This window comes from Rhinoderma darwinii, chromosome 1 (genome assembly GCF_050947455.1).
Source record: "Rhinoderma darwinii isolate aRhiDar2 chromosome 1, aRhiDar2.hap1, whole genome shotgun sequence".
Taxonomy (NCBI): domain Eukaryota; kingdom Metazoa; phylum Chordata; class Amphibia; order Anura; family Rhinodermatidae; genus Rhinoderma; species Rhinoderma darwinii.
This window is the reverse complement of record NC_134687.1, coordinates 21,026,872-21,098,960: the sequence shown is the minus strand read 5'-3', so window position 1 is coordinate 21,098,960 and position 72,089 is coordinate 21,026,872. Positions and strand designations below refer to the sequence as shown.

Sequence of the window (72,089 nt, the reverse complement as noted above, 5' to 3'; positions counted from 1 at the left end):
ACATCAGGGTATATGTAAACTGTGTGGAGTACATCAGGGTATATGTAATCTGTGTGGAGTACATCAGGGTATATGTAATCTGTGAGGAGTACATCAGGGTATATGTTATCTGTGCGGAGTACATCAGGGTATATGTAATCTGTGCGGAGTACATCAGGATATATGTAATCTGTGCGGAGTACATCAGGGTATATGTAAACTGTGAGGAGTACATCAGGGTATATGTAAGGTGTGCGGAGTACATCAGGGTATATGTAATCTGTGCGGAGTACATCATGGTATATGTAAACTGTGAGGAGTACATCAGGGTATATGTAAGGTGTGCGGAGTACATCAGAGTATATGTAAACTGGGCGGAGTACATCAGGGTATATGTAAGCTGTGCGGAGTACATCAGGGTATATGTAAACTGTGCGGAGTACATCAGGGTATATGTAAGCTGTGCGGAGTACATCAGGGTATATGTAAACTGGGCGGAGTACATCAGGGTATATGTAAGCTGAGCGGAGTACATCAGGGTATATGTAAGCTGTGTGGAGTACATCAGGGTATATGTAATCTGTGCGGAGTACATCAGGGTATATGTAAACTGTGAGGAGTACATCAGGGTATATGTAAGGTGTGCGGAGTACATCAGAGTATATGTAAACTGGGCGGAGTACATCAGGGTATATGTAAGCTGTGCGGAGTACATCAGGGTATATGTAAACTGGGCGGAGTACATCAGGGTATATGTAAGCTGTGCGGAGTACATCAGGGTATATGTAAACTGGGCGGAGAACATCAGGGTATATGTAATCTGTGTGGAGTACATCAGGGTATATGTAATATGTGAGGAGTACATCAGGGTATATGTAATATGTGAGGAGTACATCAGGGTATGTAATATGTGAGGAGTACATCAGGGTATGTAATATGTGAGGAGTACATCAGGGTATGTGTAATATGTGAGGAGTACATCAGGGTATATGTAATATGTGAGGAGTACATCAGGGTATATGTAATCTGTGCGGAGTACATCAGGATATATGTAATCTGTGCGGAGTACATCAGGGTATATGTAATATGTGCGGAGTACATCAGGGTATATGTAATATGTGCGGAGTACATCAGGATATATGTAATCTGTGCGGAGTACATCAGGGTATATGTAATCTGTGCGGAGTACATCAGGATATATGTAATCTGTGCGGAGTACATCAGGGTATATGTAATATGTGAGGAGTACATCAGGATATATGTAATCTGTGCAGAGTACATCAGGGTATATGTAATATGTGAGGAGTACATCAGGGTATGTAATATGTGAGGAGTACATCAGGGTATGTAATATGTGAGGAGTACATCAGGGTATGTGTAATATGTGAGGAGTACATCAGGGTATATGTAATATGTGAGGAGTACATCAGGGTATATGTAATCTGTGCGGAGTACATCAGGATATATGTAATCTGTGCGGAGTACATCAGGGTATATGTAATATGTGCGGAGTACATCAGGGTATATGTAATATGTGAGGAGTACATCAGGATATATGTAATCTGTGCAGAGTACATCAGGGTATATGTAATATGTGAGGAGTGCATCAGGATATATGTAATATGTGAGGATACATCAGGGTATATGTAATCTGTGCGGAGTACATCAGGGTATATGTAATATGTGCGGAGTACATCAGGGTATATGTAGTCTGTGAGGAGAACATCAGGGTATATGTAATCTGTGTGGAGTACATCAGGGTATATGTAATATGTGAGGAGTACATCAGGGTATATGTAATATGTGAGGAGTACATCAGGGTATGTAATATGTGAGGAGTACATCAGGGTATGTAATATGTGAGGAGTACATCAGGGTATGTGTAATATGTGAGGAGTACATCAGGGTATATGTAATATGTGAGGAGTACATCAGGGTATATGTAATCTGTGCGGAGTACATCAGGATATATGTAATCTGTGCGGAGTACATCAGGGTATATGTAATATGTGCGGAGTACATCAGGGTATATGTAATATGTGCGGAGTACATCAGGATATATGTAATCTGTGCGGAGTACATCAGGGTATATGTAATCTGTGCGGAGTACATCAGGATATATGTAATCTGTGCGGAGTACATCAGGGTATATGTAATATGTGAGGAGTACATCAGGATATATGTAATCTGTGCAGAGTACATCAGGGTATATGTAATATGTGAGGAGTACATCAGGGTATATGTAATATGTGAGGAGTACATCAGGGTATATGTAATCTGTGCGGAGTACATCAGGATATATGTAATCTGTGCGGAGTACATCAGGGTATATGTAATATGTGCGGAGTACATCAGGGTATATGTAATATGTGAGGAGTACATCAGGATATATGTAATCTGTGCAGAGTACATCAGGGTATATGTAATATGTGCGGAGTACATCAGGGTATATGTAATATGTGAGGAGTACATCAGGATATATGTAATCTGTGCAGAGTACATCAGGGTATATGTAATATGTGAGGAGTGCATCAGGGTATATGTAATCTGTGTGGAGTACATCAGGGTATATGTAATATGTGAGGATACATCAGGGTATATGTAATCTGTGCGGAGTACATCAGGGTATATGTAATATGTGCGGAGTACATCAGGGTATATGTAGTCTGTGAGGAGAACATCAGGGTATATGTAATCTGTGTGGAGTACATCAGGGTATATGTAATATGTGAGGAGTACATCAGGGTATATGTAATCTGTGCGGAGTACATCAGGGTATATGTAATATGTGAGGAGTACATCAGGGTATATGTAATATGTGAGGAGTACATCAGGGTATATGTAATCTGTGCGGAGTACATCAGGGTATATGTAATATGTGAGGAGTACATCAGGGTATATGTAATATGTGAGGAGTACATCAGGGTATATGTAAGCTGTGAGGAGTACATCAGGGTATATGTAATATGTGAGGAGTACATCAGGGTATACGTAATCTGTGCGGAGAACATCAGGGTATATGTAATCTGTGCGGAGTACATCAGGGTATATGTAATATGTGCGGAGTACATCAGGGTATATGTAATCTGTGCGGAGTACATCAGGGTATATGTAATCTGTGCGGAGTACATCAGGGTATATGTAATCTATGCGGAGTACATCAGGGTATATGTAAACTGTGCGGAGTACATCAGGGTATATGTAATCTGTGAGGAGTACATCAGTGTATTTGTAATCTGTGCGGAGTACATTAGGGTATATGTAATCTGTGAGGAGTACATCATGATATATGTAATATGTGTGGAGTACATCAGGGTATATGTAATCTGTGTGGAGTACATCAGGGTATATGTAATCTGTGAGGAGTACATCAGGGTATATGTTATCTGTGCGGAGTACATCAGGGTATATGTAATCTGTGCGGAGTACATCAGGGTATATGTAAGCTGTGCGGAGTACATCAGGATATATGTAATCTGTGCGGAGTACATCAGGGTATATGTAAACTGTGTGGAGTACATCAGGGTATATGTAATCTGTGTGGAGTACATCAGGGTATATGTAATCTGTGAGGAGTACATCAGGGTATATGTTATCTGTGCGGAGTACATCAGGGTATATGTAATCTGTGCGGAGTACATCAGGGTATATGTAAGCTGTGCGGAGTACATCAGGATATATGTAATCTGTGCGGAGTACATCAGGGTATATGTAAACTGTGAGGAGTACATCAGGGTATATGTAAGGTGTGCGGAGTACATCAGGGTATATGTAATCTGTGCGGAGTACATCATGGTATATGTAAACTGTGAGGAGTACATCAGGGTATATGTAAGGTGTGCGGAGTACATCAGAGTATATGTAAACTGGGCGGAGTACATCAGGGTATATGTAAGCTGTGCGGAGTACATCAGGGTATATGTAAACTGTGCGGAGTACATCAGGGTATATGTAAGCTGTGCGGAGTACATCAGGGTATATGTAAACTGGGCGGAGTACATCAGGGTATATGTAAGCTGAGCGGAGTACATCAGGGTATATGTAAGCTGTGTGGAGTACATCAGGGTATATGTAATCTGTGCGGAGTACATCAGGGTATATGTAAACTGTGAGGAGTACATCAGGGTATATGTAAGGTGTGCGGAGTACATCAGAGTATATGTAAACTGGGCGGAGTACATCAGGGTATATGTAAGCTGTGCGGAGTACATCAGGGTATATGTAAACTGGGCGGAGTAGATCAGGGTATATGTAAGCTGTGCGGAGTACATCAGGGTATATGTAAACTGGGCGGAGTACATCAGGGTATATGTAAGCTGAGCGGAGTACATCAGGGTATATGTAAGCTGTGCGAAGTACATCAGGGTATATGTAAACTGGGCGGAGTACATCAGGGTATATGTAATCTGTGCGGAGTACATCAGGGTATATGTAATATGTGTGGAGTGTATCAGGGTATGTAATATGTGAGGAGTACATTAGGGTATATGTAAGATGTGAGGAGTGCATCAGGGTATGTAATATGTGAGGAGTACATCAGGGTATATGTAATATGTGAGGAGTACATCAGAGTATATGTAAGCTGTGCGGAGTACATCAGGGTATAAGTAAGCTGTGCGGAGTACATCAGGGTATATGTAATATGTGAGGAGTACATCAGGATATATGTAATATGTGAGGAGTACATCAGGGTATATGTAATATGTGAGGAGTACATCAGGGTATATGTAATCTGTGCGGAGTACATCAGGATATATGTAATATGTGAGGAGTACATCAGGGTATATGTAATATGTGAGGAGTACATCAGGGTATGTAATATGTGAGGAGTACATCAGGGTATGTAATATGTGAGGAGTACATCAGGGTATGTGTAATATGTGAGGAGTACATCAGGGTATATGTAATATGTGAGGAGTACATCAGGGTATATGTAATCTGTGCGGAGTACATCAGGATATATGTAATCTGTGCGGAGTACATCAGGATATATGTAATCTGTGCAGAGTACATCAGGGTATATGTAATATGTGAGGAGTACATCAGGATATATGTAATCTGTGCAGAGTACATCAGGGTATATGTAATATGTGAGGAGTGCATCAGGATATATGTAATATGTGAGGATACATCAGGGTATATGTAATCTGTGCGGAGTACATCAGGGTATATGTAATATGTGCGGAGTACATCAGGGTATATGTAGTCTGTGAGGAGAACATCAGGGTATATGTAATCTGTGTGGAGTACATCAGGGTATATGTAATATGTGAGGAGTACATCAGGGTATATGTAATATGTGAGGAGTACATCAGGGTATGTAATATGTGAGGAGTACATCAGGGTATGTAATATGTGAGGAGTAAATCAGGGTATGTGTAATATGTGAGGAGTACATCAGGGTATATGTAATATGTGAGGAGTACATCAGGGTATATGTAATCTGTGCGGAGTACATCAGGATATATGTAATCTGTGCGGAGTACATCAGGGTATATGTAATATGTGCGGAGTACATCAGGGTATATGTAATATGTGAGGAGTACATCAGGATATATGTAATCTGTGCAGAGTACATCAGGGTATATGTAATATGTGAGGAGTACATCAGGGTATATGTAATATGTGCGGAGTACATCAGGATATATGTAATCTGTGCGGAGTACATCAGGGTATATGTAATCTGTGCGGAGTACATCAGGATATATGTAATCTGTGCGGAGTACATCAGGGTATATGTAATATGTGAGGAGTACATCAGGATATATGTAATCTGTGCAGAGTACATCAGGGTATATGTAATATGTGAGGAGTACATCAGGGTATATGTAATATGTGAGGAGTACATCAGGGTATATGTAATCTGTGCGGAGTACATCAGGATATATGTAATATGTGCGGAGTACATCAGGGTATATGTAATATGTGCGGAGTACATCAGGGTATATGTAATATGTGAGGAGTACATCAGGATATATGTAATCTGTGCAGAGTACATCAGGGTATATGTAATATGTGCGGAGTACATCAGGGTATATGTAATATGTGAGGAGTACATCTGGATATATGTAATCTGTGCAGAGTACATCAGGGTATATGTAATATGTGAGGAGTGCATCAGGGTATATGTAATCTGTGTGGAGTACATCAGGGTATATGTAATATGTGAGGATACATCAGGGTATATGTAATCTGTGCGGAGTACATCAGGGTATATGTAATATGTGCGGAGTACATCAGGGTATATGTAGTCTGTGAGGAGAACATCAGGGTATATGTAATCTGTGTGGAGTACATCAGGGTATATGTAATATGTGAGGAGTACATCAGGGTATATGTAATCTGTGCGGAGTACATCAGGGTATATGTAATCTGTGCGGAGTACATCAGGGTATATGTAATATGTGAGGAGTACATCAGGGTATATGTAATATGTGAGGAGTACATCAGGGTATATGTAATATGTGAGGTGTACATCAGGGTATATGTAATATGTGAGGAGTACATCAGGGTATATGTAAGCTGTGCGGAGTACATCAGGGTATGTAATATGTGAGGAGTACATCAGGGTATATGTAATCTGTGCGGAGTACATCAGGGTATGTAATATGTGAGGAGTACATCAGGGTATATGTAATCTGTGCGGAGTACATCAGGGTATGTAATATGTGAGGAGTACATCAGGGTATATGTAATCTGTGCGGAGTACATCAGGGTATATGTAATATGTGAGGTGTACATCAGGGTATATGTAATATGTGAGGAGTACATCAGGGTATATGTAAGCTGTGAGGAGTACATCAGGGTATGTAATATGTGAGGAGTACATCAGGGTATATGTAATCTGTACCAAAAAAGAAGAGTGCATGGAGTCTTTAAGTCAAAATATAAAACATGTACTTTATTTGACAAAGTCTAAAAAGTTATTATCACATAAACTATTTTAAAAATGAAACACCACAGATGACAGACAAAAAGAGCGCCAAAACATGAGATGATTACTCATAAGATTTCACATAACCATTACGTGTCAATATATTCATTGGTGTGCAGTATCATAAAGAAAGTGCATAGTGCAACTTGATTACTTGAACCATAGATTTGTCTGATTCTAAAGGTATGAGAAATGTACTATTAACAGTATCAGTCTAAGGGCAAGTAGAGACCCCCCTACCACTATTCCATTATTAGTAAAGTGCAAAGTGCAAGCAATGAACAATCTGAACAGAGGTGGATTACTGACCCATGATGCTGTATCTCAAGAAATGGCGACCTGCCCCGACGCGCGTTTCGGCTTCCGCCTTCGTCTGGGGGTGGCACTAACTAGTCTCCACTTCCTATTTATCCTATCTACTACCCAATTGGGAACTGTTGTGCTCAGCTGCAGGATATTACCTGAGAGTATCTCCGTCATTTTCCGGCGTCATGACCGCGATTATCCAGGGCATCTCATCACATGATGTGGGCGTCATGTGACACGTGGAGTGCGTGCGTGATTACATCATCGCAACGTATCACCATCACGTGTGCATTTTATAGACGCCGACTCATAGTGAGATGTCATGGACGCCTGCGCATGCGCACTTGACACAGATCCGTACTTTAAAAATTAAGACTTCTCTACATGTCTATGTTAGAAGGTAAGGAACGTGCTAAATCGTGATTAGCACTTGCAAATGGAACATGTATGTTGCTATAGGGATGGTATCATCAAAAAATATGTTGTAAGGTATATTAGTTATATAACATTAATGTTAATATTTATATCTTTTGACATGATCCATAAAGATGATGATCCCATACATGATAGTATCAAATTACTACAGAATTCGTATCTTTCAAATACACAGATTAACTTTGTTTAGACATATGTACACAATACAATATACACAGAAAATTAATATAATCACGTGTAAATAATACAAAATAATAAAAACTATATGAAAACTAATAAAATATTTATTACAAATAAGTAAAGAAATACATATATATTTATATATATACACAACAGGTGAACAATATATATACAGCAAACGAAAAAGATTATTTCCGTAATACAAATTATACGTGAAAAAACTAAACGAGTGAAAAATATTTATACAATAAATAAATATAAGCTTATGTGTAGATACAATAATATATTCTACAGTTGGTGCATACTAGTGAAACAATATCTGTATAATAAAATCAATTTGTAGTCACAAACGAAATATAATAATATCTATATGTGATAAATAAATACAATCAAAATATTCTGTGTTAGTGTATTACTATTAAAATTGTGCCTTGTGACTTCGTGTATGTGTATGTGTACATGTTATACACGTAATCTTATGTATATAACTGTATATATTTATAAGAATACATATCCTGCTAGCGATACTCATTTGCATATAGAGAGTAGAAGAACACGAAAAACGAAGAACGTCTTATTAGTATCTTATGTAAATCCATCAGGTGTTATGGTATGAATAATTTTTGTTGCAGTGCAGAACAATGTCCTACATATCAAGGTAGTTCACATCATCTGTAACTAAAACAATAGGAGGAGAAAAAACATAAATTAAAATCATGGCATTATATTGAAATAATACTTTATCCAGTTACAAAATGTCACAGCACATACTAATAGTCAGAGAAAAGAGGCATAACCGTGGGATTCATTTAATCCCCTGGGCTGCATAGTCCCCAACGTCCATATCCATTTGCTCTCGAGTCTTAGTAATTTTTTCATTAAATCACCCCCTCTCATGTTCATTTCTATATGGTCTATTCCTTTTACTTGCAGTAGTCTGGAGTTGCAGTTGTGGTGAAGCTTAAAGTGGCGGGGAATAGTTTTCAATTTATCCACTTTGTCCACATCACAAATTTCTTTTGCAGCCTCAATATCGCGTACATGCTCCCGAACGCGAACCCGAAGTTCGCGTGTGGTTAGTCCCACGTAAATTTTATCACAAGGACATGAAGCATAATAAATTACACCCCGTGTGGCACAGGTAATGTGCCATACGATTTTAAATGTTTTGTCCCTTTTCGAGTTGTTAAACTCTACAGCACGCTCAATGTTTGGACATGAGATACAATCTCCACAAGGGGAGCAACCCCACTTTGGCCCTTTGGTTCCAAAATACTTTTTGCCTGGTGCTACTGGAGTATAAAAACTCTGTACCAGGTAATCCTTAAAGAGGCTCTGTCACCAGATTTTGCAACCCCTATCTGCTATTGCATCAGATCGGTGCTGCAATGTAGATTACAGTAACGTTTTTATTTTTTTTTTTAAACGAGCATTTTTGGCCAAGTTATGACCATTTTTGTATTTATGCAAATGAGGCTTGCAAAAGTCCAAGTGGGCGTGTTTAAAGTAAAAGTCCAACTGGGCGTGTATGATGTGCGTACATCGTGGCGTTTTTACTACTTTTACTAGCTGGGCGTTCTGACGAGAAGTATCATCACTAGTATGCACCAACTGTAGAATATATTATTGTATCTACACAAGCTTATATTTATTTATTGTATAAATATTTTTCACTCGTTTAGTTTTTTCACGTATAATTTGTATTACGGAAATAATCTTTTTCGTTTGCTGTATATATATTGTTCACCTGTTGTATATATATAAATATATATGTATTTCTTTACTTATTTGTAATAAATATTTTATTACTTTTCATATAGTTTTTATTATTTTGTATTATTTACACGTGATTATATTAATTTTCTGTGTATATTGTATTGTGTACATATGTCTAAACAAAGTTCATCTGTGTATTTGAAAGATACGAATTCTGTAGTAATTTGATACTATCATGTATGGGATCATCATCTTTATGGATCATGTCAAAAGATATAAATATTAACATTAATGTTATATAACTAATATACCTTACAACATATTTTTTGATGATACCATCCCTGTAGCAACATACATGTTCCATTTGCAGGTGCTAATCACGATTTAGTACGTTCCTTACCTTCTAACATAATTTGATCACTTTTTATTAAATTCTTTGAAAGAGGAAATAACCAAAAACAAGCAATTCGGGAATTGTTCTTTATTGGGTTTTTCTCGGCATTTACCATAAATTACATGTTAACTTTATTCTGCAGGTCGATACTGTGAGGGATGATTTATTTGCTTATATTCTCTGTATGAAATTACATTGTGAATTATCAAGCAGGAGGCCGAATTACTAAGATATGTATTATGTGAAAGTGATGATAATGTTTAAATGATTTAGTTTCGTGCAGCAGCCATCTTGTCTGGAGTTCCCATTTTGGTTTTATTGTAGTGAATAGGAAAGTCATTGTTCCTTTAATACAAGTAATGTTGATTTCGTATGTTTTATCTTTGACCATGGTTCCCATGCGAAGATGGACAGGGAGGGAGATGGGAGGGTGGCAAGTATGCGTGAGGGAAGGTCTCCCCCATCTCCACGAGAATATTGTGTCCAAAAGAGATAAGACACCTGCAAAAACGTAATGTGTGAATAATTATAATGATGTATCTGGGATGTATTTTATTGTATGCTTTTTACTGAATATCAAATATTGTTACATTGTCTCTGATTGGTTTACCTCAAGCCTACACCCCTTCAGAATTTCAGTTTAACAGTTTGAGTCTGATAATAAATCCTTCAGAGGAGCATTTTGAACATTTCAGCGTGTCTGTGTGTTTTCTTCTCCTCTCTCGATATATATCGGTGAAATATCCTAATTAGGATACTGACTAATGGAGTCTGGCCTTGAGAGTCTGTTTGTACTCGTATAAATTTCAGTCTAATATATTTTGAGCGATGGATTTCCTCGACAGTAATGGTGCCGAAACCCGGGAAGATTGCACGTCTGATAAGCTGTCACTGGAGAGGTCTGGCTTTGCATCTGTGAATTACAACAAACCGCGGTAGGTAAGGAGCTTATTCTTACACCATTCAGCCTTGGAATCTAGCTGTCAGATGTCACTTCTTTATGGACGAGGCTCCTTAGTCAGAACGGGTTGAAAGATGGATCCAAAAAGGTATGTTGAAGCTTTTTGTGTGATGAAGGATTGCAGGTGTGTACGTGATCTTAAACTGTTGATATGAAAGACATGAGATAATTTTTGCCAGCAAATACATAGTTAACCAGGAAAATTGTGAGAAGTGTAAAACCTCCGCCTTTGGAATGCAGGATAATATATATGGGGAGGATAATATATATATGTTACCAAATATAATTTGCATGTGAAACCATTGCAAAGTGCTAGAGGAAAGAGTTTGGGATATATGCTACATCACGGGCTGTATGAACCGAACCGAAAGACACCCCCCGGCAGCAAGTGTTCTGCATAAGTGAAGTGACCAACTCCTGCTTGAATCAATGGAGGTTCATGAATGTCAATTGTGTTGAAGAATTTGCTCTTGTAATTGTTGATTGGCAGCATTTTGTCTGTTCTTGATGTTCAATACAGTGGGGGATCAGAGGATCCTACTGCTAGAATGTCTGGAGGAACGACTTTTGATATCGTATTGGTAAGACAGTCTAGGAGATAGACTGGTCTGAGATATCTGTCGCAAACGTGGCATGGCCTGTTTGCCTGGAGGTGGGGGATTTACCGGAAATCACCCTACTGCTCTCCGACCATGGGGTCAGGAGGAAGTTGGACAAAGATGCTTTGGGGCACTGGTCCCGGCCAACATTAGAATGAGCAAAAGGAGCTGGGGCTTTAATTGTAAAGTATGTGAAGGCAAAATAACACACTGAAAAAATTGTTGAAGAGGCTGGCAGCGGTAAGAAGGATGTTTGCATGTGATAAAGACAATGGTTTGTGGAAAGTTGAGAAAGGGAGTGGAGTGGCCAGGACAAGGCATAAGTTAAAAGGACAAAGCAGGTGATTACAGGTGGTTACAAGTAAGATGTGAGAAAGAACAATTTAAATACAGGTGTAAATTTTCATTGGAAGAGTGAAGAAAACGGAGCAGCCGGGTACATTGCAGTGACTAATGTGGGTCAGAACGGGGGGAGTGTAATGTGAACAGGTGTGATGAGACATCTGTGTGATGTGTGATACATATGTAATGTGATGTGACATCTGTGTGATGTGTGCAATGTAACATGTGTGATGTGATGAGACATCTGTGTGATGTGTGTAATGTAACATGTCTGAAGTTTGAAACTAATGGCCACAATAAAAGCAGAACTATATTGTATGTTTCCTATTTTTAACAGCAGTAATGTCTAAAAATGTTAGTGTTTTGTGTATGGGGTTAAAATCAGTTCCACTTTTTTTCATTTTTTTTTTATGCAACGTGTCTTATCTTCGCGCACGCGCAGTCGTCTGTAACTACACCAAGCGAGAAAAATATTACAGCCGGCTGGATCTGTTTGTAAAAAGATAAAAGCTATACTGCAGATTAATGTGTTATAATGTGATAAGATTTAATGTTGGAATGTTTTGATGTTAATTCAAATGTATTAAACTACAGATATTGTGAGACACGGGGTTTTGAAAATGTATGTGCCCCCTCTGTTCCCTATTTTTATGTACAGCTTATTGGTTTGCTGTAATTAATATTACCAGATATATTATTTTCTGTGTTATTGAATAACTAATTACATTTGTCTTGTTTTCACACATGAGGCACGTGCTGTGGTGCTGCCTAAATGTTATTTTTGAAAATGTGAGATGTTTTACAGGTAAATGGTTGCAGGTCATTTTAAAGATAAAATGTATTTTTGTCAGGAGAAAGTAATCTTTTTTGTTCCAGGCTGTTGTGTATTACAGGGGGTTAAACTAGTGCCCCCCCTCCCCCCCCCCCCCCCGATAGAGTGCCTAATTTTATTATGTTGATATGTAGTTTTGAACCCTGCTACATTACTTTTGCAGAGTCCAAATAGGAGGGAATGTTGAAGGGACTGATCAGGTAGTTTTGTTTTGTGTTTTATTTTGTTTTGAATTAATGAATTTGGTTTTAGGAGATCTACAAAATGTGTATGAGCTTCAAGGAGTAACCCAGATTAACTGTGTATGACAGTAACCTATATTTTGAGGTTTTTCTGTGTAGATGGTTCCAGATCCTTCCAGAACAGTGAATATGGCACTGGGTAAGCTGTGCTGTAGTCTCCACCCAATATGAGGTATTGTCCAGACCGAGCAATGCCCCAAATTGTGCCAATGGTCACAGTGACTGATATAATAAACCAGAAAGAGAAGAAAAGTCACGACCAAGTATTTGCAAAATTACAAACAATCTTTATTTCAGTCAAAAATACACAGAAAAAACACATTACAACTATACACAGTAAAAAGAATGAACCCTCATAAAGAGATGGAATCCGAACATGAAAGCAGCCTGGTCCCCCTGATGTTAAATTGGTCACAAGATCCCACAAAGAGCATAAATAAATATTTTTAGGCAGGTGCTAAGCATAGTACATTTGCACAGATAGATACCTAATAAAATACATGCAAAGTGCAGTCATAGGCAAACTAATGAGCAGTATACCTACACCTACGTAGTGGAAAATGAGCAGGAGATCAGGACCGGGAGGGGAGACCGCTGCCAGACCCGACACGCGTTTCGGTGGTGCTTCGTCAGGGGTGATGTCCAAATGCCCCACATAGCCCTAGATATACTCTCCTCTCAAGTGGTTTCAAATGAAGCAGCAGCTGTTTCCCATTAGGCGGTAAGGTGTTCGGCGGCAGTCACTAATGACAGCCGCCGATACACCCCACCCACCCACGATAGCGTCCTATCGTATAAACCCATGGTTGAAATCACCTCCTCTCGTGTATGCCCCCAGCAGTGCAGCCCCGCCCGGGGGGCGGGGAGAAAGAAATCCCCGCCCGCCCGACGCGGCACCCCAGCCCGAGGCAAAGGCATGGAGTAAAGCCGAAAATTAAATAATGCATCAATACCTAAAATGGTAATTGGCCAGATCTGGTCAAAGATCGAAATGTCTCCCACACAGTGTAAAAGAGGGAACACCAAACTCAGCCCGACAAATGCCGTTTAAAAGCAGCAGCAGAACACAAGCGTCCTGTTGCTAGGTAACCCTCCAGCACACGCTATCCATAGTGCTGGAGAGCCCACTGCAGCAGTAAAAGCACAGCCGTCCCATAGAGATAACCCAGTATTCAGTGCTGTCGCTGTCCAGAGTGCTGAAACTGGCTATAGGAGCCCTAAAGCCACTCAGAGACTGAAACAAAGTGCCGAAATAATGCAAAGGTGCTGTGAAAGTGAAAGTTAATCAAAGTAACCAAAAATAAAGAATGAATAAAAAGAAAGGTGAATAATATAATAATATACTAAGTGAAAGTGAGGAAAAACATGCAAAGTGGGAAACTAAAATAAAAATAAATATAAATAAATAATAATAAATAATAATAAATATAATTGAAATAAATATAAATATAAAAGTAAAAAAATAAAATAAATATATAATAATAATAAACAATGAATAATAGTAAATAATAATAAAAAAAAAATAATAAAATAAAATAAATTAAAATTTTTTTTTTAAAAATTACATTAAAATAAAAATGAATATAAAAGAATATAAACAAAAAATGAAAAAAACATTTGAAGTAAGTGAATAGGAAATTCTTGAAGAAGAATAGAATAAATTTTATTTTAATGAAGATAAAACCAATAATACCATTATTAATAAAATATGAGGTATTGTGTAAGAGACCATCCCCCTCCAGCAAATTTACACAGGAGGCAGAGGTGACGTCACTCACAGATGAGTCTTTACAGATTTAGATGGGGAGAAGGCAAAACAAAAAAATTGTTTGAATATTGTTTATTTTATGCCAGATTTCAGTAACATATTTTGTTTGTTTTTGTATTAATCAGGTATTTACAGGACCTGGTGGGTGGGATTTACAAGTGTTCTGGATCATCAGATAAATGTGGAACAATAAAACTCCACCATTTTGAAATGTTTTATCTATATGTGACATGGGTATTCAATGTAAATTTGTAATGTAGACATACTTTATCATATACAGCATGTGTAGAACAGGATACGAGGCACAAGGTAAATCACCCAGAAACCACTCTCACCTTCTTGTTTATCTCAAGGAGCGGAGATGGAGGTGCTCGCTGAGGCTTGTAACCTGGCAGAAGGTAAGACGGCCGACATTTACACTGATTCTAGGTACGCTTTTGGCATCGCCCACAATTATGGGCCCATTGGTAGTAGGAACTTTATTGGATCATCGGGTAAGCCAATTGAGAGAGCGAGAGAAGACAGAACTGACAATAAGGGTATGTGCAGCCAGGTATCAGTAAATTGGCTTGTCCCTGGATACAATGATGCCACCACTAGGTTTGTAGCAGCCTGCATGATGTGCGCACGGCATGACATAGGTAAAACAGCAAAGGTACCTGTGAAAAGTGCAGCCCGGCCAGATTAACAGTCCCAGCGACTGCAGAACATACAACTACCCGAGGTAGAAGTGTATGACAATGTGCTCGTGTGTGTAGATCTGTTCTCAGGGGGGCCTGAAGCCCGGCCTGTATTTTCCCCACTGCAGACGTTGTGTGTAAGTGACAGGGGAACAATGTTATCACAAGTATTGACCTGATGTTTGTACAATAAGATATCAGCAGTTCTCCAGATGTTATTCCAAAGTTAGTTTGTTTAATAACTGTATTTGAGAAGTGTTGTGGGAATATTAAATACTGAAGTTAAGTTTTATGTAAAGCTCTGGACCAGCCTTAGCATTGGACTATTAGAGTCATGCGTCAGATAAAAGGTACAGAAATATTCCCATTTGAAAACATTTTTAGTTATTTGTTTTTTGTCCTTGTTATTGTGAAAGGAAAATTCTGTGCAGTGTTTGTGTGTGTGTGTGTGTGTGTGTGTGTGTGTGTGTGTGTGTGTGTGTATATGTATATATATATATATATATATATGTATATATATAAAGAAGAAAAATGAGTTTGCATGTATTATTTCTAGTTATTGCTCAATGTGAACGTTTGATGTAAAGATGTTATTTGTTAATGTTTTTCTTCAAATTAATTATTTGATTAAGATCAATTAATGTTTATACAATGAAAAAGTTTGTTCTCCACAGGAAGAGTCCAACTGGGAGCGGAAGGCGTGAGAACCAGATTCTAACAGAATGTGGACGGATAAGGGAAGGTGAACCGGTAACACCCAAGGCACTCTTGATGGCTCTTGCATTGATGGTGTATGACCTCACATATGCCCCAAGACTGCAAGGATCGATTTGGTAAGATCTAATTTGTATGTCCCAGGCTTTACAGCTGTTGCTACTAAATTCTGTTAGAGCTGTTTTATTTGCCTACAGAACAGTCCTGGCAGACCGGTGCCAACCTTATAATACCCGCCTCCCACGAAGAGAACAGACCTTGAGAGGCCTTCCCATGCAATACAAATTAGAGTAAGAAAAATTGGTTTTCGACATTTGTCAGATAAACATGTGGAATCTGTGTATATTTTGGTGAGCTGGAAATGTTCCAGGCAATCAGCTCAGATCAAGGTACAAATCCTGCTGGAATGCGTGACACCAAGTGCAAATGAAATGTACCCAATAATTACACATCTTCTAGGTGCCATGTCCATTGGAACAGAGAAGTTTTTCTTATATAAAAGGTGTTTGTTTGATTTAGTTTAAGGGCCTGACATTATTATTGTATGTACTTAGAACAACTTTTATTGTACGTAGATGTTATCACCAGATTAGTATTTATTTTAACAATTGACAAGGGTTGGGGGTCCCCAGCAAGTGCCAGTAAACATGAACTAAAAGATTTTTAATACGATGAACTCCATTACTGAGGTGTGGCAGGCGCAGCCGGAGCCAGTACAACGCGTTTGTCATGAACTGACGGCAGTGTCACAATTCCAAGCAGCCGCCCAGACAAGTAACTTACCGGAGGAAGAAGACAGATGAGCGGAGGGTTTGTGGTGTCATAATAACACTCCACTAATCCGCCTACGTGGGATCTCACATCAGGCTCACAGCATGAGGTGTTGTGTACAGCCCGGTGACGTAAACTAAAAGAGACGGGGTCTGAAAGATGAGAAGGACCAAACCAAGTCCTGATGACATCAGCAAAGTTCAAAGTAAAGACCAAAGACCTGAGTGAATCCGTCAGCAGTATCAAGTGTTTTAATCAGAAGACAGGAGAAGAAGAGGACGATGATGTACAGGACTTGTCAATACACTGGTGGGACCCCATACCAAAAGCCGGCATCATATTAGTTGTGGCCCTATTGATATATTGTTTGAGTTTCATAATCATAATATATAATTTCTGTAATTTAATATGAGAAAAAGGGGGGTTTGTGAAGGATGATTTATTTGCTTATATTCTCTGTATGAAATTACATTGTGAATTATCAAGCAGGATGCCGAATTACTAAGATATGTATTATGTGAAAGTGATGATAATGTTTAAATGATTTAGTTTCGTGCAGCAGCCATCTTGTCTGGAGTTCCCATCTTGGTTTTATTGTAGTGAATAGGAAAGTCATTGTTCCTTTAATACAAGTAATGTTGATTTTGTATGTTTTATCTTTGAACTTGGTTCCCATACGAAGTTGGACAGGGAGGGAGATGGGAGGATGGCAAGTATGCGTGAAGGAAGGTCTCCCCCATCTCCACGAGGACATTCTGTCCAAGAGAGATAAGACACCTGCAAAACCTAATGTGTGAAGAATTCTAATGATGTATCTGGGATGTATTTTATTGTATGCTTTTTACTGAATAACAAATATTGTTACATTGTCTCTGATTGGTTTACCTCAAGCCGACACCCCTTCTGAATTTCAGTTTAACAGTTTGAGTTTGGTAATAAATCCTTCAGAGGAGCATTTTGAACATTTCAGCGTGTCTGTGTGTTTTCTTCTCCTCTCTCGATATATATCGGTGAAATATCCTAATTAGGATTCTGACTAATGGAGTCTGGCCTTGAGAGTCTGTTTGTACTCATATAAATTTCAGTCTAATATATTTTGAGTGATGGATTTCCACGACACTATCTTGTGTGGTATTACTATCTGTTTTACAAGTAGGTACATTTAAATTGAGAAAAAAGCTAATTTTTGCTAATTTTCTCCAAATCTTGGTGTTTTTTACAAATAAATATTGAATTTATCGACCAAATTTTTTTCACTAACATAAAGTACAATATGTCATGAGAAAACAGTCTCAGAATCACTTGGATAGGTAAAAGCATTCCCAAGTTATTACCACATAAAGTGACACATGTCAGATTTGAAAAATCGTCTTCGTCCTTAAGGCCAAATAAGGCTCAGTCCTGAAGGGGTTAATATAATAATGGAAACACAGGGATACATTTTAGAAAGTGATTACTAAAATAAAACAAACTTTATCCAGTTTCCAGTGCAAAGCATTTTTGTAAAGCGGCATTTCCCTTCTCCACCACTAGCTGTCAGCATGACATAGATTAAAGAGGCTCTGTTACCAGATTTTGCAACCCCTATCTGCTATTGCAGCAGATAGGCGCTGCAATGTAGATTACAGTAACGTTTTTATTTTTTAAAAACGAGCATTTTTGGCCAAGTTATGACCATTTTCGTATTTATGCAAATGAGGCTTGCAAAAGTCCAAGTGGGCGTGTTGAAAAGTAAAAGTACAACTGGGCGTGTATTATGTGCGTACATCAGGCCGTGTTTAATACTTTTACTAGCTGGGCGTTCTGATGAGAAGTATCATCCACTTCTCTTCACAACGCCCAGCTTCTGGCAGTGCAGATCTGTGACGTCACTCACAGGTCCTGCATCGTGTCGGCACCAGAGGCTACAGTTGATTCTGCAGCAGCATCAGCATTTGCAGGTAAGTAGCTACATCGACTTACCTGCAAACGCCGATGCTGCTGCAGAATCATCTGTAGCCTCTGGTGCCGATGTGTCCTCGCTCGTATGACACGATGCAGGACCTGTGAGTGACGTCACAGATCTGCACTGCCAGAAGCTGGGCGTTGTGAAGAGAAGTGGATGATACTTCTCATCAGAACGCCCAGCTAGTAAAAGTAGTAAACACGCCCCGATGTACGCACATAATACACGCCCAGTTGTACTTTTACTTTTCAACACGCCCAGTTGTACTTTTGCAAGCCTCATTTGCATAAATATGAAAATGGTCATAACTTGGCCAAAAATGCTCGTTTTTTAAAAATAAAAACGTTACTGTAATCTACATTGCAGCGCCGATCACCTGCAATAGCAGATAGGGGTTGCAAAATCTGGTGACAGAGCCTCTTTAAGCTGAAAACACCTAGTAAATATGGAAATATATAAAGTAGGTTTATGATGATAATAAGTGGATGTTACATTTAGATTGATTATATAAATATACAGATGTAGCCGTCTCATCTTGACTTTTAACGCATTAAATACACAGTGGCAAGATCCTTTATCTTTTCAATGGCTTTTGTTATGTGATATCACGCTGCAGCAAGTTATCAGAGTCAAGATAAAGATGGCGACATCTGTACTACAACAAATATAAAACAAATTGCATTAAAATTAACTTGGATATAAACACATGTAAGGGGGTAACTAGAAGCAAAAAGGCTCCATAGCAAATCTTGAAAATAGATCAGTTTCCGACCTATATATGTCTCATAGCTGTTTGATGCAGTTGGGGATAAAAGGTCTCCTTTTTCTGCCAAAAATGTAATCCAATTCCGTCAAATATTTAAAGATTATTGGTTGAATTTAAAGGGTATGTATGTGATTTTAAAACTAGCCAGTTTTTTTTTGTAGAAACAGCACCACTCTTGTACATAGGCTGTATCTGGTATTGCACCATAGCCTAATTCACTTAAAGGGAATGTATCGCCTATATTTTTTCCTATTTAAAGGGAATGTGTTGCCAGCAAAACATGTTTTTTTTTTTTTTAGTTAAACAATTAGTGTGTAGGTGATTAAACATTGTTCTAATTTTTTTTATTTTTTTCCACGAGTCAGGAAATATTATAAATTGGATTCAATTTATAATATTTCCCAGCACTGGTCACTAGATGGAGCAATTCCCAAAATTGCAGCATTGCATGTGGTAAAGCAACCACATTGCTTTATGCTGCAAAATTGGGAAAAAATCCCTCGCTCTAGTGAGCTCTCAGAATCCCCCCCCCTCCTTTATCCTGGCTAGTGCAGGGAGAAACGAGGGGTTTGAATGGTCAAACCTCCTACACTGTGTGTCGCCATTTTTTGAGCTAACACAGTGTAGAAGGTTTACATACACTAGTAAAACACACTGAAACACGAACATACATAGAAATCACTTACCTGGTCCAGTCGCCGCCGCTCCCTCCGGTCCGTCCGCTCCGTCTGCTGCCGCTGCTCCAAGTGCACAAGTCCGGAAGCCGCGACCGGAAGTAGTAATCTTACTGCCCGGCCGCGACTTCCGGTCCACAGGAACTTCCGTTCCCACACACACGGCGTACACCAAAGTGGATGGAACGGGCCCCGTTCGCAGTCCCTATGGGACTGGAGCTGCCGTATTCCATGTCTGTATGTGTCGTTAATCGACACATACAGAAATGGAAAAAAAAATGGCAGCCCCCATAGGGAAGAAAAAGTGTAAAAATAGAAAAAAGTAACACACAAACACACAAATAAATATAAACGTTTTTTAATAAAACCCTAACATAAAACTGATATAAAAAAAAAATGTTGGTGACACTGTTCCTTTAAAACCATATAGTGAAACATAATCTTTTTTTCTAATCAGTTTTTTTTTTATTGTATATTTTTTATATTCTATTCTCCTGGAAAGAAATAGAGCTTTCTTCTTCTAATCTTATTTAAAACATGTGAGAAAAGATGAGGATTTCTGTGGACGTCTCTGGGAGTTTTAGAAAGCAGGACTTGCATTGTCAGTTGTGTCAGCCAATCAAAATAGATTTTACAGGAGGTGACGCATTTTGTGGCTTGTTCTCTTGTGTCCTCTGGACAAGTGTGTGGGGGAAGCAGCTGATGTGTGCGGTGCCTGCGATGTCACTAATATCTTGTCATTATGATCTTTTATTTCATTTTTGACACTCAATATGTGAATCCTTGGCCTGATTCTTCCACCATCCCGTTCCCACCGCCTGCGGGCGTCTTATTATTTATTTGTTCACTGTATGGCCCTATTATGTGGCAGAGTATGGTAGTGTTATAAAGACACCAGTCAGTGGCGTAACTACCGAGGGGGCCCGTGTCGCCCGCCGGCCCGGGCCCCCACCATGGCCGGAGACTCCGCTATCAGCCGCTATGGCTGCTACAGCGCGACACCACTAAACACTACGGCAGAGTAGGGAGGTATCTCCCCGCTCTGCCATTAAACAAAAGACATGTATCCCCTACCCACAGGACAGGGGATACTTGTGTGATCGCTGGCATTGATAGGGAGAACGGGGGACTGAAAGTCCCCTGACATTCTCCATCACAAACCTCGGACTTCCGGGGTCTGTGTCGGCAGCTCCGTAGAAATGAATGGAGCGCCGGTCCTGCTTGTGCGCATGCGTGACCAGCGCTCCTTTCATTTTTACTGAGCTGCGCAGACGCCAGAAGTCAGAGGTTTGTCATGGAGAACTTCGGGGGACTTTCGGTCCCCCGTTCTCCCTATCGCTGCCAGCGATAACACATGTATCCCCTATCCTGTGGATAGGGGATACATGTCTTTTGTAGGACACACTGTAGGTCAGATTTTTTTTGGGGGTTGGGGCTGCATGGCGTTACCTACAGGGGGGCTGTATAGCGTTACCTACAGAGGGGGCTGTATAGCGTTACCTACCGGGGTGTCTGTATAGCGTTACCTACAGGGGGGCTGTATAGCGTTACCTACAGGGAGTGTCTGTATAGTGTTACCTTCAGGGGGGGCTGTATAGCGTTACCTACAGGGGGGCTGTATAGCGTTACCTACAGGGGGCTGTATAGCGTTACCTACAGGGGGGACTGTATAGCGTTAGCACCATACAGCCCCCTCTGTAGATAACGCCATACAGCCCCCACTGTAGAGAACGCCATACAGAGTCCCCCTGCAGATAACGCTATACAGCCCCCCTGTAGGTAACGCTATACAGACATCCCTGATGCTGCAAATTCAACAAATTACCATTTTAGTTCTCTTTACAACCTTTAAAATGTTTTGATCTCTGTTGTGCATAATAATGTGAAGCATTTTGAGTTTTTTTTTTTACTTCTAAAAAAATTATCATTAGGAGATTTGTTCAATAAAATTCGCATTATACTCCAACGGTTAATGGCTTGAAGATTATACTGACTGTCATTTGCATCGACTATTTAGGAAAATCAGCGAAAAATGACATTTGCATAATAATTTGGAACGCGGTGTAGAGTAGATGTAACCCTGCAGGTCAATCTAAATGGCGTATATTTCTGGTAGATATAGATCTGCACATTTTATCACATTCATCTCCGGGGATGACAGAAATTAAGTGTTTCAGGGAAATTGATATATGGAGATATTTAATATTCTCTCTGACGATCAATAAGGAATCAGCTTTAATGTGATTTCGCAAAAATCCCAGTGTGTTTGCCGTGATTTGTCCGCACCGATCAGTTGTTTTTAAGAGGTCGCTGCGCTTATGCGAGCGCTGCTTCCCCTTCATTCCTTTCCTGCTCATACTGTGACTCGCCGACGCACTTGTAGCGGTGGTTCACAGTATTACTGCCTTTTACCTTTCAAGTGAATGGGAACAGGCAGTAATATTGTGAACTGACGCTACAAGTGTGTCGGCGATTTACAGTAAAAGCGAGAGTAAGGAAGGGGAAGCCCCTTCAAAACAGCTGATCGGCGGGGGGTGCCGGGAGTTGGACCCCCACCGATCAGTTATTGATGGCCTATCCTGAGGCTGGGACTGGACAATCCCTTTAACCCCTTCACGACCAGCCCACGTAGATTAACGGGCTTCAGTGCTGGTCCATAGAGTGCACAGCGCTCTCCCTATGCCCTGAATCTCTCAACACACGCTGCTACTAGCAGCCTTAGTGCTGAGAGAAGACATCAGGTCCGGATTGGTGCCGATGACGTGATCACCATGATAAACCTATCATGGTGTTCACAGCAAAGTTTGTTGCAGCAACAAACTTTCGTGCTGTTAGTTACAATGTTTCTCCTCCCTCCCTGTCAGATCGTTCTGAGACAGTGAGAGAGAAGAAGCTGTGCCGAGCAGCTGCTGTGTGTCTCCTATAAAGACACACCGACTGTGAAAAACACACAAAAAACACCTCCACATAGATAGTTTAGTGTAGGCAGCTAGTTATAGTTTAGGTAGTACTCAGATTAGGGCAATTAATTAGTTAATAAATAATCAATTAGGGCTTATAATAAAGGTATATATCTATAAAATCATATATCCCAAAAGAAAATCCAGCAGCACTCCGATAATCAAGGTGAAAAAAAGTGAAGTTTATTGTGCTAACATGGCAAGTGCAACGTTTCCGTCCCACCTTGGGACCTTTTTCACCTTGATTATCGGAGTGCTGCTGGATTTTCTTTTGGGATATCTGTATGGTCTTTGGATCGGGACTATCAGCTGGCACCCTTTACTATTGGATTTCTCACTTGGAAACAGAGTGCTGCTGCCTTTCTACTGGTGTGTATAAAATCATATAGATATATATATTTATATACTGTGTGTGTATATATACACCGCGTTCCAAATTATTATGCAAATGTTATTTTTCGCTGATTTTCCTAAATAGTTCATGCAAATGACAGTCAGTATAATCTTCAAGCCATCAACCGTTGGAGTATAATGCAAATTTTATTGAACAAATCTCCTAATGATAACAGATTATTTTTAGAAGTAAAAAACTCAAAATGCTTCACATTATTATACACAACAGAGATCAAAACATTTTAAAGGTTGTAAAGAGAACTAAAATGGTAATTTGTTGAATTTGCAGCATCAGGAGGTCATATTTACAGAAATCAAAAGCTCTTTCAATAAAAAAAAACTTAACAGACCAAGTTACATGTTAACATAGGACCCCTTCTCTGATATCACCTTCACAATTCTTGCATCCATTGAATTTGTGAGTATTTGGACAGTTCCTGCTTGAATATCTTTGCAGGATGTCAGAATAACCTCCCAGAGCTTCTGTTTTGATGTGAACTGCCTCCCACCCTCATAGATATTTTGCTTGAGGATGCTCCAAAGGTTCTCAATAGGGTTGAGGTCAGGGGAACATGGGGGCCACACCATGAGTTTCTCTCCTTTTATGCCCATAGCAGCCAATGACACAGAGGTATTCTTTGCAGCATGAGATGGTGCATTGTCATGCATGAAGATAATTTTGCTACGGAAGGCACGGTTCTTCTTTTTGTACCACGGAAGAAAGTGGTCAGTCATAAACTCTACGTACTTTGCAGAGGTCATTTTCACACCGTCAGGGACCCTAAAGGGGCCTACCAGCTCTCTCCCCATGATTCCAGCCCAAAATATGACTCCGCCACCTCCTTGCTGACGTCGCAGCATTGTTGGGACATGGTGGCCATTCACCAACCATCCACTACTCCATCCATCTGGACCATCCAGGGTTGCTCGGCACTCATCAGTAAACAACACGGTTTGAAAATTAGTCTTCATATATTTCTGAGCCCACTGCAACCGTTTCTGCTTGTGAGCATTGTTTAGGGGTGGCCGGATAATAGCTTTATGCACACTTGCAAACCTCTGGAGGATCCTACACTTTGAGGTTCGTGAGACTCCAGAGGCACCAGCGGCTTCAAATACCTGTTTTCAGCTGTAGTGTCCATGGCCGCGGGCCATCGGGTTTACTCACCTCCCGACGCCCGCAGCCATAGATCTGTGAGCGCTGGTCCCCATCTCCTTCCTAGGAGATGCCAGAGCTCACTTCTGCTCCGTTCGGCTGTGTACCGTAGGGTGCGCGCGCACGCTCGTGCCCGGCCTTAAAGGGCCATGCGCGCAAATAGGAGGAAGTCATCATCATCAACTGCCACGATTTCCTGGTCTATAAGAAGGCCCCTGGCCTTCTAATCCTTGCCTAAACGTTGTTAGTTTTCCCAGTCTGTCTTGCAAATGGTCCCTTAGTATTTCCCGTTCCTGTTGTTACCCGTGCCTTGTTCCCCGTTCCTGTTTCCCGTGCTGTGCCTTAGTATCAAGTCGTGCCACGTCCGGTGTCTTCTGCCACGTCCGGAGGAATCAACCATGTCCTGTGTCATCTGCCACATCCTGTGTCATCTGCCACATCCAGAGGAATCTGCCACGTCCTGTGTCATCTGCCACGTCCAGAGGAATCTGCCACATCCTGTGTCATCTGCCGCGTCCGGAGGAATCCGCCACGTCTTGCGCAACTTGCGGCTCCTGTGTCATCCGCAACGTTTGGCGCTGTCTGCTGCAACCATCTCCATCTGTGCCAGAGCTGCGGCCATCGTCTGGACTATCCAGGTACCCTTGTGCGGGACATTGTATCTCTGGGGTTTCCTGTGAATTGGCCAGCTGCCTCCCCGCTACGGCGGTACGGCCTAGTGGGTCCACTAACCCGCTCCGTGACAGTACGCTCAGGCCATGGACCCCGCTGGTCAACCTGAGACTTTGACGACACAAGCCATGCTGGCCGAGATGGAGGATCTCCAGTCACGACAAGACCAGCTCCTCCTGTCAGTGAACGCCATAGCCCATCGGTTGCTCACTCCAACCACAGTTGTCACCGCACCCGTTCCTGCGGTTCCTCCTGCTACACTTCCTGTCTGTACCGGTACCAAACCCCTGTGTTTCTTGCCGCTACCTACACGCTATGACGGAGATCCGAGGTCCTGCATGGGATTTTTGAATCAGTGCCTGATCCATTTCAGACTACATGCCAGGTCCTTCTGTTCGGATGACGTCAGGATCGCCTTCATTATCTCTCTCCTTACTGGCAAAGCCCTGGCATGGGCTAATCCTCTGTGGGAACACCAGGGTCCAGAGACCCGGGACTTGCAGTGCTTCCTACAGACCTTCCGCTCGATCTTTGAGGAACCTGGGAGAGTTTCTTCAGCTGCTGCATCCTTGCTGACCCTACACCAGGGAGACCTCTCCGTGGGCGAGTATGCCATTCAGTTCCGTATCCTGGCTGCTGAATTGACCTGGAACAACGAGGCTTTGGTGGTTACATTCTGGCAGGGACTGTCTTCAGGGATCAAGGACGAGCTGGCTGCTCGCGATCTGCCATCTACCCTGGATGATCTTATCCTACTCGCCTCCCGGGTTGACATGAGGATCCGGGAACGTTCCCAAGAGGTTCTACGGGAGAGAGAACTTCCTAGGCTGGATTCTGCTGTCCTGCAATCCCCCTCAGTCGTCCCACCAGAGGATCCGATGCAGGGTAACTATGTCAAATTGTCTACCCAGGAGAGACAACGCAGGCGCACTTCTGGACTTTGTTTGTATTGCGGCAGTGGAGGCCATATTGTGCGTTTGTGTCCCCAGAGGCTGGAGAAACCCCTTGCCTAGGATTGGTTGGAGAGACAACCCTAGGTGGAACGGAATCTAACAGAGCATTCGGTTCCAAATTGACTTTTCCTGTGACCCTGGCATCCGGCGAGAGGATGCATCAAGTTTCTGCCTATCTTGACTCTGGCTCTGCTGCTAACTTCATCCAGAAAGAGCTAGTGGATCATCTTCAGTTGCCCACAGTTCCCCTAGAGACGTCTTTGGCTGTTGCCTCTGTTAATGGATCCCATCATTTCTAAAACCAAGCCGTTGAAGCTCCAGGTTGGAGTCCTGCATTCTGAATTAATTTCCTTCCTTGTTTTGCCCAAGGCCATCAATCCTGTTCTGCTGGGCCTGCCTTGGCTTCGACTACATGCCCCAGTCCTGGACTGGAATTCTGGAGAGGTTCTCCAATGGGGCTCCAAGTGCCATGGTCATTGTCTGTTGCAGATCCATACTGTCAAGCCTTCTCTGCCTCAGTCGTTGGTGGGACTGCCTCCCCAATTTGCTCAGTATTCAGATGTTTTCAGCAAAAGGGAGGCTGAGACGCTGCCTCCACATCGGACCTATGACTGCCCCATTGAACTGGTTCCTAATGCCTCTCTCCCTCGTGGACGGGTATATGCCTGAGTCTCTATCCATGTCGGCCTATATCAAAGAGAATCTGGAGAGGGGTTTTATACGAAAGTCTTCCTCCCCGGCCGGGGCTGGATTCTTCTTCGTTAAAAAGAAGGATGTATCCCTTCGTCCCTGCATTGACTACCGGGGCCTCAACCTGATCACAGTCAAGAACAAATACCCATTGTCACTCATCTCTGAGCTGTTTGATCGCATACGAGGGGCCAAAAATTTTTCTAAGCTAGACCTGCGGGGGGCTTACAATGTAGTCCGGATTCGCCGGGGTCATAAATGGAAGACGCCATTTAACACCCGGGACGGGCACTATGAATACCTAGTGATGCCCTTCGGACTGTGTAACGCTCCCGCAGTGTTTCAGCAGTTCGATAACGATATCTTCCGGGATCTACTCTATGTCTGTGTTGTTGTTTATCTCGATGATATTTAGATTTTTTTCCCCAGATCCGACGACTCATCGGAGGCATGTCCATCAGGTTCTACTACAATTGAGGGAGAATCATTTATACGCCAAGTTGGAGAAGTGCGTCTTTGAGAAGAGTTCTCTGCCCTTCCGGGTCTACATCATCTCGGATCGAGGCCTCGAGATGGATCCTGAGAAAGTGAGGGCTGTCCTGGAATGGCCACGTCCTCAAGGCTTAAGGGCCATACAGCGGTTTGTGGGATTCACCAATTTCTACCGGCAGTTTATTCCTAACTTCTCTTCTCTGATGACTCCCATCTCGACCCTTACCAAGAAGGGTGTGAATGCCAAAGTGTGGACTCCAGATGCAGAGTCCGCATTTATTAGCCTCAAGAGAGCCTTCACTTCAGCCTCGATCCTCCATCACCCTGACGTATCTCGGCAGTTCTCACTGGAAGTGGACGCTTCCTCTGTTGGTGCAGGTGCACTTCTGTTCCAGAGGAGCTCCAAACGAAAGGCAGTAGTATGTGGCTACTACTCTAGACTGTTTTCTTCTGCTGAGCGCAATTACTCCATTGGAGATCGGGAGCTGCTGGCCATCAAATTGGCTCTGGAGGAGTGGAGACATCTTCTGGAGGGCGCTGCTCACCCCATCCTGATCTTCACCGACCACAAGAACCTTACTTACCTTCAGTCTGCATAACGACTGAATCCCCGTGAAGCCAGGTGGTCGCTGTTCTTCACCCATTTTCAGTTTGTGCTCCACTACCGTCCCGCGGACAAGAATGTGAGGGCCGATGCCCTGTCCAGATCGTTTGAGACTGAAGACACGGTGGAGTCCCTTCAGACCATCATAAACCCGTCCTGCATTGTCACTGCTAATCCTCTGCAGGTTAGAGACATCCCTCCTGGGAGGACTTTTGTTCGGTTGGCAGACAGGAGAAGAATTCTCCGCTGGGGACATAGTTCTAAACTTGCTGGGCACGCTGGTGTCCGTAAAACCCGAGACCTGATTGCTCGTCACTTTTGGTGGCCCACGCTACCTAAAGATGTTCTGGACTTTGTCTCTTCTTGCACTGTGTGTGCCTCTAACAAAGTGACTCACTCCAAGCCTGCCGGCCTGCTTCAGCCTCTGCCTGTACCCAATGCCCCCTGGCAGCACATTGCGATGGACCTCGTCACAGACCTTCCCCTCTAATGCAGGATGTAACACTGTCTGGGTGGTGGTGGACCAGTTCTCTAAGATGGCTCATTTTATCCCGCTGACCGGCCTACCTTCTGCTCCCTGACTGGCGAGTCTCTTCATTCAGCACATCTTTCGCTTGCATGGCTTGCCTCTACACATCGTGTCAGATCGGGGTGTTCAGTTTACCTCTAAGTTCTGGAGAGCCCTCTGTAAACTCCTGGATGTGAGTTTGGACTTTTCCTCAGCCTATCACCCCCAGTCCAATTGGCAAGTTGAGAGGATCAACCAGATCATGGAAAATTATCTCCGCCACTTCATCTCTTCACAGCACGATAACTGGGTACAGCTTCTTCCATGGGCCGAGTTTTCATACAACAACCACACAAGTGAGTCCACCACTTCCACTCCGTTTCACATCGTGTACAGTCAACATCCCAGAGTCCCTCTTCCTGTGTCGACTTCATCTCAGGTACCCGCTGCTGACTGCATATGGGGACTTCCTGCAAATCTGGCAACAGACTCGGTCCTCTATTTTGCTGGCGGTAGATCGCATGTAGCGAAAGGCGGATACTAGGAGAAGAGAGCCGCCTCAGTATCTTCCGGGGACTAAAGTCTGGCTGTCCTCTCGGAACATTCGCTTGAGGGTGCCTTCATACAAGTTTGCTCTCAGGTTCCTTGGTCCTTTCGAGATCCTGCAACAAATCAACCCTGTCTCCTATAAGCTGCGGCTGCCTCCTACCCTCAGAATCCCTAACTTCTTCCATGTGTCCCTCCTGAAACCAGTGGTACTGAACTGCTACAGCAAGACTTCTAGTTCCACAGTTGCTCCCAGCGGTCCTTCCGATGTATTCGAGGTAAAGGAGATCCTGGACTGCAAAAGGGTAGGAGGAAGGACTATCTATTTGGTGGACTGGAGAGGGTTTGGACCTGAGGAGAGGTCCTGGGAGCCAGAAGAGAACCTCAGCGCTCTTCTGCCACGTCCGGAGGAATCAACCACGTCCTGTGTCATCTGCCACGTCCTGTGTCATCTGCCACGTCCAGAGGAATCTGCCACGTCCTGTGTCATCTGCCACGTCCTGTGTCATCTGCCACGTCCAGAGGAATCTGCCACGTCCGGAGGAATCCGACACGTCTGGCGCAACTTGCGGCTCCTGTGTCATCCGCCACGTTTGGTGCTGTCTGCTGCAACCATCTCCATCTGTGCCAGAGCTGCGGCGACCGTCTGGACTATCCAGGTACCCTTGTGCGGGACATTGTATCTCTGCGGTTTCCTGTGGTTTGGCCAGCTGCCTCCTAATCCTATTAATTTGTCTGGCAGAAACCTTCCTCATTATGCCTTTATCTGAACGAACCCGTCTGTGCTCTGAATCAGGCACAAATCTTTTCACAGTACGATGATCATGCTTAAGTTTTCTTGAATTATCCAATGTTTTCATACCTTGTCCAAGATATTGCACTATTTCACGCTTTTCGGCAGCAGAGAGATCCTTTTTCTTTCCCATATTGCTTGAAACCTGTGGCCTGCTTAATAATGTGGAAGGTCCTTCTTAAGTAGTTTTCCTTTGATTGGGCACACCTGGCAAACTAATTATCACAGGTGTCTGAGATTGATTACAATGATCCAAAGAGCCCTAAGGCTGGGTTCACACTACCTATTTTCAGACGTAAACGAGGCGTATTATGCCTCGTTTTACGTCTGAAAATAGGGCTACAATACGTCGGCAAACATCTGCCCATTCATTTGAATGGGTTTGCCGACGTACTGTGCAGACAACCTATCATTTACGCGTCGTCGTTTGACAGCTGTCAAACGACGACGCGTAAAAATACAGCCTCGTCAAAAGAAGTGCAGGACACTTATATACATTATATGCAGGACACTTATATACATTATATGCAGGACACTTCTTTCAGACGTAATTTGAGCCGTTCTTCATTGAACTCAATGAAGCACAGCTCAAAATTTACGGCTGTCAGAGAAGCCTCGCAAAATGCGAGGAGGAGCAATTACGTCTGAAACGAGGCAGCTGTTTTCTCCTGAAAACAGTCTGTCTTTTCAGACGTAAATGCCTGCTATCGTGTGCACATACCCTATGACACAATACCATCAATGAGTTTAATTGAAAAACTAATAATTGAATGTTTATGACACTTAAATCCAATGTGCATAATAATTTGGAACACGGTGTATATATATACACACACACACACACACACACACACACACATGTAATATATATTATATATAGACTTATATTTGAAATTTGTTAATACTAAAAATTAATAATTAGGGATGTTATATATCTATAACATCATATAGATATATACGTACATGTAATATTTACGTATACACACATATACTTACATAAATCTCTTCATATATTTTACATGTCTGTAAGTTTATTATTTATTAGGGTTGTCATAATTTTGTTGTGATTTAATTAATTACATATATATCTATAATGTGGTATAGATATAATTAATTTTATTAATTCTACATATCAAATAATTGATTGTTAGGGTCATTCATAAAGTTATTAATTATTAGTCGTTCAACAATTGATTAGTTGTGAAGATTCAATTGATTATATATGTATACGTAATATATACATATACACACATTTAGATAAAATAATTTCTTCCTATATTTTACAGTTCTATTAATTCTAGATACTAATTGATTAATTGTTGGGGTTGTTTATAAATTTATTGATCAATGGATTAGTGGACTTTTTCTTTGTTACTTTTATTAAAATTTGTTACAAAAAATAAGTTTTAAAAAAAATACGTTAAAAAAATGGCACGCAAGTTATATACTGCTGAAGAGGCATTTGCTCTCTTGGATTCTGATAGTGAATGGTCTCACTTTTGGGGGGTTTCCGTTGTTTTGGTCCCTCCAGGGCTTTGCAAATGCGACATGTCACCGAAAAACATTAACCCCTTTCCCTAACACCCCACGTAGATTAATGGGCTGCAGAGCTGGTCCTTGTGCCTGCAGCCCGTTAATCTACGTGTGCTCCTAACAGAGCACACAGACGCTCCCCGCAGCCCGGCATCTCCCAGTACGGGCTGCTACTAGCAGCCTTAGTACTGGGGGAAAACATCAGGTCGGATCACAGCTGTGATCCGAACCGATTAACCCCTTAATTGCGGCAGTCAATAGTGACCGCCGCATTTAAGTTGTTATAGCAACATCGGCACCCCGCTACGCGATTGCGGATGGCCGATTGTTGTGGGGGGCGAATGCTATGGCAACCGGAAGCCTAAGAAAGGCATCGGGTCTGCCATCTATTGAAAGCGATTACGTCCTGCCGGAGGCAGGACCTAATATGCCTCCTGTCAGTGTGAAATACATAAGAATTGCAGGGTATTATAACAACGATCCAACAATTGAATCTTCAAGTCCCTAGAAAGTCTAGTAAAAAAAGTTACAAAAAATGTCCAAAAGTAAAATGTCAAAATAATAAAATTAAAAAATTGCCTTTTCTCCCTTATAAAGTCCTTTATTATTATAAAAAAAGAAAAAAATTAATAAACTATGCATAATTGGTATCGCTGCGTCCGTAACGGCCTGAATTGTAAACATACAATGTAATTTATACTGCACGGTGACCACCATAAAAAAAGAATTTAAAAACTATACCGGAATCGCTATTTTTAGTCACTTCAGCTCCCAAATAATTTTCATAAATAGGGATCAAAAAGTCGCATGTACCCAAAAATTGTACCAATAGAAACTACAGTTTGTTCTGCAAAAAATAAGCCCTCACGCTGCTTTCCTGATAGAAAAATAAAAAAGTTGTGGCTCTTAGAATACGGGGACACAAAAATGAAATAATTATTTTAAAACCGTGATTTTATCGTGCAAACACTATAAAACATAAAAAACCTATATACGTATGGTATCGCTGTAATCGCATCAACCCACAGAATAAATTAAATATGTAATTTATAGCGCACGGTGAAAAAAAAGAATAAAAAACAATAGAAGTTTTGACGGCCTAATTCCACTAAATTCAGCAAAAAACCTTTGGGGTCAAAATCCTCACTATACCCCTAGACAAATCCTTTTTATTTCTGTAGTTTCCCAAATGGGGTCACTTCTGGGGGGTGTCCACTGTTTTGATCCCTCAGGGGCTTTGCAAATGCGACATGACACCCGAAAACCAATTGAGTAAACTTGATCTCCAAAAGCCAAATAGCGCTCCTTCCCTTCTGAGCCCTGCCGTGCATCCAAACAGCCGTTTATTACCACATATGGGGTATTGCCGTAATCAGGAGAAATTGCTTTACAAATCTTGGGGTGCTTTTTCTTCTTTATTGCTTTTAAAAATTTATAATTTCTAAGTTTTATTGAAAAAAATTTAGATTTTCATTTTTACGGACTAATTCCACAAAATTCAGCAAAAAACCTGTGGGGTTAAAATCCTCACTACACCCCTTGATGAATTCCTTGTGGGGTGTAGTTTGCCAAATAGTGTCTTTTTGGAGGTGTTTCCACTGTTTTGGCACTACAAAACCTCTTCAAACCTGACATGGTGCCTAAAATATATTCTAATAAAAAGGAGGCCCCAAAATCCACTAGGTGCTCCTTTGATTCTGATGCCGGTGTTTCAGTCCATTAGCGCACTAGGGCCCCATGTGGGATATTTCTAAAAACTGCACAATCCGGGTAATATATATTGAGTTGCGTTTCTCTGGTAAAACCTTCTGTGTTACAGAAAAAATTTATTAAAATGTTTTTTTCGACAAAAAAAATAATTTGTAAATTTCCCCTCTACTTTGCTTTAATTCCTGTGAAATACCTAAAGGGTTAATAAACTTTCTAAATGCTGTATTGAATACTTTGAGGGGTGTAGTTTTTCAAATGGGGTGACTTATGTGGGTTTCTATATATAAGGCTTTCAAAGCCACTTCAGAACTGAACTGGTACCTATAAAAATAGGTTTTGGAAATGTTCTTGAAAATGTGAGAAATTGCTGCTAAAGTTCTAAGCTTTGTAACGTCGTAGAAAAATAAAATAATGTTCAAAAAACAATGCAAATATAAAGTAGACATATGGAATATGTGAAATAGTAACTATTTTGTATGGTATTACTGTCTGTCTTCCAAGCAGATCAATTTAAAATTAGAAAAATCATAATTTTTGCAAATTTTCTTTACATTTTGGTGTTTTTCACAAAAAAACAATGAATTTATTGACCACATTTTTCCACTTGCATAAAGTACAATATGTCATGAGAAAACAATCTCAGAATCGCTTAGATAGGCAAAAGCATTCCAGAGTTATTACCACATAAAGTGACACATGTCAGAGTTGAAAAAATGGGGCTGGTCCTGAAGGCCAAACTGAGCTTGGTCCTGAAAGGGTTAAAGAAAAATTTGTGCTCCAAAAGCCAAATGGCGCTCTTTCCCTTCTGAGGGCTGTCGTGTGTTCAAACATAAGTGTATGACCACATATGAGTTATTGCCGTAATCAGGAGAAATTTCTTTACAAATGTTGGGGTGCTTTTTCTAATTTATTCATTGTAAAAATGTCTATGTTTCTTCAGAAGAAATGTAGATTTTCATTTTCACAGACAAATTCCAATAAGTTCAGTAAAAAACATGTGGGGTTAAAATGGCCACTATACAGCTAGATAAATTCCTTGAGGGGTGCAGTTTCCAAAATGGGGTCACTTTTTGGGTGTTTCCACTGTTTTGGCACCACAAGACCTATTCAAATCAGACATGGAGCCTAAAATATATTGTAATAAAAAGGAGGCCTCAAAATCAACTAGGTGCTTCTTTTCTTCTGAGGCCGGTGTTTCAGTCCATTACCGCACTAGGGCCACAGGTGTAATATTTCTAAATACTGCAGGATCTGGGTAATAAATATTGAGTTGCGTTTCTCATGTAAAACCTTCTGTGTTACACAATTTTTTTTTATTACAAATGAATTTCTGCAAAAAAAATTAAATTTGTAAATTACTTTGCTTTAATTCCTGTGAAATGCCTAAAGGGTTAAGAAACTTTCTTAATGCGGTTTTGAATACTTTGAAGGGTGCAGTTTTTAAAATGGGGTGATTTATGGGGAGTTTCTAATATATAAGGCCCTCTGTAAAGGATCTGCCAGGCACAACTTCTGTGGATACGCCCATAGGTAATCAGTCTGCACCTGAGTCTATGTCTCTGAGACTGACTCCATCTTCCACCACTCAGGATGGCATCAAGTGAACACCTGTCCTAGGCGTAAGAATAAGCAGCCGGAAAACTTACGCGCCTAAGTGATCATCGGGGAGGTCACTTGGGCGCACAGGTATTTCCCGTAAATATGAAACGTAATAAAATCTTGCTTCCCTTTCAGGTCTCTTTTGGTGGTAGGTCTGCTACCGGCAGTGCCTTCGTGGATTCAGGGTCTTCTGCTAATATCATGTCTGTGGAATTTGCTATGTCTCTAGCTATGCCTTTCATTGATTTGCCTAAACCTGTCCCGGTAGTGGGTATAGACTCCACTCCTCTTGCTAATGGTTATTTTACACAGCATACCCCTGTTTTTGAACTCCTTGTTGGCTCCATGCATTTGGAGCAGTGCTCTGTACTGTTGATGCAGGGATTATCGTCCGATTTGGTTTTAGGCCTTCCCTGGTTGCAGTTGCATAATCCCACGTTTGACTGGAATACTGGGGAGCTCACCAAATGGGGTAATGAATGCTTGACGTCATGCTTTTCTGTTAATTCTATTTCTCCCCCTGAGGAGGTGAACACGCTACCTGAGTTTGTTCAGGACTTCGCTGATGTTTTCTCTAAGGAGGCCTCCAAAGTGTTACCTCCTCATAGAGAATACGATTGCGCGATCGAATTGATACCAGGAGCTAAGCTCCCTAAGGGTAGGATATTTAATCTTTCTTGTCCCGAACGTGAAGCCATGAGAGAGTATATCCAGGAATGCCTGGCCAAGGGTTACATTCGCCCCTCTACTTCTCCGTTAGGTGCTGGCTTCTTCTTTGTAGGGAAGAAGGATGGTGATCTTAGGCCATGCATTGACTACCGTAACTTGAATAAGGTCACTGTAAGGAACCAGTATCCCCTTCCTGATTCCCGATCTCTTTAATCAGGTTCAGGGGGCCTAATGGTTCTCTAAGTTTGATCTACGGGGGGCGTATAACCTTATCCGCATCAAAGAGGGGGATGAGTGGAAGACTGCGTTTAACACGCACGAAGGTCATTTCGAATACCTCGTCATGCCCTTTGGGTTGTGTAATGCTCCTGCGGTCTTCCAGAATTTCATAAATGAGATTTTAAGAGATTACCTGGGGGTATTTCTTGTAGTGTACCTTGATGACATACTGGTGTTTTCCAAGGACTGGTCCTCCCACATTGAGCATGTCAGGAAGGTGCTCCAGGTCCTTCGGGAAAACAAACTGTTTGCGAAAACCGAAAAATGTGTGTTTGGGGTACAGGAGATACCATTTTTAGGTCAAATCCTCACTCCTCATGAATTCAGCATGGACCTCGCCAAGGTCCAGGCTGTGGCGGAATGGGTCCAACCTGCCTCCCTGAAGGCGTTACAGTGTTTCTTGGGGTTCGCTAATTATTACAGGAGATTTATTGCTAACTTCTCGGTCATCGCTAAGCCTCTTACGGACCTCACTCGCAAAGGTGCTGATCTCCTCCACTGGCCACCTGAGGCTGTCCAGGCTTTTGAGGTCCTTAAGAAGTGCTTTATCTCGGCCTCGGTGCTGGTTCAGCCCAACCAAATGGAGCCATTTATCGTGGAAGTTGACGCATCCGAGGTGGGAGTGGGGGCTGTCTTGTCCCAGGGTACCAGGTCCCTCACCCATCTCCGTCCCTGTGCCTACTTCTCCAGGAAGTTTTCGACCCACTGAGAGTAACTATGATATTGGCAACCGCGAACTCTTAGCCATTAAATGGGCATTTGAAGAGGGGTGCCACTTCCTGGAGGGGGCTAGGCACCAGGTAACGGTCCTTACCGACCACAAGAATCTGGTTTTCCTAGAATCTGCCAGAGACAAGCTCGATGGGCGCTATTTTTTACCAGATTCAACTTTTTGGTTACTTATAGGGCTGGGTCTAAAAATATTAAGGCCGATGCACTGTCGCGTAGCTTCATGGCCAGCCCTCCTTCGAAGGAAGATCCTGCTTGTATTTTGCCTCCTGGTATAATCATTTCTTCTATTGATTCTGATTTAGTCTCTGAAATTGCGGCTGATCAAGGTTCAGCTCCCGGGAACCTTCCTGAGGACAAGCTGTTTGTTCCCCTGCAATTCCGGCTAAGGGTACTTAGGGAAAATCATGTCTCCGCACTATCTGGTCATCCAGGCGTCCTGGGTACCAAACACCTCATTGCCAGAAACTATGGATTGCCTGGATTGCCTAAAGACGTTAAGGCCTACGTCGCCGCTTGTGAGGTTTGTGCTAGGTCCAAGACTCCCAGGTCCCGACCAGCGGGCTTACTACGTTCTTTGCCCATTCCCCAGAGACCTTGGACCCATATCTCCATGGATTTTATCACCGATTTGCCTCCATCTCAAGGCAAGTCGGTGGTGTGGGTTGTAGTAGACCGCTTCAGTAAGATGTGCCACTTTGTGCCCCTCAAGAAACTACCCAATGCCAAGACGTTAGCTACCTTATTTGTCAAACGCATCCTGCGTCTCCATGGGGTCCCTGTCAATATTGTTTCGGACAGAGGGGTACAATTTGTTTCATTGTTTTGGAGAGCCTTCTGTAAAAAGTTGGAGATTGATCTTTCCTTCTCCTCTGCCTTCCATCCTGAAACTAATGGCCAAACTGAGAGGACTAATCAATCTCTAGAACAATATTTAAGGTGTTTTATCTATGACTGTCAATATGATTGGGTCTCATTCATCGGGAACTGTGCACAGTCTGGGCCCAGGTTCAGAAGAACCTAGAGGCGTCCCAGAGCGTACAAAAAACTCAGGCTGATAGAAGACGTTCTGCTAACCCCTTGTTTATGGTCGGGGATCTGGTGTGGTTATCGTCTAGGAACTTGCGCCTTAAGGTCCCGTCCAAGAACTTTGCTCCCCGGTTTATTGGGCCGTATAAGGTCATTGAAGTCCTCAATCCTGTCTCCTTCCGACTGGAGTTGCCCCCATCTTTTCGAATACACGTTGTGTTTCATGCCTCCCTCCTTAAACGCTGCTCCCCGTCCTCGGCTCCCTCGAGGAAACCTCCTGTTCCCGTTCTCACCCCTGAGGGGGTGGAATTCGAGGTGGCCAAGATTGTGGACAGCAAGATGGTCCAAGGCTCCCTCCAGTACCTGGTCCATTGGAGAGGATACGGGCCTGAGGAGAGGACTTGGGTACCCGCCCGGGATGTTCACGCTGGGGTATTGGTCAGGAAGTTCCACCTTCGTTTCCCCAATAAACCAGGTCCACTTAGAAAGGGTCCGGTGGCCCCTCATAAAAGGGGGGATACTCTAAAGGATCTGCCAGGCACAACTTCTGTGGATACGCCCATAGGTAATCAGTCTGCACCTGAGTCTATGTCTCTGAGACTGACTCCATCTTCCACCACTCAGGATGGCAGGCTTAGGAGTGGGAGAGCTTATCGCAGCCTGGCCAGACGGAGCTAGCTCCCGCCCTCTGTCTATTTATACCTGCCTTTCCTGTTCCTCCTTTGCTTGTGATTCTTCTTGTGTGGTTTCCTGGCCCAGCTACAGCTTCTGACTATTTGATCCTGCTCCATACTGACCCCGGCTTACTGACTACTCTCCTGCTCTGTGTTTGGTACCTCGTTCACTCCTGGTTTGACTCGGCTCGTTCACCACTCTTGTTGCTCACGGGGTTGCCCCATTTCCCTTAGCTTTGTGTTCCCTTGTCTGTTTGTCTCGTGCACTTACAGAGCGTAGGGACCGCCGCCCAGTTGTACCCCGTCGCCTAGGGCGGGTCGTTGCAAGTAGGCAGGGACAGAGTGGTGGGTAGATTAGGGCTCACTTGTCCATTTCCCTACCCCCATCATTACACCCTCAAAGCCACTTCAGAAATGAACTTTTGGAAATTTCTTGAAAACGTGAGAAATTGCTACTAAACTTATAAGCCTTGTAACGTCCTAGAAAAATAAAATGACGTTCAAAAAACGATGCAAGCATAAAGTAGACATATGGGAAATGTAAACTAGTCACTATTTTGTGTGGTATTAATATCTGTTTTGCAAGCAGATACATTCAAATTTAGACAAATTCTAATTTTTGCAAATTTTCTCTAAATTTTGGTGTTTTTCACAAATAAATACTGAATTTATCAACCAAATTTTTTCAATGACGTAAAGTACAATATGTCACGAGAAAATAATCTCAGAATCGCTTGGATAGGTAAAAGCATTACAAAGTTATTACCACATAAATTAACACGTCAGATTTGAAAAAATCGCTTGCGGCCACAAGGCCAAAACAGGCTCAGTCCTGATGGGGTTAATATCGATGCTGAAAATTTTGACGTTACAGGCCCAAAGCCTAAGGCTGCAGTACGGAGAGATTCTGATGACAACATTTTCTGTTCTGATTTCACTCTGTGACAATAAATGATAATATTCTAGTACAGTTGTATGAATAAATGGTTTGGCCTTTTTGGCGTTTTTGTGATTTTTTTTATTTATAGACATTAATGATAACAGCAAAAATATACCTGAATACATTATATTAACACTTGTCTGGTCAGCGAGAAATCCCCAGTCAGGGTGGGCTGTCCTGGATTTGCTTCCCTGCCTGTACTATATGATGGTAGTCACCTCACCGGTCCTGGATTTGCTTCCCTGCCTGTACTATATGATGGTAGTCACCTCACCGGTCCTGGAGTTGCTTCCCTGCCTGTACTATATGATGGTAGTCACCTCACCGGTCCTGGATTTGCTTCCCTGCCTGTACTATATGATGGTAGTCACCTCACCGGTCCTGGATTTGCTTCCCTGCCTGTACTATATGATGGTAGTCACCTCACCGGTCCTGGGTTTGCTTCCCTGCCTGTACTATATGATGGTAGTCACCTCACCGGTCCTGGATTTGCTTCCCTGCCTGTACTATATGATGGTAGTCACCTCACCGGTCCTGGGTTTCTTCCATGGCAGGGAAACTAGAATTTGATTTGGATAACTCACACCATTAACATCTGCTCCTTGTTCACCCCTCTGTGGATTTGGAAGAACCCAGCCTCCCACCAACATCTTCCTATTAGAACATTACCGACTCTGCTACATCTAGCCACCTTTGGTAGCAATTGTTCTTTGAGTAATCGGATGGGCTCCTTGTGGGTGGGTCCCTGGCCGGCGGCCAATGATAAGGGAGACATAACTTTGTGGTGCTAAGTACTCCATTAGACCTTTGACTCAAACCAACAATGTATATTAGTCATACTTGCCAACTTTCCTGCAATGTCTGGGAAAAGGGGAGACGTCCGGAATCCCATAAGAACAGGCAGAAGTGTCTGTACTGGGGTACGTATTTATTTAGGGGGTCTACAGTCTGTATTTAAGGGGTCTGGTCTGGGGGTCTGTATTTGTTTAGGGGGTTTGGTCTGGGGTCTGTATTTGTTTAGGGGGTTTGGTCTGGGGTCTGTATTTGTTTAAGTTGTCTATTTATAGGGGGTGTGGTTTAGGGTCTATATTTGTTTAACCCATTAGTGAAAATAGTGTTTTCACTGTGTAAGTAGTAAAACATACAAAAACTATACAAATTTGGTATCGTTGCAATCGCAACAACCCACTGAATAAAGTTATTGTGTTATTTATACCACACGGTAAATGTCGTAAATTTAGGACGCAAAAAAGTGTCACAAAATTGCTTTTTTTTCTATTCCCCCCCAAAAAATGTTAATAAAAGTTAATGAATAAATTCTATGTACCCCAAAATGGTACTATTAAAAATTACAACTTGTCCCGCAAAAAACAAGACCTTATACAGCTGTGTCGACACAAAAATAAAAATGAGAGACACTAGACATGGACCGCACATCCACTGTATACTATGATCAATTGCGGCTAGGCAAAATTATTAAATATGAACGAGAGGTTCTTTGTAACATTTTGATCAAACTGTATAAGCCCACTTGCCACTTCACGGCGACCTCTTAAAAGTGGGTCCCTACTCTATCGGTTGCACCACCGCGTGGCGGTCACCGCCACTGCAGCACCGCTCCTGCAGAGGGAGCAACCCAGAGGCCCAAAAGCACCCATGCCATCAGACAAAGCCAAGCCTCCTTGGCTCTGGGCCACGTCCCCCCACAAGTGCAGCACCACAGTAACAGGTGCCACCCCACAGCAGCACAACATGTGAACTGATGGAATAGGCTCACCTTAGCACGGGCTGTTAGCATGGGTGCTTTTGGGCCCCTGGGTTGCTCCCTCTGCAGGAGCGGTGCTGCGGTGGCGGGGGCCGCCATGCGGTGCTGCAGCCGATAGAGTAGGGACCCACTTAAAAGAGGTCGCCGTGAAGTGGCAAGTGGCTTATACAGTTTGATCAAAATGTTTACAAAGAACCTCATGTTCATGTTTCTAAATTAAGCCTAGCGGCTCAGATCAACGTATATACTGTGGATTGTGCGGTCCATGTCTAGATTCTCACAATGCTGACAAAAATAAAAAGGTTATAGCTCTTAGAATGAGACCATGGAAAAACGTAAAAAATGGCTTGGTCATTAAGGGGTTAAGTGGTCTGTATTTCGGAAGCCAAGTTTGATATTACTGCATTACCCATGCTGGAACCTTTATTACTCAGCATCACCAATGATATAAATCCCTTATCGCTGATTGGCCGCCAGTGACCCACAGACCGATGTGCTGGACTTTTAGTTCGTGGCCGTGCTGGACTATTCGTTTATTTTCCTATTAATGAGGCTTGATACTTTATTTGTCACATAACATATTACCAGGATTTCCAGACCATCATCATAATGGCCTAAAGTCTTCTTATATGGCGGAGGGGTCAATAGGGCCATTCAGTAACAGGACCTGCAGCTGCATCACGCTATGTAGCCGTGTCGCTGGATTGTATGCCGGGCTGCCTATTGTCCGGCAGCGTCTGAATACTCATTACCTGTCTTATTAGTTCCAGTGTTAGGCCCTGTTCACATGGCGTGTATTCACCGAGTTTTTGACGCGTTTTAGGCAAAAAAGCATGATTTAAGCTTCCCGTTGACATCAATGGGAAAGCGCATTGTTAGAGCGTACGACACGTTCGTTTTTTACAAACGAGTGATTAAAAAATGCGTAGTGTAAAAAAAGAAGCGTCAGGTCAATTCTTCATCTCGTAAAACGCGCCGAAAACACGCCTGAACGTGCACAAAACACGTCAAACAACGCAAGAAAAATGTATAAAAAATGGTTGTATTTTAAAAAGCGCTTCACAAAAACCCTAGCGTTTTTGACGCGTTTACACTGTTTTTTTAGCACCGTGTGAACAAGGCCTAAGGCCCTGTTCACATCAGCGTTGTCCTTTCGTTGAGACGTTCCGTCGGAGGTTTCCACCGGGTTAACCACTCAACGGAAAGGCAAACGGAAACCTTATCTTCCGTTTGCATCACCATTGATCTCAATGGTGACGGAAACTTTGCTAATGGTTTCCGTTTGTCACCGTTCCGTTGTTTTGACGGAATCAATAGCGCAGTCACCTACACATTTTTTTAATGCAAAGCTTAAATAGCATTTAGCCCTAAAATGACATTCAGACATCCGTATTTATGGTAAAGCTGAGTGGCAACTAATACAGACACCATCACAGCTCCCACAGAGGTCGTCATCCAGTGATTGTGAGTAGAAGTGAATAACGGAAGCTTTATACAAGATCCCTGCATTGTCATTACCACTCCCCACCACTAGATGGCAGCAAAATACACTAAAACACTTGTTCATTATGGCTGTACATAGTGGCTTGTCTGTATTAGAGCTAAGGCTCTGTTCACACTCAGTTATTGCTTGATATTTGATATGTTGTTTCCTGTATGCCTCTGCATGTAATAGTGACTATGCTATTCCATACAGAATAAAGGCCAGCCAGTGCTTCTGAGACATTCTATCCTCTCTGTTCCTCTCTCTTATCACAGTCACACAATCATTGGCTGCAGCCAGTCACATGACACATTGTTACCCATCATATACACACAGACATATAGTATAATATAGGTGTATTACTCCATATCTGTGTGTGTTCTGTGAGGTAATGTTTACCTGTAGTGTATTATATAACCTGTATATACACACAACACATACAGACACAACACTACTGGCAGCCAGTACACTCCACAGCCTCAACATCACAACTGAGCATGTGCGAGGCTCAAACAACATGTCGTCTGTCTCTAGTAGAAGTCAGTTATACCTCACTAATCTGTAATCTCTTCAGCATAATCCTGATAACTACAAGAACATTAATAATACAGGACATTAGTTATAACCGCGCCTTCCAACCATCCCAGATCCAGATGTCCCGGGACCCCTGGCGCATTTCTGGACATTACCTGTATTTGCGTCCTCAGGAGTCGTCAGCTCCCTGCTCCAGCATCATCTGTGACACCTGCACCGAGCCAATCACAGCACAGACAGGAGGAGACCCAGTGGCCAATCATCATTAGGGGAATCACACGGGCCCCCTGATGACCGGGGGTGTCGCTAGCACCGCAGGGGGCCCCCGGAGGATGTGTAGCCGTCTGTCATGGGAACGGGCAAGGTAAGTAAAATATTTTTTATTTCATTTGGTTTTTTTTGTGGGGGGAGCGATGTGTAGCACTATATACAAGGGGGAGTGCTGTGTAGCACTATATAGAAGGGGGAGCGCTGTGTAGCACTATATACAAGGAGGGAGCGCTGTGTAGCACTATATACAAGGGGCAGCGCTGTGTAGCACTATATACAAGGGGGGAGCGCTGTGTAGCACTATATACAAGGGGGAGCGCTGTGTAGCACTATATACAAGGGGGAGCGCTGTGTAGCACTGTATACAAGGGGGAGCGCTGTGTAGCTCTATATACAAGGGGGAGCGCTGTGTAGCACTATATACAAGGGGGAGCGCTGTGTAGCGCTATATACAAGGGGGAGCGCTGTGTAGCGCTATATACAAGGGGGAGCGCTGTGTAGCACTATATACAAGGGGGGAGCGCTGTGTAGCACTATATACAAGGGTGAGCGCTGTGTAGCACTATATACAAGGGGGAGCGCTGTGTAGCACTATATACAAGGGGGGAGCGCTGTGTAGCACTATATACAAGGGGCAGCGCTGTGTAGCACTGTATACAAGGGGGAGCGCTGTGTAGCTCTATATACAAGGGGGAGCGCTGTGTAGCACTATATACAAGGAGGGAGCGCTGTGTAGCACTATATACAAGGGGGAGCGCTGTGTAGCGCTATATACAAGGGGGAGCGCTGTGTAGCGCTATATACAAGGGGGAGCGCTGTGTAGCACTATATACAAGGGGGGAGCGCTGTGTAGCACTATATACAAGGGGGAGCGCTGTGTAGCACTATATACAAGGGGGAGCGCTGTGTAGCACTGTATACAAGGGGGAGCGCTGTGTAGCTCTATATACAAGGGGGAGCGCTGTGTAGCACTATATACAAGGAGGGAGCGCTGTGTAGCACTATATACAAGGGGGAGCGCTGTGTAGCGCTATATACAAGGGGGAGCGCTGTGTAGCGCTATATACAAGGGGGAGCGCTGTGTAGCACTATATACAAGGGGGGAGCGCTGTGTAGCACTATATACAAGGGTGAGCGCTGTGTAGCACTATATACAAGGGGGAGCGCTGTGTAGCACTATATACAAGGGGGGAGCGCTGTGTAGCACTATATACAAGGGGGAGCGCTGCGTAGCACTATATACAAGGGGGGAGCGCTGTGTAGCACTATATACAAGGGGGGAGTGCTGTGTAGCACTATATACAAGGGGGAGCGCTGTGTAGCACTATATACAAGGGGGAGCGCTGTGTAGCACTATATACAAGGGGGGAGCACTGTGTGGTACTATATACAAGGGGGAGCGCTGTGTAGCACTATATACAAGGGGGGAGCGCTGTGTAGCACTATATACAAGGAGGGAGCGCTGTGTAGCACTATATACAAGGGGGGCGCTGTGTAGCACTATATACAAGGGGGTGCGCTGTGTAGCACTATATACAAGGGGGAGCGCTGTGTAGCACTATATACAAGGGAGGAGCGCTGTGTAGCACTATATACAAGGGGGGAGCGCTGTGTAGCACTATATACAAGGGGGGAGCGCTGTGTGGCACTATATACAAGGGGGAGCGCTGTGTAGCACTATATACAAAGGGGAGCGGTGTAGCACTATATACAAGGGGGGAGCGCTGTGTAGCACTATATACAAGGGGGAGCGCTGTGTGGCACTATATACAAGGAGGGAGCGCTGTGTAGCACTATATACAAGGGGGAGCGCTGTGTGGCACTATATACAAGGGGGAGCGCTGTGTAGCACTATATACAAGGGGGGAGCACTGTGTAGCACTATATACAAGGGGGAGGAGCGCTGTGTAGCTCTATATACAAGGAGGGGGAGTGCCGTGTAGCACTATATACAAGGAGGGGGAGCGCTGTGTAGCACTATATACAACTGGCGAGCGCTGTGTAGCACTATATACAAGGGGGAGCGCTGCGTAGCACTATATACAAGGGGGAGCGCTGTGTAGCACTATATACAAGGGGGAGCACTGTGTAGCACTATATACAAGGGTGGAGCGCTGTGTAGCACTATATACAAGGGGGAGCGCTGTGTAGCACTATATACAAGGGGGAGCGCTGTGTAGCGCTATATACAAGGCGGAAGCGCTGTGTAGCACTATATACAAGGGGGGAGCGCTGTGTGGTACTATATACAAGGGGGAGTGCTGTGTAGTACTATATACATGGGGGAGCGCTGTGTAGCACTATATACAAGGGGGAGCGCTGTGTAGCACTATATACAAGGGGGGAGCGCTGTGTAGCACTATATACAAGGGGGGAGCGCTGTGTAGCACTATATACAAGGGGGGGCGCTGTGTAGCACTATATACAAGGAGGGAGCGCTGTGTGGCACTATATACAAGGGGGAGCGCTGTGTAGCACTATATACAAAGGGGAGCGGTGTAGCACTATATACAAGGGGGGAACACTGTGTAGCACTATATACAAGGAGGGAGCGCTGTGTAGCACTATATACAAGGGGGAGCGCTGTGTGGCACTATATACAAGGGGGAGCGCTGTGTAGCACTATATACAAGGGGGGAGCACTGTGTAGCACTATATACAAGGGGGAGGAGCGCTGTGTAGCACTATATACAAGGAGGGGGAGCGCCGTGTAGCACTATATACAAGGAGGGGGAGCGCTGTGTAGCACTATATACAACTGGGGAGCGCTGTGTAGCACTATATACAAGGGGGGAGCGCTGTGTAGCACTATATACAAGGGGGAGCGCTGTGTAGCACTATATACAAGGGGGGAGCGCTGTGTAGCGCTATATACAAGGGGGAAGCGCTGTGTAGCGCTATATACAAGGGGGAGTGCTGTGTAGCACTATATACAAGGGGGAAGCGCTGTGTAGCACTATATACAAGGGGGGAATCGCTGTGTAGCTATATATACAAGGGGGAGCGCTGTGTAGCACTATATACAAGGGGGGAGCGCTGTGTAGCACTATATACAAGGGTGAGCGGTGTAGCACTATATACAAAGGGGAGCGGTGTAGCACTATATACAAGGGGGGAACGCTGTGTAGCACTATATACAAGGGGGGAGCGCTGTGTAGCACTATATACAAGGGGGGAGCGCTGTGTGGCACTATATACAAGGGGGAGCGCTGTGTAGCACTATATACAAGGGGGAGCGCTTTGTAGCACTATATACAAGGGGGAGAAGCGCTGTGTAGCACTATATACAAGGAGGGGGAGCGCTGTGTAGCACTATATACAAGGAGGGGGAGCGCTGTGTAGCACTTTATACAACTGGGGAGCGCTGTGTAGCACTATGTACAAGGGGGAGCGCTGTGTGGTACTATATACAAGGGGGAGCGCTGTGTGGCACTATATACAAGGGGGAGGGCTGTGTAGCATTATATACAAGGTGGAGCGCTGTGTAACACTATATACAAGGGGGGAGCGCTGTGTAGCACTATATACAAGGGGGAGCGCTGTGTAGCACTATATACAAGGGGGGAGCGCTGTGTAGCACTATATACAAGTGGGAGCGCTGTGTAGCACTATATACAAGGGGGAGCGCTGTGTAGCACTATATACAAGGGGAATCGCTGTGTAGCACTATATACAAGGGGGAGCGCTGTGTAGCACTATATACAAGGGGGAGCGCTGTGTAGCACTATATACAAGGGGGAGCGCTGTGTAGAACTATATACAAGGGGGAGCGCTGTGTGACACTATATACAAGGGGGAGCACTGTGCGGTACTATATACAGGGGGGAGCGCTGTGTAGCACTATATACAAGGGGGAGCGCTGTGTGACACTATATACAAGGGGGAGCGCTGTGTGGTACTATATACAGGGGGTGAGCGCTGTGTAGCACTATATACAAGGGGGGCGCTGTGTAGCACTATATACAAGGGGGTGCTGTGTAGCACTATATACAAGGGGGAAGCACTGTGTAGCACTATATACAAGGGGGAGCGCTGTGTAGCACTATATACAAGGGGGAGCGCTGTGTGGTACTATATACAAGGGGGAGTGCTGTGTAGCACTATATACAAGGGGGAGCGCTGTGTAGCACTATATACAAGGGGGAGCGCTGTGTAGCACTATATACAAGGGGGGAGCGCTGTGTAGCACTATATACAAGGGGGAGCGCTGTGTAGCACTATATACAAGGGGGGAGCACTGTGTAGCACTATATACAAGGGGGGAGCTCTGTGTAGCACTATATACAAGGGGGAGCGCTGTGTAGTACTATATACAAGGGGGAGCGCTGTGTGGTACTATATTCAAGGGGGGAATCGCTGTGTAGCACTATATACAAGGGGGAGCGCTGTGTAGCACTATATACAAGGGGGAGCGCTGTGTAGCACTATATACAATGGGGGATCTCTGTGTAGCACTATATACAAGGGGGGAGTGCTGTGTAGCGCTATATACAAGGGGGGAGCGCTGTGTAGCACTATATACAAGGGGGAGCGCTGTACAGCACTATATACAAGGGGGAGCGCTGTGTAGCGCTATATACAAGGGGGAGCGCTGTGTGGTACTATATACAAGGGGGGAGGCGCTGTGGGGCACTATATACAAGGAGGAAGCGCTGTATGGCACTATATACAAGGGGGAAGAGCTGTCTGACACTATAAACAAGTGGGGGAATTGCTCGGTGACACTATATACAAGAGGGGAAGCGCTGTGTGACACTATATACATGGGGGGGGCGCTGTGGGGCACTATACAAGGGGAAGCGCTGTGTAGCACTATATACAAGGGGGGCGCTGTATGGCACAATATACAAGGGGGGAAGCACTGTGTGACACTATATACAGGGGGGGGCGCCTTGGGACACTATATACAAGGGGGAGCGCTGTGTGGCGCTATTTATAGGGGGCTGTGTGGCGCTGTCTACAGGGGGATGTGTGTGGCGCCATCTACAGGAGGGTGTGTGTGGCGCTATCTACATGGGGGTTTGTGTGGCGCTATCTACAGGAGGCACTGTGTATTTGGTGCTTTATTTTACAGTGTGTGACACAATTCTATTTAGGGGCTCAGTGTTTGGTGCTATTATATTTAGGGGCACAGTGTGTGGCACCATGATAATTTTTTCTTTGTTTATAGGGTGAAAATGTTGGAAAAGTGAAGAGCTGAAGACATCTGAGTGGCAAATTCTGAAGAAATAGGGCGGCGGTGGAGAAGGGGGACCCACGTTTGGGTAACAGCCCAGGGCCTATGGTCTACTTAATCCGCCACTGTGGAGACCTGCAGAGGAATCTACTGTATTCATTGTGGTAACAGGGAGAGATAAGAATTTTTATTTTTTTGGTGCACTGTTTCTGTATGGGGACATTATACTGTGTGTGCGGAGAACTATGGGGGATTATACTGTGTGTGTGTGTGTGTGTGTGTGTGTGTGTGGGGCACTGGGGGGGATTATACTGTGTGTGGGGCACTATGGGGGGATTATACTGTGTGTGGGGGCACTATGGGGGGATTATACTGTGTGTGGGGGCACTATGGGGGGATTATACTGTGTGTGGGGCACTATGGGGGGATTATACTGTGTGTGGGGGCACTATGGGGGGATTATACTGTGTGTGGGGGCACTATGGGGGGATTATACTGTGTGTGGGGGGCACTATGGGGGATTATACTGTGTGTGGGGGGCACTATGGGGGGATTATACTGTGTGTGGGGGGCACTATGGGGACATTATACTGTGTTTCTGGGGGGCACTATGGGGGATTATACTGTGTGTGGGGGGCACTATGGGGACATTATACTGTGTTTCTGGGGGGCACTATGGGGGGATTATAATGTCTGTGGGGGGCACTATGGGGACATTATACTGTGTTTCTGGGGGGCACTATGGGGGCATTATACTGTGTGTGGGGCACTATGGGGGCATTATACTGTGTGTGTGAAGGGCACTATGGGGGCATTATACTGTGTGTGGGGCACTATGGGGGCATTATAATGTGTGTGTGGGGCACAATGGGGGCATTATACTGTGTGTGTGAAGGGCACTATGGGGGCATTATACTGTGTGGGGCACTATGGGGGCATTATACTGTGTGTGTGTGAAGGGCACTATGGGGACATTATACTGTGTGGGGGACACTATGGGGACATTATACTGTGTGGGGGGCACTATGGGGACATTATACTGTGTGGGGGGCACTATGGGGACATTATACTGTGTGGGGGGCACTATGGGGACATTATACTGCACTACTTTCTCATATACTTTTGTTTTTAATCCTTAACATTATTTAAAAAAATCCTCTGCTTGCTGTCAGCAAATGAAAACTTGTTTACTTTCAGCTATTGAAAGTTTGTTACAATTGTATCCGGTCTCGGAAATCATTTCAGAAAAAATATATATATTGTATCTTTCATTTATTGTAAAGGGGTTGAACCATATAAGAAAAAAAGGTCTACTTTTTATTCCCAAAAATACCTCCGCTCCTTCACTACGGGGCTGCGCTGTTTCTGGAAGAGTCGTCTATAATCCATATATTTTCTATACATTTTCTATAGGTGGCATTTATGGTCTGATGCGCATGAGATGTAAAATACAACAGTTTATACTTTCTGATGCGCTGAAATGCAGTAAAATAGCAGTAACTGAGGAGGTGACAGCGCTTCATATTAGATGAGATCTTTATATTGTGTTTTCTTCTAGTGAGGACCAAGAAATCCAACATTGCAAGAAGATAAAAGTGTCACCAGAGGACGAGTCATAGTCTGGAGAGATGTTCATGTGCAGCTCTATCATATGTAACATATATATATATATATATATCCGGTGTCCTGCTCTGTCATATGTAACATATATATATATATCCGGTGTCCTGCTCTGTCACACATGAGGATCAGCTGCTATCTCCAGGGGACTCCAGGGGGGACTCCAGGGAGGGGACTCCAGGGGGGACTGACAGGGGGGGACTGACAGGGGGGGACTGACAGGGGGGACTCCAGGGGGGACTGACAGGGGGGACTCCAGGGGGGACTGACAGGGGGGACTCCAGGGGGGACTGTCAGGGGGGACTGACAGGGGGATTGCCCTAACCCAAAAATGTAGCATTACATGGTGCCCATTAATATAAGAGGACCCTGCGTGTAATGTCTAGAAGCACTGGGTCCCCCTTGTGGCCGCTGTCCGCTATGACTACTGGAGGGACACCCCTCTACTATCTCTATATACCCTGATAGCACATGTGGGGGGCAGTGGTATTATATGATGTACAGTGTCCATACATAGAGATTTGTGGAGTCACTCCGGGACTAGCGCCTCTGAGCAGTCCCTGTGCCTGGTAACTACAACTAAATGTAGATAATGCCAGTGGTCCCTGAAGAATAAGGACAACAGGAGATACAATCTCTCCTGCCTGATTTCCCTGCCCCTCACCCGTCCCCATCCCCTAATCAACAGCAGATCCATCTACAAAGACCAGATATACAGAATATTATACGTAAATCATTTCTTCTGCCCAGCGTTGGGACCAATGGTTTACTTCCCCGGAGAAATGCTGGGGCAGAACTTCTGGGGGGTCATCAGTATGTGCCCCCACCAGACCCTCTGCTTGTCTCCACAGCAGCATGGACGTCACAGTATCACCGGTCACCATATCTAGTCTTATGAATAGTCAGTAATGCCGTTGTCTGCCGTGAGTTGCCAGTAGATGCACCGAACGTCTGTGGTGATGACAAGCATGGGGGACATTGTAACATCTTCATTATTTGGCATAACATTTGTTTCTTCTTTCTCTGTTCCCACCTGCAGGGACATGAAAATAGTGGAATCTCTGCCGACATGTGGTGTTCATTACTACAAAGTAAAGGTCAGTGACCGTTCCTCTATAAACACTCCAGAAAAAGTGATATTCTTCTTCACAGACTTTATTACTCGTCCTGGACGACCCTTTAAGGGGTTTTCCCACCTTGGACATTTATGGCATATCCACATATTTATGTCATAAAGGCCCGATACATGCAGGTCCCACCTCTGGGACCCACACCTATCTCCCTGACCCCCGTCCTATCTCATCCATCTCCCAATGCTCCCCGCCACTGTCTGACGAGGTGGTCAGGAGTTACGGAAACAGCATAGCTCGCCGTGCTCCACTGTTTCCGTAGCTCCCTACCACTTCGTCAAACAGTGACCTGGCCTCATCAGGAGCTGGAAGAGGTAGGACGAAGGTCAGGGGGCCCTTTTGTAGAAATAGGGTGTGGGTCCCAGTGGTGGGACCGGCATCTATCGGACAATTATAGGACTTGCCATAAATGTCCAAGATACGAAAACCCCTTTAATGAGGAGGAAAGAATTGGCCGCGCTCCTGCAGTGTTTGATCTTTTATGAAGATATTGGGCTGGAAGTTTTCATGTGGCTTTCCTTTGCTTTGTCTGCTGCAGCTTGGCATTGAGCTGCATCCCCCGGGCTACTGTAGATTCTGGTTGTAGCTTCACTTAGGTCTACTCCAATAGTTTCTTACACAGATAGGAGGGGACATGTTGTTGCTAAAATGGTTATAATAACCAGTCATTAAAAACCATTTTACCCTAAATAATGAAACATTTCTATAGATACAAGTCCTTGAGTTTTCCTCTTATGTCAGATTGTTAAAAAATCTTCTCTTCAATCATTTCCTAGTAATATCCGGTCCTGAGAAAGCCGTATACTGCCGGTATGTCTGCACTGACATTTCTATCACCAAACCTTCCCTGTTACCCATGGAATTCCCAAGTGCTTGTTCTCAATTCTGGAATGGACACTTGAAGGAGGAGGATTCTGCCAGTGGATACTATTTTTTGCCACATGTTCCGCTGTGTTGTATTGCTGCTTGTCTGGAGCGGGAGACGCATCCAGGAGAAAGACACGAGGCGCACAGGAGGGTCTTACTGCACACTAGGGGGGGGGGTCTATATTTGTTTTACTATAAGACCGTCCCTCATCAGCGCACGCCCCGGCTTACAGGGACTTTACATCTTAGTAAATGGATCTTTCCATCCCCATAATTGGATCTTTGTATAAATGCTTTGGCTGACAGATCTCATGTTTATCATCATTTTCCCTATTCATAGATTCTGATCTTATCCATCCTTTTATAGATTTGGGGTGAATGTTATTTTGCCATAGACATTTGGGGTGTTAAATATGTCTGTCTCCTTATGAGTGAAGTTGATGCCTTCCAACATATGGGCGGCTGTCGGGATAGGTTGGCACCTGACATTATTATATAGATTACAGTGGACACTTTGTTTGCTGCCCTTCCTGTGTGACATGTAAGAGCTCAATAATAACCCCCATATTTGTGGTCTGTGCATCAGTGAAGAGAAGATGGGACATGTTCCTGTCAGTGGTTATACAGGGACCAGCGACATGTGATTGTCAATACAATATCCGGCCTTCACAGGATCCCAGTGCACATAACTCCTATAACCTATGTCCAGTATATATGGCGGTGAGAAATAACTGCCGGCAGCGCTATCACGTCTCTCCCATCCCCCTCAACTGAAAACATCAAACTGATTTTTTTTATTTAACTGTCAGCAGCGCAGGTAATGTGCACTACAGATCCCAGCATGCTCTACTGCCAGAAGGAAATGAACTACATGGATGTATTTAGACTTTTAAAACATCTCTATTGGTTCCTCATTGAACAGAGAAGGTGGAAGAAACACACATTGGGTACAATCTGTCCATGCCAATCGATACACATTTTTATTTTCTAACCTACAACTTGTACAGTGAGAGCTAGAATGTGATTGGATGCCATGGGCAGCACCACTTAGGACCTTGTTGCCATGGACAGCATCACAGAAGCGTCGTCACCCAGTCACGGAATACTCAGCAAGAACGGTCAGTGCGAGGCCGGCATCGAGGAGAGCGGAGCGCTAAGCACTACTGAGATTGTCCCAGCTGGGTTCTAATTTGTTTTTATATCTTTGTTATTTGTTTATTATTTTTTTTTTATTTTTGTTAGTCCTTCCAGACCCGCACTTCCAAGTGTGTGGAGGAAGAGACAGCCAGATGGCTGCCCCGGGGGCTGGTGGAAAGTTCCAGCCCCGGAGATATCTCCATCGTCCCGGGAAGACCCCGTACAGCCGGGAGCCTAAAAAAAGGCAGACTGGCTTTTTTGGACATCTGAAAGCAGCTTTAAGTCTCGTGCCATATATTAAAAAGCTGTTCACAACACCTCAAAAAGAGTCGGGCCGATACCTGAGACTAAAATCTCCACCACCAACACCTGCAGCCACCACCTGCGCAGCAAGGCACGTTCCTCAGGTACCAAAACCCACCAAAAGATCAGGTGAGGTTCGGACCACTGCCCCATTGCCCAGGAGACCAACTGCCTTTAAGAGCTTCCTTGCAAGACAGTCATCGATCTTGTCAAGTCAGAGAAGGTCAGCAGTGGCAAGAACATCTAGGGTCCGCAGTGCACCATATGCCTTACCACCGCGCATTAAGGTGACTGCGAGACAGCTGTATGACGGCCCACTAGGGGAGCCTATGGGTGGTGCATCACGCAGGATGATGAGGGCCATGCTGAACACCCCATTGGCGGATAATCGCAGTTCGTTTGTCAGCGATGAGGGAGACTATGTCCGGTACACCTTCCACAGAGATACCATCTTTCCGGAGAAGGAGTACCATGGCAAAATATCGTTTCGCCTAAAAAGAGACTAGTGGTGGAGTCTCCTGCAGCGTGCAAATACCATCTTAGTGCACTAGCTGCTAATCCAATTGATTTGATTTTCCGGTTTTGACCTTGGCTTGATTTTTGGACTATGCTTTTTGACTGCCGCCTGCCCTGACCTCGGCCTGTTTATGGACAATGCTTGTATGCTGCCTGCCCTGACCCCGGACTGTTTATGGACTATGCTTGTTTGCTGCCTGCCCTGACCTCGGCCTGTTTATGGACTATGCTTGTATGCTGCCTGCCCTGACCTCGGCCATGTATTGACTATGTTTGCTTCCGGCTCCACAAGTGCCACAGCTGTGTTGTTTATCAGTCCACTCTCCGCAAAATATATTTAGTGCCCACCAGCTTTCTAGGCTGAGCACCCTGGCTACTTACGGACAGTCTGGCCTAGATCTAGAGTGCTAACCATTACACTATTGGAACCTTCTTTAGGTCGTGATGAGGCTAGGGGTCCCAAACCACAAATCACCACTGCCTGGGGTCCCCTTTTTATGCCCTGTTTACTCCTAGAACACGGGTACCTTCAGTGTCCCATGCTTTAAAGGCCAGCCCTCCCTGATTACCCTTAGTACCCTTGTGTCCATGCTGCTAGTGGACAGTCTGGCCGAGATCCAGAGAGCTAACCATTACACTATGGAACGTGTTTTAGGTCGTGACCCCTAGACCAGACTGCAAATCCCTCACCAGGGCTCTCTACTACTGCCTGGGGTCCCCATTTTATATCCCCTGAGTATCCTCCTAGTACACGGGTAACTGTGCCCCCCCTTGTTTCTAGGCTGGCAAGTACTGAGCATGCTCAGTTTCCACATATCCTGACTGCTGATGGACAGTCTGGCCTAGATCCAGAGTGCTAACCATTACACTATTGGAACCTTCTTTAGGTTGTGATCCCTAGACGAGGCTAGGGGTCCCAAACCACAAATCACCACTGCCTGGGGTCCCCTTTTTATTCCCCCGATTTCTCCTAGAACACGGGTACCTTGAGTGCCCCCTGCTTTAAGGGCCAGCCCTCCTGATTACCCTTGGTACCCTTGTGTCCATGCTGCTAGTGGATAGCCTGGCCGAGATCCAGAGTGCTAACCATTACACTATGGAACGTGCTTTAGGTCGTGACCCCTAGACCAGACTGCAAATCCCTCACCAGGGCTCTCCACTACTGCCTGGGGTCCCCATTTTATATCCCCTGAGTATCCTCCTAGTACACGGGTAACTGTGCCCCCCCTTGTTTCTAGGCTGGCACGCACTGAGCATGCTCAGTTCCACACATCCTGACTGCTGATGGACAGTCTGGCCTAGATCCAGAGTGCTAAACTGGTCATAACACTTTAATTTCTCTTCCTGTGATCAATGGGAGATGGAAATGTCCTATATTGGTGAACTGACTCTTAAAGGGCCCATGCCTATCCCTGGGACAACTTACTCTAGTAATTGACTCTTCTCTGGGCCTCAGTACTAAGATAACTACATCTAAAAAGATAGACGAGGCATCCTTTCCCTCTCACAGTATTCCAGCTGATGGAGTAGACTTGTTTATCCCTGAATCCTCTGCTGACTGAGGAGTTCATGAAGCATCTGTTAAGGAGGCAACTAGGAGAATGTAATAGAAATTGTCCACTCTCTAAAAAAGGAATTGCTCCAATCAGGAGACCATTGCCAAATCACAGAATGAACTGATGAATAAAAATGAGGAAATGGAGAAAAACAATTCTGGACATAGAGACCGATCCCTACTCAACCACAATTGACTTTGAGGAATCCTGGATTTGGTCTCTAAGTCCCCGACTTCATCAGATTTCTGCCTCCAGATGTCTCTACCGTAGAAAAAACACTGGCCCCAAAGCTGAAAAATCTCCCCCCAGAGTTGGACGACTTTATATAATCTCATCATCACATCGAGATCATTGCCTACAAATGGAGATTCCCATCAAACTAGTAATGTCCAAAAACCTCCATCATTATGTCTTCACAACACGGGCCGCAGCTCTGAAAGTCTGAGAGAAATGGAAACTCCTGTCCCATCACCACCGAGAACCTCCGTCACCACCAACATAAGAGAAGAATCCCGGAAACTCAATCATGACTGGACTGTAGCTGGACGGGGATGGTAAGTCTAAATACTCACTGTTTCCCTGATGATAATTTAGGATGTGCTAATACTCGTTACATGACGTCTCTTCAGGATTCTGTAGTCTGAATACATGTTCACACCACCACTCTCATTGTTTTACCTTCACCTTTTAGGCTGTGTTCACACGGTGCAGTCATGTCACATGTTTTTGCCAAGATTCCATGGCAAAAATGCAGCTTCTTTGCAAAACCCCTGTGTTCTTGTTGAGTAGTGAAAATCGCTGCAAAAACCGTGATATGACCGCAATGTGTGAACACAGCCTTAACTATACACTTGATGTGATGCTTCATTGGAAGTTAGACCCTGTTCACATTACGTTATAGCCTTCCGGAGGACTTCTGCAGTGTACCTGTGACGGAAGTCTGCAATGTATCGCACTGTTTAGGTACACAGTGGCAAATGGTGGCCAAACCCCACGGCAGAAGCGCTACCTGGAGCTGGAGCTAATAATGAGAATGATAAGTGACGTCACACAAGAGGACAACTCAAAACTTAGATTTAAAGGCCATATTTTAATTTGAGGGGAAAATGTTCATTAATTATCAACTAGTGAAGATTTTTATCTTTAGCCCCTTAGTGACCACCAATACGCCTGTTCATGGCAGCCGAGTCTAAGTCCTGCGCGGGTGTCCTGCAGGCGGGAGCGGGAACTCAGCGGTCATTAGACAACAGTAGCAACCAAAGTTTAACTTGATTGCGGCCGTTTAATCCGTTAAATGCTGCAGTCAATAGCGACCGCGACATTTAACTTGTTTACAGGGGGAGGAGCTCCCTCTCTCGCCCATCGGCGGCCCGCAAATGCAATCGCCTGCCTCCGATGGGGTGTCATGGCAGCCGTGGGCCGAATAAAGGCCCCTAGGCCTGCCCAGGCTATATACCAATTAGGACGTGCCAGATTTACACTGACAGGAAATAATTCTTTGGTAGACTAAGTTACCAAAGCATCAGAGCGTAAAAATGATTAATAAAGATTACAGTTGAAAAATATAAAAAAAAAATGTTCCTATAAAAAAGTGGTTTTGTTCAGTAAAAGTGTAAAAAATAAATAAAAGTGCACATATATGGTATCGCCGCGACCGCAAAGACCCAAATAATAAAGTTAACATGTAATTTAAACCGCTCTGTCACCAGTTTATAAGTGCCCTATCTCCTACCTAATCCTAAACAAATGCTAATTTGTTCTTAATGCCCAACTGGGCGTTTTTTTTTTAACTTTTGACCAAGTGGGCATTGTAAAGAGAAGTGTATGACACTGACCAATCAGCATCATACACTTCTCTTCATTCATATCCAGGGGTACTCCCAGCACAGCGTGATCTCGCGAGATCACGCTGTGCTGTCACTCCCACAGTAACTTTACCGGAGTGGAGGCGATGTCTTTTCATTCTCCCGACACGCCGGTAAAATTAAGTGACGGCACAGCGTGATCTAGCGAGATCACGCTGTTCTGTGAGTATAGCTGGACATGTATGAAGAGAAGTGTATGATGCTGATTGGTCACTGATTGGTCAGCGTCATACACTTCTCTTTACAACGCCCACTTGGTCAAAAGTAAAAAAAAATGCCCAGTTTGCCATTTAGAAAAAATTAGCATAAAACTAAAAGTTGTCATAAGTAACTTCTAGGGGTGTGACAATATATGTTTCTCCCAGATGGGATTTGAAGTTGCTGACAATATACTTACCCATGATATTCCTCTTTGGCATCTTGGTAACTGCTATTCCAGACATTTTCTGTCTCATTTTCTGTTATGGTGACATCATGTACGCTGTTATTTGGCTAATTTTTACAGATTGCTTGGGGGGAAAAAAACCCCACTATAAATCTCAGGATTGTTCCCAAACATAAGACATGTAAATTGTGTATATTCTATAAGGGCCAAGTTTCTCTTCTGCAGGACATTATTACCGTCTTGGCCATTATAACTGTTGGGGTCACTATCTGGCACTATTGTTTTTAGGGGCAGTATTGAGTTGTGTCTGGAAGAAGTCCTCATTGCGATTTAGGACGGTTAGAGAAGAAAACTGAAAGAGAACGACTCCAATCATAGAAGACGTCACCAGTGAGTCCAAATCTTTCCCACTAATGTGTCTAAAAAATTGCCTCTAAATAGAATTGTTCTTATGATGTTTCATTGAATCTGTAGACCTTGTGAGGCCGGGTTCCTACGTATAGTAAACGTTGCAGAATTTCCGAATGAAATTATGTGTGGAAATTCCACAGTATTTACAGGAGCAGAAAAGTGAATGAGATTTGAACAAATCTCACGCACACTCTGTAGAAAAAATCTGCAGCGAAAACCTTTCATAAATTGACCTGCAGTGTGAAGTTTAAATCATGTCAATTAATGCTGCGGATTCGCTGCTCTTTTGTTGCGGGTTTTCCCCATTGAATACAATGGGGGTGTTAAATCCGCAGCAAATACCAAGTGCTGTTACTTTTGCGGTGGAAACGCTGCAATTCCGCCGCTAAAAAATCACTAATTAAATAAAAAGAAACCTTTTTTTTTTAAATTTTATAAAAAAGCTAATACTTGTCATAGCGACGCATTCTTCTGTTTTCCGTCTAGGTCGGCCTCCTGGGATGACTTTTCATCACATGTGACTGCTGCAGCCAATGACAGGCTGCGGCAGTCACATGGGCCGCAGCATCATCCCCGGAGGCCGGACTGGTCAGCGGTAAGTATACAATTTATTATTTTTCTTGTAGCGGAGATTGCACCCGAAAAACTGCACCACAATTTGGTGCAGTTTTCTGGGCGGAATTCCCTGCGGGTTTTAGGTCGGATACGCTGTATACTTTTACACAGCATATTCTGACCCGTGGGAACAGCCTAAGATAATTAGGAGGGGGCACTCATGAAGCCCTTGCACTGGGCCCACCAATGTGTTAAAATGGCCGTGTACTAGAGGGGGTTCCTGACAAGAGATGCTCCACTATGACATCCGTATACCCTAATAGTACATATAGAAAAGGGATGTCTGACTGATACAACCACATTAAATCACTATCCATAAGGCCCCTATAGATTGCAGACACAGATCTTTTTTGTGGGTCCCCCCAGTTCATCCCTTCAGGAGCCGTTTAGTGGGTGTAATATTATGGTCCCCATAAATTGTCTTTCATGGACTGTATATTATTTTTGTATTGACTTGGGAATATTTGCATTCAGATTATTTTATTTAATAAAATGTAATATTGCAGAATTCAGTCAGATTTGGGTTTTCATTGGACGCTGAGATTGTAATGTAAGTCACAGCGACTCCACATAAATCTCATTGTATTTCCATATCTTTCCAGGCGCAGAAATCCCGGTCTCTTCCCGTTGTGCCCCTTATGTTTTATATACCAGTGATTTACACATTTTATCACCATCCATCTCAGGTAATGACAGAAAGCAGCGGAGGAATCAGGAGATCAATGTGTAAAGGATGTGATGTTCTCCCAGAGGTAGTGGATCCCGGGGATCAGGAGATCAATGTGTAAAGGATGTGATGTTCCCCCAGAGTTAGTGGGTCCCGGGGATCAGGAGATCAATGTGTAAAGGATGTGATGTTCTCCCAGAGGTAGTGGATCCCGGGGATCAGGAGATCAATGTGTAAAGGATGTGATGTTCCCCCAGAGTTAGTGGATCCCGGGGATCAGGAGATCAATGTGTAAAGGATGTGATGTTCTCCCAGAGTTAGTGGATCCCGGGGATCAGGAGATCAATGTGTAAAGGATGTGATGTTCCCCCAGAGATAGTGGATCCCGGGGATCAGGAGATCAATGTGTAAAGGATGTGATGTTCCCCCAGAGATAGTGGATCCCGGGGATCAGGAGATCAATGTGTAAAGGATGTGATGTTCTCCCAGAGGTAGTGGATCCCAGGGATCAGGAGATCAATGTGTAAAGGATGTGATGTTCTCCAGAGTTAGTGGATCCCGGGGATCAGGAGATCAATGTGTAAAGGATGTGATGTTCTCCAGAGATAGTGGATCCCTGGGATCAGGAGATCAATGTGTAAAGGATGTGATGTTCTCCAGAGTTAGTGGATCCCGGGGATCAGGAGATCAATGTGTCAAGGATGTGATGTTCTCCCAGAGTTAGTGGATCCCGGGGATCAGGAGATCAATGTGTAAAGGATGTGATGTTCCCCCAGAGATAGTGGATCCCGGGGATCAGGAGATCAATGTGTAAAGGATGTGATGTTCCCCCAGAGATAGTGGATCCCGGGGATCAGGAGATCAATGTGTAAAGGATGTGATGTTCTCCCAGAGGTAGTGGATCCGGGGATCAGGAGATCAATGTGTAAAGGATGTGATGTTCTCCCAGAGATAGTGGATCCCGGGGATCAGGAGATCAATGTGTAAAGGATGTGATGTTCCCCCAGAGATAGTGGATCCCGGGGATCAGGAGATCAATGTGTAAAGGATGTGATGTTCTCCCAGAGGTAGTGGATCCCAGGGATCAGGAGATCAATGTGTAAAGGATGTGATGTTCTCCAGAGTTAGTGGATCCCGTGGATCAGGAGATCAATGTGTAAAGGATGTGATGTTCTCCAGAGATAGTGGATCCCTGGGATCAGACGATCAATGTGTAAAGGATGTGATGTTCTCCAGAGTTAGTGGATCCCGGGGATCAGGAGATCAATGTGTCAAGGATGTGATGTTCTCCCAGAGTTAGTGGATCCCGGGGATCAGGAGATCAATGTGTAAAGGATGTGATGTTCCCCCAGAGATAGTGGATCCCGGGGATCAGGAGATCAATGTGTAAAGGATGTGATGTTCCCCCAGAGATAGTGGATCCCGGGGATCAGGAGATCAATGTGTAAAGGATGTGATGTTCTCCCAGAGGTAGTGGATCCGGGGATCAGGAGATCAATGTGTAAAGGATGTGATGTTCTCCCAGAGTTAGTGGATCCCGGGGATCAGGAGATCAATGTGTAAAGGATGTGATGTTCTCCCAGAGTTAGTGGATCCCAGGGATCAGGAGATCAATGTGTAAAGGATGTGATTTTCTCCCAGAGATAGTGGATCCCGGGGATCAGGAGATCAATGTGTAAAGGATGTGATGTTCTCCCAGAGTTAGTGGATCCCGGGGATCAGGAGATCAATGTGTAAAGGATGTGATGTTCTCCCAGAGTTAGTGGATCCCGGGGATCAGGAGATCAATGTGTAAAGGATGTGATGTTCTCCAGAGTTAGTGGATCCCGGGGATCAGGAGATCAATGTGTAAAGGATGTGATGTTCTCCCAGGGTTAGTGGATCCCGGGGATCAGGAGATCAATGTGTAAAGGATGTGATGTTCTCCCAGGGTTAGTGGATCCCGGGGATCAGCAGCCAAACAAGTCACAATACAATGCAGAACATATAGAGATTATATATATATATATATATATATATATATATATATATATATATATATATATTGTTTGTCGTCAGCATGGGGGGGGGGGGTTTAATTGTCACAAATTATTTCTTTGTTATTATCTAATAATAAATTATATATTCAGTTTATAGAGAAAATGACATCAAAAAGTTAATTTAACCGACATCGCTGGACTTGATGAACGCCGGATTATCAACTGTCTGGATTATTGGCCAGATATTGTATATACACCGATCAGCCATAACATTATAACCACTGACCGGTAAATTGAATAACATTAATGATCTGGTTACAATGGCGTCTGACAAGGGGGGGATATAGGGCTCTTCCACACGCTGCGGAATTGCCGTGTTTTTTTCCAAACTGAATTTTGGACGGAAATAAACGCAGCAGAATACAGTAGCAGCAAAGAGGATGGGATCTAACAAATCTCCTCCACACGCTGCAGAAATATTCCGAGCAGAGTTTGGCCTGCGGTGCGTATTTTCCGGACCGCCGCATGTCTATTCCTGCTGCGGAAAGTGTCCAGAATTGCTGCGTTTTTCAGAGGAGACGTCTCCATCTCCCAACATTGTGAAAAACGCAGCAAATTACGCACCATTTTCTACCGTAAAAAAAACGCAGGAAATGGTGCGTTTTTGCGCAGCGGAATGTCTGCGTATTTCAGCTCAAATTGCTGCAGAAATTCCGTTGTGTGTGAACAAGCCCTTATTATGCAGTAAGTGAACAGTTAGTTCTTGGAGTTGATGTCTTGGATGCAGGAAAAATGGGCAAGTGTAAGAATCTGAGCCACATTGACAAGGGACAAATTGTGATGTCTGGACGACACAAACACACACACACACACACACACACACACACACTCACACGCACACACACGCTATAGGTATAAACTGCTTTAAAAAGGACTTATCAGTAGATAATTGTATTCCCCATAAAACAACAATTCTGGAGAATCTTTTCATAGAACTCTACATTGCGTCGTTCCTCTGTTATTCCTCCTGGTAATGTATGAATAAATCAACAACTGGCTGTTATCATTCCCCGTGTCATAGGGGCGTGTTTCTACAGACTCTGAAACTGTCCAATCAGTGCTGAAAATATCAGGCAGTGCAGAGCCACACCCTATTGACAAGGAGAATGGTAACACCCAGTTGTCAATTTATTCATACATTTTCAGGAGGAATAACAGAGGAACGGCACAACGCAGAGTTGTAAGAAAAGATTCTACAGAATTGTTATTTCTTGTGAAATTCTAGTATCCACTGATGAGTCCTTTTTAATGCAGTTTTCACTACGGGAAACAGGTTCAGGAGCAGTTTATTGGTTGGCGGCCATTGGATTTTCACGATGAAGTTTCAGATCTTATTTCCCATTTTCCAGGCTGCGGGGGGTAGAGAGCAGCCGCGTGTCGCCTTTTCCTGGTAACATTGCCTCCAAATCTAACTGAAAATCTCCTTTTCACAGCACAAGGATCGGGGAGCCGAACTCTGAGCTCATTATTCATGCGGCTGCGGCAAAACTGACAAGACGATATAATATCATTCTCTCCGGCCCATGAGGAGCTGAAGACATGAAGTGACATGAAGTTGTGTTATTCTTGGGGGAGTCACACGGCTGATCCACGCAGAACCCCTATAGTGAGGTGAACATTTCCAGCTGATGTCATTATAGAATTAGAAAAACTCCATCTTCTGATATTTCATAATGGGAATTACTACATAAGGCCGGATTCACACCAACGTGGGGGAACTCATACATGAAAAACGTGACGTATATCACATCCGAGGTGCCCCCGTGCGAGTTCTGTTTTCACGGATCCCAGAGACTTGAGTCTATTGAGGAATCAGTGAAAATGTAATAAAATAGGACATGTTCTATTTTATAACGGATCCCTTCACACGGTTGTTTTTACGGCGATCACATGGACGTTCTCTACATTCATCTGAATTCAGCCTTAGGGTATGTTCACACGAGGGCGTCCGTAACGGCTGAAATAACGGGGATGTTTCAGCCTGAAAACATCCCCGTAATTTCAGCCGGAACGGCATGTGCAGGCGCTTGAACGCCGCGTCCATTACGGACGTAATTGGCGCTGCTATTCATTGGAGTCAATGAATAACGGCTCCAATTACGGCCAAAGAAGTGACAAGTCACTTCTTTGACGCGGGCGTCTATTTGCCGTCGATTGACAGCGGCGCGTAAATAGACGCCTCGTGTGAACAGACAAACGTCTGCCCATTGCTTTCAATGGGCAGATGTTTGTCAGCGCTATTGAGGCGCTATTTTCGGACGTAATTCGGGGCAAAAACGCCCGAATTACGTCCGTAATTAGTGCGTGTGAACATACCCTGAGAAGAATGAAAGATCAGTCTATGTGAAGAGCAATAGTGAGAACTGGAGCTTTATATGAAGAAAATGACATTTATCTATAAAGTGCAGCTAAACGTCTGACAAACTTCTGACCGGTCATAGAGAGATGTCAGAAGTTTGGATTGGTGGGGGGTCCGAGCACTGAGACCCCCACCAATCTCTAGAATGAAGCAGGTGAAGGTCTCGTGTGATCGCTCAGCTGCTTCGTGTCTGTTCGGCTTTTTCCGGAAAGCCGATGTAGCGGAGGACGGGCTCATAGACTTTCTATTGACTCCGCACACAGATACATTTATTTCCAGAAATACCAGAACAGACAGGAACGGCTGAGCGTCACACGAGACCTTCAGCTGCTTCATTCTAGAGATTGGTGGGGGTCTCAGTGCTCGGACCCCCACCAATCCAGACTTCTGACCGGTCACTATGAGATGTCAGAAGATTGTCAAACGTTTAACTTCACTTTATTTGTATAAATTCCAACAAGCAAACCAGCGAGATCCAACTTCCCCGTATCATGTGCAGATTTACAGATCATTGGAGGAGAAATGTGCAGTTCACAATAGTCAGACGTTGTCCCCGCCATAACCGCTCCGTTATATAATAGTAATACCACTATACATTGCCTAGATAGTAGTGCCATACAGAGCGCACCGAGTACCCAACACAGTGCCTAAATTATACTGCCATACATTGCTCACATAACACTGTCCTCCAGTATACGCAGAATACTACTATACAGTGCCATATAGTTCATGAGAAAGACTGCCATGCAATGCCAGGCCTCTGTGGTGTGTGCCATGCTGGCACTGGTCCAGATAGCAAGACTCATTGTGTCTGGAAGTTACATATGGAAGTATAGTATGTACCCCAGACCCCTGTGGTGCCCCCCATACTTCCATACATCACTTCCAGAAGAAAGTAGTCTTGCTGTCCTGAAAGTGCCAGCATGGAAGTATGGCATGTACCACATAGGCCGAGGGGGAGGGCCATTCTTCCATATGTCACTTTATACTATTTATTTTTATTATTATTGGGTTTATGATTTCCTTTTCCATTCTAGAACCGTTGACAGTCGGGATGATCCACAGGAGGATTCTGATAAAACCCAAATTGAGGCACCAGTATAGAAATCATCTGATAGTAGCACCAGCACCGCCCAGCAACAAACCCCTGAAGAGGTCAACATTCTGGCAGCATCGTGAGTGGCTGCAGACACGCGGCCAAGTCGGCCTGCACCGCGGTGTAGTATGGGGCGTGGCGACCCGGCGCCCACAACCAATCCATGATTAACACCAGTGTGCCGACTATCTGACCCGAAGAAGCAACAAATGTCCAGGGGCCGTCATCCTTCACAGTCTCGCGCCCCATCTACGACATCTGCCAGAAGACCGACAGCTACACTGGTAGAACATGCTGATTGCAGGGGTGGAGATCTTTGTTGGTGCAAACGACCCGTGGGACCTGTATCAGCATGTGGAGCAGCACAGATGGCGGGTGGCGTGTCCTACCCCGACACATTACACAGCTGGACCACCACAACACCCTGACCATTACCAGCCGTATAACAGTCCTCCAACCCTGTTTCAGCAGGACGGGGACTATCAATCTGAATACCACGGCCCCCCACCCACTGGTCAATCACACAGTGGCCCATACCCAGCAGCTCAGACTGGACCTGGACATGCAGAGTGCAGCTCAGGACCCCCAGCAGCGTCGACCTCTCTGAGTGCTGAACTGTTTGACATGTGATCTTCTTTCCTCATGTGATTGTTCTGCTCAGGTCTGGGCTGTTGTAAATGTCATTTTTGCCCCATGTCGTTGATACTTGTTTATTTTGTTTATTGAATATAAATGTTCTTAAAACAAGAATGTCTGCTGTCATATATAAGGGACTTGTTTTGGATTGTGGTCTGGTTGGGGGATTATGTCCCGGTATTAGAAATTGATAAATTATCCTCAGAAAAGACACTCAATATCCGATCGATGCTGGAACCGCACAACACCGCCAGAGAGCTGTTCAATAGTCCCGGTGCCGGAGCTACAACGAAGCAGCTGATCTGCGGCGCTGCCGGGTGTTTCACCAACACTGATCTGATATTGAGGGCGAGTAAAGGTCATCAATAGTGAAATTTCCTGCAACCACAGGGTCGGTGGGTTGCCTATAAGGGCTTGTTCTCATCTGCGTTGGGGGCTACACCCGGGGCCTCTGTTGTAGATTCCGTGAAAAGCAGTGGAGAGAGAAGTCCTGCTAGTCCTATACTTTTACACTTTATTTTTTTACTTCAGATATTACTTTTCAGTAACGAGGGTGTCCACAAGGATGAGTATGGGGTCAACAGCACTGGGTGTCCAGGATCCCAGGCTGCATGCCTGTAAACCACCATAGGGGGCGCACTGCTCTCTTAAGTACCGTCATTAGTATATTGGTGACTCAGAATGACGGGAATCGGAGGCAAGTGGTTGGCTAGTTCTGTGGGCATGTGTACTACAATGGAGGCGTGCGCCTGGCCCTGTAATGTGGCTGGTGCTAATATAGGTACGCTGTGTCAGCTGCTGATATGGGTACACTGTGGCTACTGCTGATAAAGGGGCACTGTGGGTAATGCTGGTATGGGGCACTGTTTCTGGTGCTGAAAAGTGGGCAGTATGGCTAATGCTAATATAGGTGAGCTGTGACTAATGCTGTTATGGGGGCACTGTGGCTGCTGATGATCAGCACGTACTGTGGCCGGTGCTGATATTGGGGGACAGTGGGTAATGCCGTCATGGGGGCACTGTGGCTGCTGATGATCAGCACGTACTGTGGCCGGTGCTGATATGGGGGGACAGTGGCTGGTGCTGATATGGGGGGACAGTGGCTGGTGCTGATATGGGGGGACAGTGGCTGGTGCTGACATGGGGGGACAGTGGCTGGTGCTGATATGGGGGGACAGTGGCTGGTGCTGATATGGGGGGACAGTGGCCGGTGCTGATATGGGGGGACAGTGGCTGGTGCTGATATGGGGGCACTGTGGCTGGTGCTGATATGGGGGGACAGTGGCTAGTGCTGATATGGGAGGACAGTGGCTGGTGCTGATATGGGGGGACAGTGGCTGGTGCTGATATGGGGGGACAGTGGCTGGTGCTGATATGGGGGGATAGTGGCTGGTACTGATATGGGGGGACTGTGGCTGGTGCTGATATGGGGGGACAGTGGCTGGTGCTGATATGGGGGGACAGTGGCCGGTGCTGATATGTGGGGACAGTGGCTAGTGCTGATATGGGAGGACAGTGGCTGGTACTGATATGGGGGGACAATGGCTGGTGCTGATATGGGGGCACTGTGGCTGGATCCTTTACATGGGCTATATTGACACTGACTGGGACTGGGAAGTGTGTGTTTGCGTTGGACCATGTGTGTGTCTGGGGGGGGGGGGGTATAAGCGTGCGGCTTCATACCAGACAATACACTCCATTATAAAAAATAAAGTAATAAACAAATTATTATAATATGACATTTCTCAGTCAGAGTAAATCACAAAAAAAATATGGTATTTATTTAACATGAACAATCTGGGGAACTTGGACGATGGACTGGATCGGCTTTAACCGGCTGAATACAGAAGAAAACTTTCCGCCTTCTTACGACAACTTCTGTTTTATGACTTGCGGCAGCTTCAATATTATTATACTTGTTTTACATTTGTGTTTGTCTTTAGTCTAATTCCATTGCACTGATTTCTGTGATTTGTAATGTATTTGTTGTCATTTATTATTCCTGTTTTTTATATATTTTGTTATTTTAGAATGGGCTGTCTGTGTAATACATGGAAATGCCGGGTCCTCCAGAGGTGGAGAATCTCTTTGTAGCTGCTCTCTGCTCCGGCCTATAGATGAGAGTCCTGAAAGGGGGACCCCACTATTAACTCTGTATTCCCTAAAAATAAACAAATCCTAATTCCTCTCTGGTTTTCATGTCTAGTATATTCTGTCCGGAGGAACAGATTCATTCATTGCTATTGATTTTTAATGTTTCAAAACATAACGGCTTTGACAAATGAGACTCGTAAACTTTATTACCGGTCGTATAATGTAAGAGAAATATTTTTCCTGAGAGATGAAATGTACCCGGCTCTGCAGTCAGTGTCAGGCAGGATTTATATCACTGATGATGAATATTCATAATGAATAAGGGATAAAAAGACAATGTACAGCATGGTAGCATGTGGTGCGTGTGGTGTATGTGGTGTGTGTGGTGTGTGTGGTGTGTGTGGTGTGTGTGGTGCGTGTGGTGCGTGTGGTGCGTGTGGTGCGTGTGGTGCGTGTGATGCGTGTGATGCGTGTGGTGCGTGTGGTGCGTGTGATGCGTGTGGTGTATGGGCTGTGTGTGGTGTGTGTGGTGTGTGTGGTGTATGTGGTGTGTGTGGTGTGTGTGGTGTATGTGGTGTGTGTGGTGTGTGTGGTGTGTGTGGTGTATGTGGTGTGTGGTGTATGTGGTGTGTGTGGTGTGTGTGGTGTGTGTGGTGTGTGTGGTGTGTGTGGTGTGTGTGGTGCGTGTGGTGCGTGTGGTGCGTGTGGTGCGTGTGGTGCGTGTGATGCGTGTGATGCGTGTGGTGCGTGTGGTGCGTGTGATGCGTGTGGTGTATGGGCTGTGTGTGGTGTGTGTGGTGTGTGTGGTGTATGTGGTGTGTGTGGTGTGTGTGGTGTATGTGGTGTGTGTGGTGTGTGTGGTGTGTGTGGTGTATGTGGTGTGTGGTGTATGTGGTGTATGTGGTGTACGTGGTGCGTGTGGTGCGTGTGGTGCGTGTGGTGTATGTGGTGTGTGTGGTGCGTGTGGTGCGTGTGGTGTGTGTGGTGCGTGTGGTGCGTGTGGTGTACGTGGTGTACGTGGTGTGTGTGGTGTGTGTGGTGTGTGATAGGGAATAGATCTTAAAATGTGTAAAAGCAACAGGGCATTCTTGTCTAGGTCCCGATACTCTACAGCAGTAGTCCCCAACCATTGGTTATCCAGATGTGCCAAGACTACGACTCCCAGCATTGTGTGAGCTCAGCTGAAACATATGTTCTACTTATAGAAAAGTCTTATTTTTTCTACAATTTGTTCTTTCTGGGGCATCTATTTTGTCTCCCCTGTAGAAACTGCCCTACAGATCTGACTGTAATTGACCAAACAAAACTAAGCCACATCGCTAAGCCCATCCTCTTTGGCACTAAAGTCAAAATATGGAGATAACTGTGGTATGAAAGGCTCCGGCCTCTCTGTCTCGTTTTTAGAAAATTTGAGTTCTTAATTTTGTTTTTTCTATCTTTTCCAGGTTATAAAGGGGTTGTCGTTTTTTATTCTGATGACCTATCCACAGGATAGATCATAAATATATGATGGGTGGGGTCCGACTCCTGCTGCCTCTGGCTACCGGATGTTATGCAGTGGCCGGTGTGGGAAGCAGTTGGCTCTGTATACCGCAGCTCGGCTGCTATACTGTGACCAAAAGGGTTCAGAGGGTTAACTTCAAGCTCCTGGACCCCAATGTAAAATCTGTAAGAGGGACCTCATCTACCATGTGCCATTTATAATACTGGTGTCTTCTTATATGGCAGAGGAGTCTTTGGGCCTCCTCAGGCACTAGGGGTTGGTGCCACTGCTACCGCTGTACCCCCTATAGCTCTGCACGTGAAGGGGTGAGTTATTACAATTCTCTATTTCAGGGCTTTTCAAACTTTTTCTACTCGGCCTCACCGACCAGAACATGGTGATCCCAGGACCTCATGACCCATGGTCATAGTTTCCAGTGAGGGGGGTAGGTATTGTGCGTGTCTTTGGGAATTGACCTTTCTTAAATTTTAATTTTCTTTAATTGTAAATCTGAACGTAGTAAATCTGTTTATACAGAGCTGAACACATGACATGACTCATCCTCCTCTCCATCCTTCCCAGTTTCTTTTCAGGATGTAACTCATTAGTTTTAACAGAGTCAAAGTGAATGAAGTTTTTATACAATGAGCTAGAAGATGGCCCCCGGAGACCAGCGCGTACCCGTCCTGTTGTATTTTTTTCACTTTGTTCTCAGTGTTTAATTTCTATATTATTTATGAGGAAGATTCGCCACAGAACATTCTTGATGACAAATTGTACTTTTTTAGATCTGTACTTGGCAATATGGCAAATAGGACTTGAACCCCCCTATTAGACCTACATCTATCAGACATTTATGGCATATCCTGTGGATATGCCATAACTGTCTAAGGTGGGAATACCCCTTTAAATATTTTTATGGCATTAAAGTACTGTCCCTTTAAGACAAGCATATTAAAGTCCGTGATTGTAGAAGTTATTATATATATCGTCACACAAGCAAGAACTATTTACTGTAAATACGGAAGGCAAGTAGAGAATTATCCACATTTACATAATGGTTTGTGGATTTTGCATTATTTTCGGATTTGATGGATGTGGTTTATTTGAGTCTTTAATGTGATGATCTGGATGAAGTGTTCAGCTGAGCAGTGAAATTAGAGGACGGGGGAACTGTCTCTTGGGGTAAGACCTGCGGGGGCAGAATTTATGATTTTCTAGGTAAATAATAGAAGACCCCGCAGCTGCGCTGTATAACGTGTGCTCGGTAGAGATATGAGACAAAGTGGTGATCATGGGGCAAGTATTTGTCTTTACGTCCTGTCAGTCACCCTGCAGTGTCCCTGTACAGTCTCCCAGCTGCTGTATGTAAGTGGTCGGGTGGCTGAGGAGTTCTCTCTATGTAATCCCTGTGTATTTTCTGGGGACCAGGAGTTCCAAGTGTGTAACAATATGCATTTCCTTTTATCTGCTGCAAAATTCATTTATACCTAAAGGTGATATCGTGCAAGGGTTAATATATTCTCACTTTGTACAGGAGCAAAATACATGGTCACATGCTGCTACTTGAAGCCAATCAGCTAGCTCTGTGGGAGGAGTTAGAAGTTCCAGAGGGCAGAACCAGCAGAAACCAGTTTAGCCCCTTAACGCCGAAGGACGGATATATCCATCCTCAGCAGCTGCTAGTTCGCGCAGGAGGACGGATATATCCGTCCTGTGATGGCGCGGGTATTGACACTGTACCCACGCGATCAGCGGCAGGAGCACGGCTGTTATACACAGCCTGGCTCCTGCTGCAACTGCCGGAATCGAAGCGCACTCCAATTCCGGCAGTTTAACCCATTATATGCCGCTGTCAATAGTGACAGCGACATCTAATGTGTTTGACAGAGGGAGGGAGCTCCCTCTGTCACCCCATCGGCGCCCCCGCAAAGAAATCGCGGGTCGCCGTCGGGTTTCCATGGCAGCCGGGGGCCTAACAAAGACCCCCAGGTCTGCCTTCAGCATCTGCCTGTTAGGCGATGCCGGAGGCATGAACTAATAGATTGCCTGTCAGTTTTACACTGACAGGCAATAATGCTTTGATATACTAAGCATACCAAAGCATTATATATGCGATCAGCAGATCGCATAGTGAAGTCCCCTGGTGGGACTAAAAAAAAAAATGTAAATCAGTAAAATAAAGTTTGTGAAAAAAAAATAAAAAATTACAGTCAAAATCAAATAAAACGACTTTTTTTGCCCGAAAAGTGGTTTTATTTAGTAAAAGTGTCAAAAGCCTAATAAAATCTTGCTCCCCTTTCAGGTCTCTTTTGATGGTAGGTCTGCCACCGGCAGTGCCTTCGTGGATTCAGGGTCTGCTGCTAATATGTCTGTGGAATTTGCTATGTCTCTAGCTATGCCATTAATTGATTTGCCTAAACCTGTCCCGGTAGTGGGTATCGACTCCACTCCGCTTGTTAATGGTTATTTTATGCAGCATACCCCTGTTTTTGGCTACATTGTGGGCTCCATTCATTTGGAGCAGTGCTCTGTACTGTTGATGCAGGGATTATCGTCCGATTTGGTTTTAGGCCTTCCTTTGTTGCAGACGCATATTCCCACTTTTAACTGGAATTCTGGGGACCTTACCAAGTGGGGTAATGAATGCATGACATCATGTTTTTCTATTAATTTGGTTTCTCTCGCTGAGGAGGTGATCACTCTACCTGAGTTTATTCAGGACTTCGCTGATGTCTTTTCTAAAAAGGCCTCCGAAGAGTTACCTCCTCATAGAGAATACGATTGCGCAATCGATTTGGTACCAGGAGCTAAGCTCCCTAAGGGTAGGATATTTAATCTCTCTTGTCCCAAACGTGAAGCCATGAGAGAGTATATCCAGGAATGCCTGGCCAAGGGTTACATTCGCCCCTCTA

At 44.1% G+C, this 72,089-nt stretch overlaps 2 long non-coding RNA genes across 5 annotated transcripts; both read left to right on the top strand.

The window, feature by feature from the left end:
- Positions 1-42,636: 42,636 nt before the first annotated feature.
- Positions 42,637-50,154, top strand: LOC142717968 (uncharacterized). The gene is made up of 3 exons (XR_012872177.1): positions 42,637-43,313; positions 48,390-48,559; positions 49,954-50,154. It is a non-coding gene; the product is annotated as an uncharacterized LOC142717968 (long non-coding RNA).
- Positions 50,155-50,338: 184 nt separating this feature from the next.
- On the top strand, positions 50,339-65,685 carry LOC142717694 (uncharacterized). Of its 4 annotated transcripts, none has more exons than XR_012872146.1 (6): positions 50,339-51,112; positions 58,063-58,164; positions 59,403-59,486; positions 61,604-61,734; positions 62,940-63,117; positions 64,903-65,685. It is a non-coding gene; the product is annotated as an uncharacterized LOC142717694 (long non-coding RNA). The 4 variants fall into 4 exon arrangements; XR_012872113.1 differs by having other exon boundaries at positions 61,597-61,734; XR_012872141.1 differs by lacking the exon at positions 50,339-51,112 and adding an exon at positions 55,143-56,078 and having other exon boundaries at positions 61,597-61,734.
- Positions 65,686-72,089: the final 6,404 nt, after the last annotated feature.